We start from the raw sequence: 72,089 nt of genomic DNA, 5'->3' as shown, positions 1-72,089 counted from the left end.
ATCACTGAGAAAGCATTCTTTGAATATTTTGCTGGTCCTTCTACCATTCATATCTCTGAATACCTTTCTAATCTGCCATCCTCCTAGTCTATCATAAAATTGGTTCATCATTAACATGACAAAATCTGCAGATGCTGGAAGTCCAAAACAACACCTGTAAATACTGGAGGAACTCAGCAGGTCAGACAGCATCTATGGAAAAGAGCAAATAGTTGACGTTTTGGGCCAAGACCCTTAATTATCATATGTACAGTGAAAATCTTTGTTTTGCATGCCATCTGTACAGATTGTTTCATCATATGAGTCTGTCAAGGAAGTAGAAGGGAAAAGCAATAACAGAATACAGAATATAGTGTACAAAGTGTGGGCAGGTAGTAAGGTTCAAGGCCATGATGTGGTAGACTTATTGGTCAAGAGTTTCTTTCGCTATTCGTGTAGCAGTGGGATAGAAGTCATCCTTGAGACTGGCAGTCCACGCTTTCAAGCATTTGTATCTTCTACCCGATGGAAGGAGGAAGAGAGGAGTATGCCCAGGGTGGGAGGGATTTTTGATTATGTTGACTGCTTTACTGATCTTTGGTTGTGTATAATCCGCTATTAAGTTTGCAGCTGCCTATACTAGATCTTTTATTTCACCCACCCTCCTTCCTCATCCCCATAGCTCATCAACCTCTTCACTGATGTCTCTATCCTATCTATGTTGTTACTCTGGTAAGACTCTCCACCATATGTCTTCATTGAAACCACATGTCTGAAGAAAGTAAGCTGATAGAACTCTATTGCTATGATATTGTTCAAATTTGGTCCTGCAGCAGCCAATGACCTAGCGAATTATGTGCTTTCAAGGAAGGAAAGCAACAAAATATATTAAATGAGTACCATGGTTAACACTAAAACCTAAGACAAGATAGAACACGTATTTTCAAAGAATAACTCACCAGTCTTAAACCAAATAGAAAAAAGGATTTAAGTTGGGAAGCCTGTCATGCCATCTCAGTTAGGGCAATTCAGCAAACAAACTTTGTCTCAACTGTACTACTTGTGTTGACATTCATATATGAATGAATCCATTAAATATATTTGATCTTTTTTCAGGGTTACATCCGACTGAGAGGAACATTTTACTCTGTGGGCTCTGTTGACAATCCGTTTTCACACTTTTGGCATTCATCTTTGTACCACTATTGGTTTTCGATAATATGGCTGGGAGTCATCTACTCATTTGCTATTATAAGACGTTACTTTGACTTGCTTTCTTCTGACAAGTAGGTGCCATTTCATTATTTCATCACCTACACACTAAACCATCTATATTCAGGAATGGGATAGAGCCACTTAAAGAGTATGCTTTCAATGAACTCTGCTAATTTGCAGTGAACTCATGGTGAGTCCAAGGAGATATTGTGATTAAAAAAAGTTCTGGTCTCATTTTGTGATGCAAGTACTACTATTTACTGCTAGAAGTAAATTCTGCTTATTTCCAAAGGCAAGTCTGTGGCCATCCATCATCTTAGTGGTACCCCAGGAAAGCTTTGGAACAACTACGTAAATCATTATTTCGGTACAAATGACCAGTGTTGGTGTTTACAACCTGGAAGTTGGACATATCCATGGAACAAAATTCAAGTAAGGTTTTCTGTTTAGTAATCTGAATTGAGTGCTTTTACACTCAGTGACCTCTTTAATAGGTACCTCCTGTACTCAATAAAGTGGCCACTGAGTCTATGTTCATGGTCTTCTGCTGTAGCCCATCCAGTTCAAGGTTCGATGTGTTGTGCATTCCGAGATGCTCTTTTCTGCACATTACTGTTGTAATGGTAGGGTTATTTGAGTTGCTGTCGCCTGACAGCTTGAAGCAGTCTGGCCATTCTCCTCTGCCATTAACAAGGTGTTTCTGCTGCTCGCTGGGTGATTTTTGCACCATTCTCTATAAACTCTAGAGAATGTTGTGCTTGAAAATCCCAGCAGATCGGCAAGTTCTGAAATACTCAAACCCATGCCATCTGACACCAACAGTTAAAGTCACTTGGATCACCTTTCTTCCCTATTCTAATGTTTGGTCCGAAAAAACAACTGAACCTCCAGACCATGTCTGCATGCTCTTATGCATTGAGTTGCTGTCATGTGAGTGGCTGATTAGGTATTTGCATTAATGAGCAGGTGTACAAGTCTACTGAATAAAGTGCCCACTGAGTGTATTTTTATTTTGACTGTTGTATTATTTCTGCTGTCTTACTTGATCCACTAACCATGTTGTTTGAGAACTTGTTGTGCACTGATGGATCCAGTTTACATACAGCATGGTGACAGTGAATATAGACCCCGGTTGATACATCTAGATATAATAGGGGGCCTAAATTGAAAACAATTGATGTAACAGAATACTGGATTTTAACATTTTGGACAGGAATCCTTTTTCAGGTCCCTGAACTTACCATTAACTGGTTCCTCTGTACACAGATGCTGCTTGACTGAGTACTTCCTGCATTTTCTGTTTTTGTTTCAGATTCCCACAACTGCTCTTTTATTTCTTTTCCTTTTTTCTGCCTCGTCCCCTTTAGGGAAGCTGCTCCACGTTGGACCTCTTGTCCTTGTATCCTCTTCACTTCTCCATTCTCTGAGCATATGTTACTCTCCATGCTAGTACTTTGATGGCAAGTAACAATAGAGTTGTTCAAATATGGTGAGCATGTACAAGTTACTCTAGTGGCTCTCCACTCTATCTATGTCTGTTATCATCTTGTACACACCTGTCAATTCATCTCTATGCTCCTCCTTTCCAGAGAGGAAAATCCTAGCTCAACCTATCTTAATAAGATATTCTCTTTATCCAGGCAGCATCTCCACTGCACCCTCTCTAAAGCTTCCACACCCTTCCTATAATGAGGTGAACTCAACACTTAACATAAGCAATTATCCTGCAACACACACAAAACGCTGTAGGAACTCAGCAGGTCAGGCAGCATCTATGGAGAGGAATAAACAGTCGACAGTTCAGACCGCAAGTCATGTTAGTGTTAACTTCGACTACTTCTGACGTGAGAAAAATATTTCTGTGCAAGTGAGATGGAATTTTGTGTGCGTATATGTGTTTATATATTTTTATCATTTAGGAATAATTAAACTACATTTTATATAAGTTAAACACTATAGGTAGGACTGGTATAAATATTTTGTGATCAGTTTGCTTGGCATAAAGTGACTGACTTATTCATACAAATTATGTACAATCATCCTTATAAATCAATACTTCATTAAAATGATAGACTTATTTGTTTGAGAATCAAATACTTCAATTTCTGAACCCTTAAATCTGCACCTCCAAGTTAATTTTTGGACTTTGCCATTCTATATTCCTGAACCTTGATTTCTGTTGAATTCCACATTGGGCTTGTGTGTTGTCCAGTATTCCTGCAGGCACTAACATATTCAAGCTACTGGTTTGCCTTCCGCTGAAAGTGAGATCTTAAAGCTAAACTCTGACTCTCTCATTCTATCATTGAAGCAAACCGGAGCACAACAATCCCTGCATGACTGCATATCATTGCTTCTAAACTGATTATTATGTGCCAACATCTATATCAAATACACAGGCAAAAATCAGATGGCAAATTGACCCTGAAATAGGTTTCTTAATTTTGTTTCAGGGTGAATTGATGTAACTTGGGTTGGGGAATATCAATTGACATCTAAACTTAAAGCTTATAACTTGCATTTTCTTAATTATCATTCACTGATGGGATTATGTATGAGATCTTCAGTGGCCTTTGCTATTTCCCTCAAAGATTTTGAGCTGTTTCTTGAACAGTGCAGTCCAGCTAGGCAAAATATTTCCACAGTTTTACTGTTTTCGGAGTTCCGGGTTTTGATCCAATATTGAAGAACAGCAATAGAGAAGCAAGTGAGGATAGTGTTTAAATTGGTTGGATTGCATGTGCAATCTTCTACATTGTCTTTCTAGGTGATAAAGAATGCTGGCTTATAGGAAGTGATTATTCAAAGTGCAGTTAATGGGGGGCTTTGTCATAGAGTCATTCAGCAAGGAAACTGGCTCTTTGGCCCAACTCATTCATGCCAACTCTGCCCAGCAAGCAAGGCCCATCTGCCTGTATTTGGTTCATGGCCCTCTAAACCTGTTATCTATGTACATCTAGATGGCTTTTAATGTTGCTAATGTACCGACCTCAACCACTATTTCTGGTAGCTCATTCCAAATACGCAGCCCACTTTGTGTGAAGAAGCTACACCTGGTGTCCCTTTTAAATCTCTTACTATAAATTTACACCTTTGCCCTTCTGTTTTCAGCACCAAGGAAAAATCCTTGATTATCATATATAAAGAATTTTCCTTCAGAATAATACGAGTCATTTGTTCATACAATCAAGTTTCCTTGCTCAACAAACTTACAAAAACTATTTTGAAAACACTAGTTTTCCCAATAAGTGAAATGCCACCTACAACACTGAAGATGGAAAATATTCTGATCATTACAGTTAATGAAAAACAAAATACTGTAGATGCTGTTAGCACACACAGAATTCTGGTGAAACTCAGCAGGCCAGGTAGTATCTAAAAAATTGTCAATGTTTCAGGCTGAGACCCTTCATCCAGTCCTGATAAAGGGTCTCAGCCAGAAACATCAACTTTTTATTCATTTCCTTAGATGCTGCCTGACCTGCTGAGTTCTTTCAGCATTTTCTCTGTGTTGCTCGGGATTTCCAGCATCAGTTTATGAGATGCTAGCAGTAGTAGCATTAGATTAAATGCTTGAAATCACAAATCAAAGTTTAATTTTATGATGAATTTAATAATATGATGACTGTCTGCCTTCAGCAAGAAACAAGTGCAAGTTTAGCATGATTTACAAGAGGAAGGTAACAAGGAGGCAATAGAGGAAAAGTAGACTGGATTATAGAATGTTCAAAGGAAGGAAAGTAGCACATTTAAAGGGGTTGGATTGGGGCAAAGGAGAGAAACAGGAATGATGCTTTGGTGGAAAAGGAGAGAACTTAGGATGGGATAGTTAAGAATGTACCTGCAGTAACAAAGAGGGAAATGGCAGGGATCCTTTACATAAGCTCAGAATTAGAAATATAGAAGAAACCTATAACACAATACAGGTCCTTCGGCCCACAATGCTGTGCTGAACATATACTTAATTAAGAAATTACCTCGGGTTACCCATAGCCCTCTACATAAATTACATAATTTCTTTGGGAGAGTACAGAGAGTACCAGGTTTATTGTGTAAAGTGAGTAACTATTATCTTTTTAGTGTAACATTATAGTAAAAGAGTGGTAAATGAATGCCTGGATATACTGTTGATACTAATGAAGCATTCTGTCATCTGAGAAGTTGGACAAAAGTAGTTGGTTTTGGTGCAGAAAAAGTGTGCACTGCATCTGCAGAGGTTGAATATCAGTAAGAATCAAGATGATGAAAACAGATGTTCCAGATAGAAGAATTATTTTTCAAATAATTCTGATTCCATCAAAACTAAAATGTCTTTCATTTTGAAAAGGATATTAATTAAAATTAGAATAAGTGTAAAAAAAAATACAGTATTTTCCATAATATCATGATTTTTATTAACGACCTGGATGTTGGGGTGGAAAGGTGGGTTGGCAAGTTTGCAGATGACACAAAGGTTGCTGGTGTTGTAGATAGTGTAGAGGATTGTCAAAGATTGCAGAGAGACATTGATAGGATGCAGAAGTGGGCTGAGAAGTGGCAGATGGATTTCAACCCAGAGAAGTGTGAGGTGGTACACTTTGGAAGGACAAACTCCAAGGCAGAGTACAAAGTAAATGGCAGGATACTTGGTAGTGTGGAGGAGCAGAGGGATCTGGGGGTACATGTCCACAGATCCCTGAAAGTTGCCTCACAGGTGGATAGGGTAGTTAAGAAAGCTTATGGGGTTTTTTCATAAGTCGAGGGATAGAGTTTAAGAGTCGCGATGTAATGATGCAGCTCTATAAAACTCTGGTTAGGCCACACTTGGAGTACAGTGTCCACTTCTGGTCGCGTCACTATAGGAAGGATGTGGAATCATTGGAAAGGGTACAGAGGAGATTTACCAGGATGCTGCCTGGTTTAGAGAGTATGCATTATGATCAGAGATTAAGGGAGCTAGGGCTTTACTCTTTGGAGAGAAGGAGGATGAGAGGAGACATGATAGAGGTGTACAAGATAATAAGAGGAATAGATAGAGTGGATAGCCAGCGCCTCTTCCCCAGGGCACCACTGCTCAATACAAGAGGACATGGCTTTAAGGTAAGGGGTGGGAAGTTCAAGGGGGATATAAGAGGAAGGTTTTTCACTCAGAGAGTGGTTGGTGTGTGGAATGCACTGCCTGAGTCAGTGGTGGAGGCAGATACACTGGTGAAGTTTAAGAGACTACTAGACAGGTATATGGAGGGATTTAAGGTGGGGTCTTATATGGGAGGCAGGGTTTGAGGGTCAGCACAACATTGTGGGCTGAAGGGCCTGTACTGTGCTGTACTATTCTATGTTCTATGTCTAAAGCTCTTAGAAATTGATCAATTTTGTGATTTTAATATTACTTTTCTGTTTAAAGATTTTCATATTTATTTTCTTTCCAATATAGCAAAATATTCATATTTTTTCTGCTTGTTGGAATATGTAGTCAATTGTGCCTTCTTTACGTAATCAGCTATTCCTGACACTATTGCTTAGCAAAATAACATGCATTACTGTTACTAATTCTCCTTTAACATTATACCCATAGCATAACAACAACAAGCTTTGACCAGCAGCCAATCTGGACATCGGAAGTTTTAGAGAAGGGGGTTTCACTCAGGACCACTGCCCAGGTATAAAAGGGAGCAGCGAAATAGGGCTTTAACCAGCGACCAGTCCGCATTTGTGATTGATAAGCAAGAACAAATTAAAGAAAGGTGGGCAAGCGCAGAGGCCTTCATCTGAGTGGACTGAGTCATAGTGGTGATCGTGAGACTTTAGCTCTTCAAGACTTCAGCAAAGAGAGGCTTCAGTCAGAGAAACTCAAGGTTAAGTTTTTTTTTCCTCCCTTCCTTCTTTATATCTGCTCAGCTAGGATAGAAGAGATGCCAGGCAGGATAATGGGATGGTCCTTTTGCAAGCCTTCCTGACTAATACGGCTGCAGGTTCTAACAATCCACGTTAAGGAATTGGAACTGGAACTGGACCCAGATGAACTTGGATTATTCGGCTGAAGGGGTGATAGAGAGGTGATTATGCCCAAGGTGCAGGGCACAGGAAACTGGGTGACAGTCAGGAAGAGGAAAGAGATTAAGGAGCTGGTGTAGAGTGCCCCTGTGGCCACACCCCTCAACAACAGGTATATCACTTTGGATACTGTTGGGGAGAGGGGGCTGGCATAACAGAGGACAGTCGCAGTGGTCATGTCTCTGGCTCTGTGATTCAGAAGGGTTGGGCGGGGGGGGGAGAAAAGGCACATTTAGTGATTGAGGATTCGTTAGTTAGAGGAACGGACATGAGATTCTGTGAGTGAGAATGAGTTTTCCAGATGGCATGTTGCCTCCCGGGTACCAGGGCCTGGGATATCTTGGATCAAGTCCTCATTATTCCTAAATGGGAGGGTGAACAGCCAAAGGTCTTGGTCCATGTAGATACCAGTGACATGGGTAGGATGACTGATGAGGTTCTGCATGGGGAATTCAGGTAGGTAGGTGCTGAGTTAAAGGGCAAAGCCTCCAGGTTGTCATCTCAAGATTGCAACGCATGCCACATGCTGGAGAGGCCAGAAATAGGAAGATTACACAATTTAATACATGGCTAAGGAGTTGGTGTAGGAGGGAGGGCATAAGAGTTTTGGATTATTGGGCTCTCTTCCAGCGAAGGTGGGACCTATACAGAAGGTACAGTTTGCACTTGAACTGGAAGGGGACTAATATACTAGTGGGAAGGTTTGTTAATGCTGTATGTTGGGGTTTCAATGAGAGCTGCAGGGGATGAGAACCAGAGTGCAAGAACATTTAGTGGAGAGGTTGTGGAGGCGATGTTTGCAAGACTTCAGACAAAGTTGGGAGTCAAAAGGTTCACCATGGTGGACTAATATCCTGAGTTGCATATATTTCAATGCAAGAAGTATCATAGGAAAGGTGGATGAAAATGAGGTAGCTAATTTACAAACAGAAGCAATGTGTAGTAAGGAGAGGCTGTTCATTGGGGAAAATTGCATTCAACAGGATGAATTGCAAAGTAAAAGGCAAACAAACTTAAAAAGCTTTAACACAATACTGAAGATGTTGTATTTGAATGCACGCAGTATACGAAATAAGGCTGATGAACTTGTAGGCACGGTTACAGGTTAGCATGTATGTTGTAGGCATCACTGGATCATGGCTGAAGGAAGATTATAGCTGGGAGTGTAATGTCCAAAGATACATATTGTATCAAAACGACAGGCAAGTAGGCAGAGGGGGCAGCGTTGCTCTGTGGGTAAAAAAACTAAATCAAATCATTAGAAGTGACATTGGGTTGGAAGGTGTTGGATCATTGTGGACAGAGCTAAGGAACTGCAAGGGTAAAAAGACCTTGATGGGAATTGTACACAGACCCTCCCAAACAGTAGTAAGGATGTGGTCTACAAATTACAGTGGGAAATAGAAAATGCATGACAATAGAGCAATGATACAATTGTCACGGGGGCTTCAATATGCAGGTAGATTGGGAAAATCGGGTTGGTGCTGGATTCCAAGAAGGGGAATTTCCAGAGCTCCTATGCAATAGCTTTTTAAAGCAGCTCGTAGTTGAGCCCACTAGGGGATCAGCTATTTTAGATCGGGTGTTGTGCAATAAAACTGAATAGATTAGAAGGCTTAAGATTAAAGAACCCTTAGAGGCAAGTTTTCATAATAAGATCAAATTTATCCTGAAATTTGAGAAGGAGAAGCTAAAGTCAGATTGATCAGTATCACAGTGGAGTAAAGGGAATTACAGAGGCATGAGAGAGGAGTTAGCCAGAATTGATTGGAAAAGAGCACTGGCAGGGATGACAGCAGAACAATGGCAGGAATTTCATGAAGCAATTCATAAAGCACAGGATATATACATCCCAAAGAGGAAGGAGTATTCTAAAGGCAAGATGACACAATCATGGCTAACAAGAGAAGTCAAAGCTAACATAAAAGCCAAAGAGAGGGCATATAATAGAGTAAAAATTAGTGGGAAGTTAGAGGATTGGGAAGCTTTAAAAAACCAACAGAAGGCAACTAAAAAAGTCATTAAGAAAGTAAGCTAGCCAATAATATTAAAGATAATACCAAGTTTCTTCAGATACATAAAGTGTAAAAGAAAGGCGAGAATGGATATTAGACTGCTGGAAAGCAATGTTAGAGAGGTAGTAATGGGGACAAGGAAATGTCATATGAACTGAATAAGTATTTTGCATCAGCCTTCACTGTGGAAGAAGACAATAGTAGTATGGCGTAAGTTCCAGTAGTCAGGGAGCATGAAGTGTGTGAAGTTACATAACTAGAGAGAAGTTTCTTGGGAAACTGAAAGGTCTGAAGGTAGATAAGTCATCTGGACCAGATGGTGTACACCCCAGGGTTCTGAAAGAGGTGGTAGAAAAGATTGCGAAGGCAATAATAATGATCTTTCAAGAATCAGTAGATTCTGGAATGGTTCCGGAAGACTGAAAAATTGCAAATGTCAGTACACTCTTCAAGAAAGGAGGGAGGCAGAAGAAAGGAAATCAGAGGCCAGTTAGTCTGACCTCCGTGGTTAGGAAGATGTTGGAGTGGATTATTAATGATGCGGTCTCAGGGCACTTGGAGGCATATGATAAAATAGGTCTCTGTCAGTATGGTTTCCTCAAGGGAAAGTCTTGCCTTGCAGATCTTTTGGAATTCTTTGAAGAAATAACATGCAGGATAGGCAAATGATAATCTGTTGTGCACTTGAATTTTCAGAAGGCCTTTGACAAGGTGCCACATATGAGGCTGCTTAACAAATTACCAGCCCATGGTATTACAGGCAAGATTCTAGCATGGATAAAGCAGTGCGGATTGGCAGGAAGCAAAAAGTGGTAATAAAGGGGGCCTTTTCTGATTGGCTGCCAGTGACTAGTGGTATTCCACAGAATTCTGTATTAGGTCCAATTCTTTTTACTATACACGTCAGGATGATGAAATTGATGGCTTTGATGCAAAGTTTGTGGACAATATGAAGATAGGTAGAAGATAGGTAGAATCTGATGAAGGGTCTCGGCCCGGAACGTCGACAATACCCTCTTCCTTAGATGCTGCCTGGCCTGCTGAGTTCCTCCTGTCTGTCTGTCTGTATCTTGTTTTATGGCGGTTGGCATCCAGCTTAATGGTTCATTACCGCCACCCTCTGCTCCAGAATGTGCACTAGACATACATTCTAAATCCCTTCACCCAATCGCACGCGTGCACACACACATACATATATACAAACCTACACTTCACCCTCCCATCTTTGACCATCCTAGTATCCTATTCCTGTTTATTCGTCATATTCTATAAAAAACCCCTGTACCCCTTAAAAACGCTAAAAATACCCAGACTTGTGCTCTCTCACCCATGCCCAGCAACCCTTTTAATGTGAATTCCTGCATCCCCAACTTCCTTAATTTATTTCTCATCATCTCTCTCTGTATCCCATACTTCCTGCAACACAAAACTACATGTTCTACTGACTCCTCTTCCTGACATTCCTCACACAATCCTGTCTGGTGTTTCCCTATCATTTTCAATGTTTTGTTTAATGCACAATGCCCCAGCCTTAACCTAGTCCACACAATTTCCTCTCTTCTGTTTCCATTACCTACCCTAGTAACTGCAACACTCTTTTGTATTTGATATAAATGCCTCCCTTTCCCCTCCCTGTCCCATCTTTCTTGCCACATTCAGTTGACTTTTTCCCAGATTACACACTTAACCTCTGCTTTACTGATACTAATGTGCATTTTCATATTTTCTTTCTTTAACACCCTCTTTGCCAACTCATCCACCCTCTCATTCCCCTTCACCCCTACATGTGCTGGAACCCATAGAAATTTTACCTGACCTCCCTGATTTGCAATTCTTGTAACTAACTGAAGGACTTCATAAAGTACATCTTGCCGACTGTTTGTGTGAAAAGACCTTAAACTTGCTAGAACTGAGGATGAATCTGAACATATCAATGCTTTGGCTTGTCTGGCTTTCTGCACCCATTGCAACGCAACCAACACTGCCAGCATCTCCACTGTAAACACCCCTAACTTATTAGATGTTCTTCTGCTGATTCCAATTTCTTTTGCTGGTATTACCACCCCAAACCCTGTCACTCCTGTTTCAGGTTCCTTCGCACCATCCGTATAAATGTGAGTATAATCACTATACTTTTCCATCACATGACAGTTAAATGCATTTACCAAATCTGTTTTACATCTTTCTTTCCTTTTTACCTCTAACGAATGCCAGTCTATGTCAGGCCATACAAGCTTCTATGGAGCTACAACCGGATAAACTACTGAAGGACTTATCCTCAGATCAAACACTCCACATTCTTTCGCAATATCATTCCCTACCCGACTAAAGGTATCCCTCTGAAACCTCCCATTTTCCCAGTACTCCTGCAACACTCCTTTAGTAGGGTGAGAATCATTGTGCCCCTGCAAGTTAGCCCAGTAGTTTGCCATCAGTTGCATCCTTCTTAGTTCCAAAGGCATTATTCCCATTTCTACCTGTAGGGCTGACACTGGTGACGTTTTAAAAGCCCCACTGCACACTCTCAAGGCCTGAGCCTGAATCACATCCAGTTTCCTTATAAGAGACCTAGCTGCTGATCCATATACTATATTTCCATAATCTAATACAGATCTTACTAAAGCCACATACATTCTCTTCAAAGCTGAACAACTTGCTCCCCATTCCCTACCAGTCAAACACCTCATCACATTTATTACTTTTTTACATTTCTCCTCAACTTTCCTGATATGGTCTGCCCATGTTAATCGTGAATCAAATATAACTCCCAGAAATTTAAATGATGCAACCCTTTCTAATTCAACCCCATACATCCTTAACTTCTTCTCTACCTCAACCCTTTTCCTGGTAAAAAATACAGTTTGAGTTTTATCTACTGAAAATCTACATCCCCAATCATAACCCCACTCCACCACTTCATCAATTGCTTCTTGTAGTTTCCTGATTATATGGTCCATGTTCCTGCCTCTTTTCCACAAGGCCCCATCATCAGCAAACAGTGACCTACCTATATCCACTGGTACCTTTGTGAAGACATCATTGATCATAATGATGAAAAGTAACGGGCTAATCACACTACCTTGAGGTGTGCCATTTTCCACTATGTACTGTTTTGATAATTCTGATCCAATCCGAACTTGATTTTTTCTACCAAACAAAAAATCTTTAATCCAATTAAAAACTCTCCCACCAACCGCCCTGAATTCCTCCTGAACTTTGTGTTATTTGTAAAACGAACGTACTTCCGGGGCCCTGATGTTCCCGGCGATGACGTCAGCTGTCGCGCTCAGCTGTGCAAGGGCGCCTGCGTCTGAGATTGTGAAAACAAATACCGAAAGACTCCGATTCGTGTCAAGTCTATCTTCGGGAAAGGAACAGGTTCTCCAACATGGCTCAGCCAGCAGAAAGAGGTCAGCATTGAAATGTTCAGATATTTCTGTCTGGTAGTCGGATAGACTGATCGCTTTCTGTGCCGTGAAGTTTCTCAGTAAGACAGTGTGATTGAAGAGTATTGCTCGTTTGAGCTACGCCGAATCTGGAACTGGAATTCTGTGCAGAGGTACTAGCTCCTCCGCTGTATTGGATTTTTGCTCTTCCTGAGTGGGGACTAGATTAAGATTTAGACTAGAATGAATTCTTTTGATCTAACATATGCCAAAGAAAGGCTAAGATTATGCTAGCTAAGACAAAGTTTAGATGGAATTACATATAACCATATAACAATTACAGAACGGAAACAAGCCACCTCGGCCCTTCTAGTCCGTGCCGAACTCTTATTCTCACCCAGTCCCACCGACCTGCACTCAGCCCATAACCCTCCATTCCTTTCCTGTCCATATACCTATCCAATTTAACTTTAAACAACAACATCGAACCTGCCTCAACCACTTCTGCTGGAAGCTCGTTCCACACAGCTACCACTCTCTGAGTAAAGAAGTTCCCCCTCATGTTACCCCTAAACTTTTACCCTTTAACTGTCAACTCATGTCCTCTTGCTTGAACCTCCTGCACTCTCAATGGAAAAAGCCTATCCACGTCAACTCTATCTATCCCCTTCATAATTTTAAATACCTCTATCAAATTCTACCCCCCCCCCAACCTTCTATGTTCCAAAGAATAAAGACCCTACTTGTTCAACCTTTCTCTGTAACTTAGGTGATGAAACCCAGGTAACATTTTAGTAAATCTTCTCTGTACTCTCTTTATTTTGTTGACATCTTTCCTATAATTCAGTAACCAAAACTGTACACAATACTGCAAATTTGGCCTCACCAATGCCTTGTACAATTTCAACATTACATCCCAACTCCTATACTCAATGCTCTGATTTATAAAGGCCAGCATACCAAAAGCTTTCTTCACCACCCTATCCACATGAGATTCCACCTTCAGGGAACTATGCACCATTATTCCTCGATCCCTCTGTTCTATTGCATTCTTCAATGCCCTACCATTTACCATGTATGTCCTATTTTGATTAGTCCTACCAAAATGTAGCACCTCACATTTATCAGCATTAAACTCCATCTGCCATCTTTCAGCCCACTCTTCTAACTGGCCTAAATCTCTCTGCAAGGTTTGAAAACCTACTTCATTATCCACAACTCCACCTATCTTAATATCATCTGCATACTTACTCATCCAATTTACTACCCCATCATCCAGATCATTAATGTATATGACGAACAACATTGGACCCAGTACAGATCCCTGAGGCACACCACTAGTCACTGGCCTCCAATCTGACAAACAGTTATCCACCACTACTCTCTGGCGTCTCCCATCCAGCCACTGCTGAATCCATTTTACGACTTCAATATTAATACCTAACAATTGAACCTTCCTAACTAACCATCCGTGTGGAACCTTGTCAAAGGCCTTACTGAAGTCCATATAGAAAACATCCATCGCTTTATCCTCGTCAACTTCCCTAGTAACCTCTTCAAAAAATTCAATAAGATTTGTCGAACATGACCTTCCACTCACAAATCCATGTTGACTGTTCCTAATCAGACCCTGTCTATCCATATAATTATATATACCATGTTACGTACCCCGTAACTTGGTTGCCAAACCAGCAGAAATGGACCACTTAGTTGAAGTCTGGATTACTGGAACTAAGAAAGTTTTATTAAAGAAATAAGTAACACGGTACTCTAAACGTAAGGATATAAATGCAATGGGTTAGCAATGATAAAACACACATGTACACAAAACTAGGATAATAGGAATCAATCAAGCTCTATCGCAGTCTAGGGGTAAAATGATCAGTCTCAAGTGACACAGAGTTCAGTTCAGTTTAGTTCTGTTCGCAGTAATCGCTGTTGTGCCGTTGGGGGAAGAGAGAGAGAGCGAATGATGATATTCAAATCGGATTCAACAGACCTTTGATATTCCTCGCAGTTAGCTTTCAGGCGAGCCCTTTGTAATGTCTTCTGAGGTCACCGACTGTGACCCCTCCGTTCCGGATATGATCGTTCTTCTGCGGTGAACCCGGCACCCAGGCAAGGGCGGACACACACACCAGGTTCCCGCCGATTGTACCTTTTCACCCTGTGCGTCTATGGTCGGTCCCGCGACCAGACCTCCAAAACTCCCACAACTTGTGGGGGGGGGGCACCGCACTTCCAGGGTCTCGATACCTCGTCGTGTCGTGGTGTCTCTTGCCTTAGCGAACCTGTTCCTTTTATCCCCCTGCTGGGGTATCGCCTGTCCATCAAACTTCAAACAGTTCAGGTTCAAAGCAACCGGTCTAAACAATACTCGGAACTGTGTCTCTTTTTGTTAATCTCTCTCGTCTCTCTCTTATTAGCATTTTGAATGTTTCCCCCATTTGTCTCTCTCTTATCTCTCTTATCAGCATCAATCTTCTGATAACTGGGTCTGTTGTCACAACCATCTCTAAGAATACTTTCAATCAATTTGCCCACCACTGACATCAAACTCACAGCCCGATAATTTCTAGGTTTACTCTTAGAACCCTTTTTAAACAATGGAACAACATGAGCAATACGCCAATCCTCCAGTACCATCCCCGTTTCTAATGACATTTGAAATATTTCTGTCAAAGCCCTGCTATTTCCACACTAACTTCCCTCAAGGTCCTAGGGAATATCCTGTCAGGACCCGGAGAATTATCCACTTTTATATTCCTTAAAGGCTCCAGTTCTTCCTCTTCTTTAACCATCATAGTTTCCATAACTTCCCTATCTGTTTCCCTTATCTTACACAATTCAATATCCTTCTCCTTAGTGAATACCGAAGAAAAGAAATTGTTCAGAATCTCCCCCATCTCTCTTGGCTCCACACATAGCTGTCCACTCTGATTCTCTAAGGGACCAATTTTATCCCTCACTTTCCTTTTGCTATTAATATAACTGTAGAAATCCTTGGGATTTAATTTCACCTTACTTGCCAAAGCAATCTCATATCTTTTAGCTTTTCTAATTTCTTTCTTAAGATTCTTTTTACATTCTTTATATTCCTGGAGCACCTCATTTACTCCATGCTGCCTATATTTATTGTAGATATCTCCCTTTTTCCAAACCAAGTTTCCAATATCCCTTGAAAACCATGGCTTTCTCAAGCTTTTAACCTTTCCTTTCAACCTAACAGGAACATAAAGATTCTGTACCCTCAAATTTTCACCTTTGAATGACCCCCATTTCTCTATTACATTCTTCCCATAAAACAAATTGTCCCAATCCACTCCTTCTAAATCCTTTCGCCTCTCCTCAAAGTTAACCTTTCTCCAATCAAAAATCTCAACCCTGGGTCCAGACCTATCCTTCTCCATAATTATATTGAAACTAATAGCATTGTGATCACTGGTCCCGAAGTGCTCTCCAACACAAACCTCCGTCACCTGCCCTATCTCATTCCCTAACAGGAGATCCAACACTGCCCTTTCTCTAGTTGGTATCTCTATGCATTGCTGCAAAAAACTATCCTGACACATTTTACAAACTCCAAACCATCCAGCCCTTTTACAGTATGGGCTTCCCAGTCTATGTGTGAAAAATTAAAATCTCCCACAGTCACAACCTTGTGCTTACTACAAGTATCTGCTATCTCCTTACAAATTTGCTCCTCCAATTCTCGCTTCCCATTTGGTGGTCTATAATACACCCCCATAAGTGTTACTACACCTTTCCCATTCCTCAATTCCACCCAAATAGCCTCCCTAGAAGAGCCCTCTAATCTATCTTGCCAGAGCACCGCTGTAATATTTTCTCTGACGAGCAATGCAACACCTCCCCCTCTTGTCCCTCCGATTCTATCACATCTGAAGCAATTAAATCCAGGAATATTTAGATACCAATCAGACCCCTCCTGTAACCATGTTTCACTAATAGCTACCACTTCATACTTCCAGATATCAATCCATGCTTTAAGCTCATCCACCTTTCTTATAATGCTCCTAGCATTAAAATAAATGCATTTAAGAAATTTTCCACCTCTTACTCTCTGTTTATCACTAATGGTGCAAACAAATTTATTAATTTCTTTTTCTTCCTTCTCCCCTACATCTGTTCCTACACTCTGGTTCCCCTCCCCCTTTATATCTAGTTTAAATCCACTGGACCCTCTCTAGCAAACCCACCTGCAAGAATATTTGTCCCCCTCCAGTTCAGATGTAAACTGTCCTGCCGGAACAGATCCCACCTTCCCTGGAAAACTGTCTAATAGTCTATAAATCTGAAGCCCTCCCTCCTGCACCATGTCTTCAGCCACGTGTTGATCTGCGTTATCTTAATATTTCTAAACTCGCCTGCACGTGGCACTGGTAGTAATCCTGAGATTGCTATCCTGGAGGTCCTGGTCCTTTAACTTGGCACCTAACTCCCTAAACTCACCTTTCAGGACCTCCTCACTCTTCCTACCCATGTCATTGGTCCCTACCTCTTGAGAATACCGAATATATGTTGTTTTATTTCACAGTGTGTTAAAAACAAAGAATATTAAAATAAGATAATGTTTTGTTTGTGTCATTTCACATAAGGAACACCATAACCTCTATGTACTTTGGTGGCTGAACTGCTCAGTACAACAGACGTTTAATTCATTGTTTGTGTCTGCGCTGAGATTTCAGTCAGTCTCAATGCAGTAAATATGGAAAGGTTTTGAAGATTACAATATAAAATCACCTTCTGCATAATCAGATGTGGCTCAGCTAGTATTAGGGAAAGCTGGGGACTGACAGGTCGGTGTGGGAATAGGGAGAATTAAAATGACATGCAATTGAATGAAAAACCAACAAGTCTTGGTCTTAAAGGCATAGTTAAAAAAATTGCCAGACCTGAGATGAGAAATACTGCAAAATATGAAAAATTGTAAGACACACAAAAATGCTGGAAGAGCTCAGCAGGCCAGGCAGCATCTATGGAAAAAAAGTTCAGTCGACTTTTTGGGCTGAGGCCCTTCAGCAGGACTGGAGGAAAAAAAAAATGAAGGGTAGATTTAAAAGGTGGTGGTGGGGGGGGCGGTGGAACAGAGGGTGATAGGTGAAGCCGGGAGGGGGAGGGATGAAGTAAAGAGCTGGGAATTTGATTGGTGAAAGAAATGTAGGGCTGGAGAAGGGAGATTCTGATAGGCGAAATCAGAAGGCCATGAAAAAAAGAAAAGAGGGGAGGAACACCAGAGGGAAGGCAAGGAGATAAACTGAGAGAGGGACAAGGGGATGGGGAATGGTGAAGGGGGGGCATAGACTCTAGGGTGAAGTAACACCTCACCTGGAAGGACTTTTTGGGGCCCTGAATGGTAGTGAGGGAGGAGTGTAGGGGCAGATGTAGCAAGGATAAATGCCAGGAGGGAGATTGGTGGGGAGTGACCAATTGACAAGGGAGTCACATAGGGAGGGATCCCTGCGGACTCTTCATCTGTGAATCTGTATGGGTCATATACTGTGCCCGGTGAGGCCTCCTGTATATTGGTGAGACCTAATGTAGATGGGACATCGCTTCAGCGAGCACCAGAAGAAGTGGGATCTCCCAGTGGCCACCGGTTGTTATTCCACTTCCCATTCCCATTCTGATATGTCTATCCATAGCCTCCTCTACTGTCGCGATGAGGTTACACTGAAGTTGAAGAACAACACCTTATATTCCATCTGGGAGCTTCCAGCCTGATGGCATGAACATTGATTTCTCGAACTTCCAATAATGCCCCCCCTTCACCATTCCCCATTCCCCATTCCCTTTTCCCTGTCTCATCTCATTTCCTTGCTTGTCAATTGCCTCCCTCTGGTGCTCCTTCCCATTTTCTTACTTCCATGGGCTTCTGTCCCCTGCCTTCCCTAACTCTGTATCTATTTCACCAAACATCTTCCCAACTCTTTACTTCATCCCATCCCCTCCCGGTTTCACCAATCATCTTGTGTTTCTCTCTCCCCTCCCTCCACCTTTTAAATCTACTCCTTGTCTTTTTTTTCTCCAGTCCCGCCAAAGGGTCTCCGCTCAAAACATCGACTCTACTTTTTTGCATAAATGCTGCCTGGCCTGCTGAGTTCCTCTAGCATTTTGAGTGTGTTGCTTTGATTTCCAGCATCTGCAGATTTTCTCTTGTTTTTCAAAACTCCACCTGTGATGGATTTGCGTGTGGGATCTGAGCCCAGCTTAGGTCATCAGGCGGGCTTTACAAATCTACCATGTTTGCAGCAATTCCTCCATGGTATATTTCCTGTGTTGATCTTGCTTCGTCTTTTATCCAATGCATTGTTTGAAAGTTGTCATCTTTACAGTGTTCCACAATCAGAAGAATTCACACCAGCATCTTTACTTTCTTAAAGGTTAAGGAGGTTTGACCTGTTACTGAACACGAACAAACTTCTATAGTTATAGTATTGATTGAATCCGAGCCGATTACGCCACGGCCCGGTACTGTGATTCACGGTTGCAAGTGTCATAGCATTTGGGTATGGCACAAGTGCTGAGAGAGAGACACTGAAGCGAGTTGACAGTTCACGGAGTTCAGTGCGAACTTGGCGGGATTTTAAGGAAAAGGAAAACAAGAAACGCTGAGCCAACAGAGTCGTTAACCAGAACTGCCGAAATGAAAGTTAGATGCCAACGCCGCGGCTGAAAGCAATAGCTATGTATTGCGATATATAACGATGTACTGGACCTTGCCCCATGCCCGGTGAGATGCCAGGAGCCACCGCACAGTATTGACCAAGGAACCATCCACCCAGCAGGGAGAATGGGGGAGCGGTGTGGAGTGACAGGTGCCAGGGAAGAGGTAGTGACAGGCTTGAGCTGGGAAACCTGGACCACAGGGTGGATCTTCATTAATGCCAGTCGGCGCAATCTATGTGAGACCTTGTTGATAGTTTTTTCCACTACAAATGGTTCCATGTAGCATGGGGTCAATTTGCGGCTCTTGGCTTTCAGAGAAAGATCCCTTGATGCCAAATGGACCTCCTCTCCTGGCTTGAAAGGCCTCATCTGTCGGCAGAGCCGATCAGCCTGCTGGGTATGTTGTTTCCGGGCACGTGGCAGAGAAGCTCCGGCTCGTCTCGAGGAGCGCTTGCGGCTTGCAACGCTGGATCAGCTATTCAGCGGCAGTAACTCCTACCTCAATCCCCTAGTCAGGGAATAGCAGTGGCTGAAATCCCTTCTAGCATTCAGAGGGGGACATACCCGTGGAGGATGACTGGAGGTTATTGTGGGCGATTTCTGCCCAATCCAGTTCAAGCTCCAGGACATAGGGTTAGAAGAGGCAAGGCAGCTCAGGGTTGTTTCCAGCTCTTAATTCACTCTCTCAGTCTGGGCATCAGATTGTGGGTGCAAACCAGATGAAAGGCTGGCAGTGGTTCCTACGAGAGAATGGGAAGCCAAAAGTGGTAAGCAAACTATGGTCCACGATCAGACAGTATGTCTTGAGGGAAGCCATGGAGCCTGACTACATGTTGAACTACGAGTGTGGCATTCTTCTGAGCCAACGGGAGCTTAGGGAGGGCAATGGAGTGGCTACCCTTGTAGAATCGATCCAGAACGACCGAGGTGGTGTTTTTACCATTAGACAGGGGCATACCAGTGATGGAATCCATTGAGAGGTGGGACCAGGCACGGAGGAGCACAGGCAGCAGACATAGAAGACATAGGATGCTGGCGTGACGTCTTGTTATGAGCACAAGTGAGACAGGCAGATGCAAAGTCATGGACATTCTGGGACATACATGGCCACCAAAACTCCCTTGATAAACTCTTGGATCTGTTGAATTCCTGGATGTTCAGCCATTCGAGAGGAATGACCCCATTCCAACACTTTGGAGCGCACCATAGCAGAGACAAACAGTAGGTAGTGTGGTCCTCCAGCTGGGCCTGGGTCTGACTGCTGGGCAGCCTTCACCTGCGTCTCTATCCCCTAGATCACCTGAGCATCAATGCACGAGCGAGGAAGGATGGGCTCTGGATCGACATTGTCCTCAGAACGGTCCAACTGCAGGGTGAGAGTCCCGGCCTTAGTATTCCTGCTGCTGGGAGGATAGGTGAGGATGAAATTAAACCGGGTGAAGTTGAGAGCCCAATGGGTTTGACGGGATTTCAGTCTCTGCGTTCTGAATGTAGGACAGATTCTTGTGATCTAATAAACCAAAATAAGGATGCTCTGCCCCCTCCATCCAGTGTCGCCATTCCTCCAGGGCTTCCTTGACAGCCAGAAGTTCCTGTTTCCCAACATGATAATTACTCTTGGCCGAAGTCAAACAACGGGAAAGAAAGTCACAAAGGTGCAACCGGCTATCCTCAGAAGAGCACTGAGAGAGTACGGCTCCTATGCCGACATCTGATACATCCACCTCGACTATAAATGGCCGTGATGGATCTAGGTGTTGCAGCACTGGGAATGTGGTGGAACATCACTTTAGTTCTGAAAATGTTTGTTCGGCATCGTTTGTCCAATGCAATCTTGCAGATGTCTTCCTCGTGAGTCCACATTTGGGAACCGCCATAGAGATGAAATTCCAGATGATGCGGCGATTTAAGTTCGCAAACCCCATGAAGCGCCGGACCTGTTTGACTGTAGATAGTTTGGGCCACTCCGTAACCACCTGAAATTTTCTTAGCTCCATTGAAACACTGGGTGGTGTAAGTATATAGCCCAAAAACAACACCTGGTCTTTATGCAAGTCGCACTACTCTGACTTGGCATACAGGTTATCCTTGAGGAGCTGTTGGAGAACTCTCCGGACATGCTGGATGTATTCCTGATGAGAGTGAGAATCGATAAGAATGTCGCCCAGACACACAAAAACGAACTGATTCAACATGTCTCTGAGCGCATCATTAACTCAAGTCTGAAAAACAACAGAGGCGTTGGCCAGACCTAAGAGCATGACAGGGTACTCATAGTGGCCAGTGAGGTGTTGAAAACTGTCTTCCACTCACATCCTTCTCTGATACCAAACAGATAATAAGTATTGCACAGATCAATTTTGGAAAATGTGGTTGCTCTCTGGAGATGTTCGAACGCAGAGGCAAGCAGGGGAAGAGGGTAGCTGTTCCTCACAATAATATTGCTTAGGGGCCGATAATCGATGCAGGGACGGAGCTTACTATCTTTCTTGGGGCATGAGACTCCCAGTGGCACCGGAGTCGACAAATGCCTTAAGTTCTTGGGTCTGAGCAAGGAAGCTGTGTGCATTACACATTGAGGGGAAGCTGATTACAGAGAGAACCAACCCGTCAGGACTCCCCTCCCCACTGATGCATATTATCTTTTACTGGACAGTTGAGACCAAAAGACAAAGGAGCAGAAGTCGGCCATTCGGCCCATTGAGTCTGCTCCGCCATTTTATCATGAGCTGATCCATTCTCCCATTTAGTCCCACTCCCCCGCCTTCTCACCATAACCTTTGACGCCCTGGCTACTCAGATACCTATCAATCTCTGCCTTAAATACACCCAATGACTTGGCCTCCACTCTCACCCGTGGCAACAAATTCCATTGATTCACCACCCTCTGGCTAAAAAAATTTCTTCGCATCTCTGTTCAGAATTGGCGCCCTTTAATCCTTAAGTCATGCCCTTTTGTACTGGACTCCCCCATCACAGGAAACAACTTTGCCACATCCACCCTGTCCATGCCTTTCAACATTTGAAATGTTTCTATGAGGTCTCCCTTCATTCTTCTAAACTCCAAGGAATACAGTCCAAGAGCAGACAAACGTTGCTCATATGTTAACCCTCTCATTCCCGGAATCATTCTAGTGAATCTTCTCTGTACCCTCTCCAACATCAGCACATCCTTTCTTAAATAAGGAGACCAAAACTGCCTACAGTACTCCAAGTGAGATCTCATCAGCGCCTTATAGAGCCTCAACATCACATCCCTGCTCCTATACTCTATTCCTCTAGAAATGAATGTCAACATTGCATTTGCCTTCTTCACCACCAACTCAACCTGGAGGTTAACCTTAAGGGTATCCTGTACAAGGACTCCCGAGTCCCATTGCATCTCAGAACTTTGAATTCTTTCCCCATTTAAATAATAGTCTGCCCACTTATTTCTTCTGCCAAAGTGCAGAACCATACACTTTCCAACATTGTATTTCATTTGCCACTTCTTTGCCCATTCTTCCAATCTATCCAAGTCTCTCTGCAGACTCTCTGGTTCCTCAGCACTACCGGCCCCTCCACCTATCTTTGTATCATCAGCAAACTTAGCCACAAAGCCATCTATTCCATAATCCAAATCGTTGATGTACAATGTAAAAAGAAGCAGCCCCAACATGGACCCCTGTGGAGCACCACTGGTAACCAGCAGCCAACCAGAATAGGATCCCTTTATTCCCACTCTCTGTTTCCTGCTAATCAGCTAACGCTCTATCCATGTATGTAACTTTCCCGTAATTCCATGGGCTCTTATCTTGTTAAGTAGCCTCATGTGTGGCACCTTGTCAAAGGCCTTCTGAAAATCCAAATATACAAAATCCACTGCATCTCCCTTGTCAAGCCTACTTGTAATTTCCTCAAAAAATTGTAATAGGTTTGTCAGGCAGGATTTTCCTTTAAGGAATCCATGCTGAGTTCTACCTATCTTGTCATATGCCTCCAGGTACTCTGTAACCTCATCCTTGATAATCGACTCCAACAACTTCCCAACCACTGATGTCAAGCTAACAGGTCTATAATTTCCTTTTTGCTTCCTTGTCCCCTTCTTAAATAGTGGAGTGACATTTACAATCTTCCAGTCCTCCGGAACCATGCCAGAATCTATCGACTTTTGAAAGATCATCGCTAATGCTTCCGCAATCTCCACAGCTACTTCCTTCAGAACACGAGGGTGCATTCCATCTGGTCCGGGAGATTTATCTACCTTCAGACTATTCAGCTTCCAGAGTACTTTCTCTGTTGTAATTGTGACTGCGCACACTTCTCTTCCCTGCCACCCTTGAGTGTCCAGTATACTGCTGATGTCTTCCTCAGTGAAGACTGATGCAAAATACCGTCCAATTCCTCCGCCAAATCCTTATCTCCCATTACAATTTCTCCAGCATCATTTTCTATCGGTCCTATATCTACTCTCACCTGTCTTTTACTCTTTATATACTTGAAAAAGCTTTTAGTATCCTCTTTGATATTATTTGCTAGCTTCCTTTCATAGTTAATCTTTTCCCTCTTAATGACCTTCTTAGTTTCCTTTTGTAAGCTTTTAAAAACTTCCCAATCGTCTGTCTTCCCACTAATTTTTGCTTCCTTGTATGCCCTCTCCTTTGCTTTAACTTTGGCTTTGACTTCTCTTGTTAGCCACAGTTGCATCCTTTTTCCATTCGAAAATTTCTTCTTTTTAGGAATATACCTGTCTTGCACCTTCCTCACTTCTTGCATAAACTCTAGCCACTGCCGCTCTGCCGTCCTTCCCGCCAGTGTCCCTTTCCAGTCAACTTTGGCCAGTTCCTCTCATACCACTGTAATTTCCTTTACTCCACTGAAATACCGACACATCAGATTACGGCTTCTCTTTATCAAATTTCACAATGAACTCAATCATGTTATGATCACTGTCTCCTAAGGGTTCCTTCACCTCAAGCTCTCTAATCACCTCCAGTTCATTACACAATACCCAATCCAGTACAGCCGATCCCCTAGTGGGCTCAACAACAAGCTGTTCTAAAAAGCCATCTCGCAGACATTCTACAAATTCTCCCTTTTGAGATCCAGTGCCGACCTGATTTTCCCAATCCACTCGCATGTTAAAATCCCCCACAATTATCATAACACTGCCCTTCTGACAAGCCTTTTCTATTTCCTGTTGTAAGTTGTAGTTCACATCACTGCAGCTGTTTGGAGGCCTGTATAAAACTGCCAGCAGGGTCCTTTTACCCCTGCGATTTCTTAGCTCAACCCATAAAGATTCTGCACCTTCCGATCCTATATCACCTCTTTCTAATGATTTAATATCATTTCTCACCAATAAAGCCACGCCTCCCCCTCTGCCTACCTTCCTATCCTTCCGATACACTGTGTATCCTTGGACGTTCAGCTCCCAGAGACATGCATCCTTTAGCCACATCTCAGTGATGGCCACAATATCATACCTGCCAATCTGTAGCTGTACAACAAGATCATCCACTTTATTCCTTATGCTGCGTGCATTTAAGTATAACACCTTAAGACCAGTATTAGGTACTTTTCGCTTTGATTTCACTGTAACTTTACTGCACTGCAACTCATCCCAATGGCTACAAATTTGTCCCATCACCTGCCTGTCTTTCCTGACATCTTTACTGCTCACTATCTTAGATTTATTTCTGTTTTCCCCTTCCTCCGCTCTATCATTCCAGTTCCCATCCCCCTGCCAAATTAGTTTAAACTCTCCCTAACAGCTCTATTAAACCTTCCCGCCAGGATATTAGCCCCCTTCGGGTTCAGGGAAACCTGAACCTGTCCATTTTGAACAAGTCATACTTACCCCAGAAGAGATCCCAATGATCCAAGAATCTGAAGCCCTGCCTCCTGCACCAATCTCTCAGCCACGCATTCATCTGCCTGATCCTTCTATTCTTGCCCTCGTTAGCAATCTTGAGATTACTACCCTGGAGGTCCTGCTTCTCAGCTTCCTTCCTAACTCCCAGAAATCTCTCTTCAGGACCTCCTCCCTTGTCCTATCTATGTCATTGGTACCAACACGTACCAAGACAACTGGCTGCTCGTCCTCTCCCTTCAGAATATTTTGGACCGGATCCGAGGCATCCCATACCCTGGCACCTGGGAGGCAACACACCATGCGGGTATCTCTATCAGGCTCACAGAATCTCCTGTCTGTTCCCCTGACTATGGAATCCCCTATGACTACTGCATTCCTCCTCTCCCTCCTTCCCTCCTCCACAACAGCACCAGGCTCAGTGCCAGAGACCCGGTCACCGTGGGTGTCCCCTGTCAGGTCATCCTCCTCAACAGCATCCAGAACAAGATCTTTGTTGCTGAGGGGGACAGCCACAGGTGTGCTCTCCACTATCCGGGCACTTCTGAGACAAGATGCTCAGAATTTTCCTGGTTCATCTTAATAGAGACAGGAACCTGTTCTCATGTATCGATCCCGTTCCTCCTGAGATAAGCGCATGCGTCCCACTTGCATAGGCACCTCACTGAACTGGGTGCTGGGTAATGAGGGCAAAGGTGAGGAAACACTGTGATCAGACGGTGAGTAGGAAGCTTGAGACATTCTTTCCCTGTGCCACTCAGCTACCCGGTCGTCAACTCGAATAGCCAGAATAATCAGGTCATCCAGACTATCCTGCTCGTCATAGACAGTGATCTCGTGTTGGACCCCTGTGTTCAGTCCACGACTGAATGCAGTGATGAGAGATCTCTTATTCCATCCCGTCACTCCAGCAAACATGCGTAATTTGACTGCATAGGCCCTCACTGTCCTTCTGCCTTGTTGCAGGTCCAGGAGATGATGGGTATTCTCCTGACTCCAGTTTAAAAGATCAGAAACTCTCCTTATCTTTGCAAAGAAACGTTGAAAGTATTAGGCCGCAGGATATCCTTGCACCCGTAAAGCATTGAACAGGCTGAGTGTTGGTCCATCGAGGAGATTTACCGTGTACGCCAGTTTTTCAACCTCATCACCAAAACATCCAGGGTTGGCTTGGAATGTCAGCTCACACTTGATGATAAAGGTTCTGCTACATTCAGGTTCATGGGAATTTCTGCCCAGTGGTGGTCCTGGTGCTATGTTAATCAACTCAAATTGGTGACTATATAATCAAAATTTAGGCTTTTACAAACTTATCCCAGTATAAAATACCCATGGATTTTCCACTTAATTGCTTGAGATTCTGGAGCATTTTAATTGCATACTAAGGTATTCACCAATCAGACTTTTTAGCATCTAAAGGAACTACATTGATGAAGATTGATTGTAATCTCCTTAGTTGCAGTGATGAAATACTTAGTAATGTGTAGTTATGATGCACTGATTTCTGCTCTCTGGTAATGCATGTTATGATGTTTATTTACTATTTTGTATAATTTTAATTAGGGACTGCTTTCTGGTTTCATCTCTGTAAAAATTCTTTGTTGTGATTGACTCTCAGCTAGCAGCTGGATTCCAGAGAATTGAGACCTGCCAGAAAGAGATGCCAGGAAAGAGATTGCTAATTTTTTATGGGGTGGATTTTATTTCCCATTTGATCATGGAGTGTTGATGCGTTCCCATTGATTAGAGATCCTGGACTGTTGTGTTGGATTAAAGGAAAGACAACAATTGAATTCCGATTCTGGAAGGCCCAATCATAACATTGTTGGTGCTGCAAATATACAGTTTTATCTCACAGCACTATAAAATCATAGTTTACATTCTTTTCAAATGCCAAGGAAAAATTATTCCATGTCAGAGAAATAATGTGTTTGCAAAGGAAAACTACTGGAGAAAATCAGCCAGTCACGCAGCATATGTGGAAAGAGAAACCAGTTAAACTTTCAGATCAGTGACAGTTCCTGAGAACTAGGGAAGAATGGAGAGGTGTCAGTTTTGAAAGCAGAGTTCTGGTAGAAGACTGAGATACAAGACAAAAGAAGATATGGAATTTGTTTGAGACTGATCAGGTAATAAAGAGTGTGAATACTAATAGCACTTTTAAATATTACTACTAGTTTATAAAGTACTGAATGGCCTAGGGCCAAAATACACCTCTGATCTCTTGTTCCATTATGAACCATCCCAAGCTCTCAAGTTATCTCTTTTTTCTGTCTCCAGGGTCAAAACTAAATTACAATGCTCCACATACTGGAATAACCTTACAGAGGATCTGAAGTCTGTCCCAACATTAAGCACTTTAAATCGAGGTGTCAGACTTTCTTTTCGCTGTAGCTTTTAATTAGGATCTCCTGCACTGTAACTTTTATTCTCTTTAAAATCTATTTATCGAATCTATTTCTGTGTGATTTTATTCTCTTTATATTTTCTGAAATTTGATGTTTGATTTTTATTTCTTGTTGTTTGTAAATAACTTGGAACTGCCTTGTGTTTGAAAAGTGCTATACAAATAAACTTGCCTTACAGGCACATGATAAGAAAAGGTCAAATAGCTGGAACGTTAGTGCTTATTCTAGAAAACTGTTTTCTAGAAAACTGTTTAGTGCCTAGATGGTAGATAAGAACTTACTGAGTTATTTTCAGCATTTTCTGTAAGTGTTTTGCTTTTGTTCACCAAGGAACATGTTTAATTTTTGTATATCTGTAAGTAAAATGTTAATATTAATGATCCATCCATTCATTCTGCATGGTCTGACACATCCCTCCCACTTCAGCCTACTACAGATTCTTGTTACTATTCTTCAACTGTCTACCAGGCTTTGCTTCCTGCTTCTACTATGCAATTCCCAGTGTGCTTCAGGACAAGTTCCAGGGGGTGAGTACTGAAATGCCCAGTGCATGAGAATGTAAACTATCTAGTTTTAATATTATGCAAGTAATTTGCCTATTTTGAATCCTGCATATCTGTACAAGTCCCAACACTGTCTTGCCTTGTGCATCTAGTATTCTGCAAATTGCTCTGAAATATTCAGAGCAAGAAGTCACACAACACGTGTGAGTGGACTGTGTTCGAGTTGTCAGGCTTCGGCTCAAGCTTGGGCAAGCAGAGGCAGAGGTTTTAAGTAAGTTTCTTGGAAGTTGTTTTTCCTTCTGTTAATGCATAGCTAGTTTGCTGAGAATGGGTCCAGAGTTAGTGGTCTGTTCCTTGTGTGAGATGTGGGAACCTTGGAAGATCTCCATTCTCCCTGATAACTACATCTGCACAAAGTGTACCGAGCTGTAGCTGGATAACCTTCGGCTCATACAACAAAATGAGGTGATAGATAGGAGCTACAGGGTGGTAGTCATCCTGAGTTATAAGAGGCAGGTACCTGGGTGATTGTCATGAGAGGCAAAGGGAGGAGGCAGAGAGTGCAGAGTACTTCTGTGGACGTTCCCCTCAATAATAAGTATACCACTTTGGATACTGTTCGGGAACAACCTGTCAGGGGTACACTGTGGTGAGCTGATCTCTGGCACTGAGTCTGTCTCTGTGGCTCAGAAGGGGAAGGGAAGGGGTGAGAAGGGCTGAGAATACAGAAGAGATTCCATAATTAGAGGAGCAGAGAGCAGACTGTGGACAGGAAAGAGATGCCCGGATAGTAAATTGCCTCCCAGGTGCCAGGATCAGGAATATCTTGGATGAGGTCCACAACATTCAACAGGGGGAGACTGAAGAGATGAAAGTCATGGTACATATTGGTACCGACGACACATGAAGGAAAAGGGATGATGTCCTGAAGAGAGAATCTAGGGAGTTAGATAGAAAGCTGAAAAGCAGGACCTCTGGGATAGTAATCTCTGGACTGCTGCCTGTACCATGCATCATTGAGGCTAAGAATAGAATGATTTGGCACATGAATGCATGGACTAAAGAATTAGCGCAAAAGGGTAGGGTTTCAGATTTCTGGATCATTGGGATCTCTTCTGGTATAAATATGACCTGCACAAAAATGACAGGTGACATCTGAACTTGAGAAGGACCAATATCCTTATGGGCAGGTTTTCTTGAGCTCTCGGGGAGGGTTTAGACTAATCTGGTAGGGGGTTAGAGACTAGAGTGATAGGGCTGAGGGCGGTGCAGTTGATATACACCCCGATGCAGTGTGTAGTGTAACTGTCAGGAAGGACAGGCAGATGATAGGGCAGAATTGTAGTCAGTAGGATGAGTTAAAGTGTAACAGAGGACCAAAATCAAAAAGAGTGATGGATACAGGATTGAAGGTTGGAACGCACGCAGAAAATGGAATAAGGTAGATGATCTTGTAGTGCAGTTGGCGATTTGCACGAATGATGTGGGCATCACTGAGTCATGGATGAAAGAAGATCATAGCTGTGAGTTTAACATCCAAGAATGTATATTGTATTGAAGGGACAGTCAGGTAGGCAAAGTGGATGGGGTAGGTCCATTGATAAAAATGAAATCAAATCCTTAGGTGACATAGGATTGGAAGGTGTAGAATCCTTGTAGGTATATTTAATAAACTAGACATATGAAAAGACTCATGGGAGTTTTCTACAGGCCTCCGAACAGTGGCCAGGATGTGGGCTACAAATTACAATGGGAGATAAAAAAAAAAGGCAATGATGCAATAGTCATGGAGAATTTCAATATGCAGGTGAAATCAATTTGGAGCTCCCAAGAGAAGCTATTTGTAGAATGCCTACGAGAAGGCTTTTTGGAGCAGATTGTGGTTGAATCCACTCAGGGAATGCCAATTCTGAACTGGATGTTATGTAGTGATCCAGATTTCATTAGGGAGCTTAGGGTATCCCTTAGGAGGCAGTGATCATAAATGATAGAATCCACACTTGAAAATTAGAAGCATCAGTATTATACATCTAAGGTTGTACGGAAGACCAGCAGTTGCCCATGCTGCACGTCTCCCCTCTCCATGCCATGGATGTTGTCCAAGGGAAGGGCAAGGGCCGATACAGCTTGGCACCGGTGTCATCGCAGAGCGATGTGTGGTTAAGTGCCTTGCTCATGGACACAACACACTTCCTCAGCTGAGGCTCGAACTAGCAACCTTCAGATAACTAGACCAACGCCTTAACCACTTGGCCACGCGCCACACACAGTATTACAGTGGAGAAAAGGGAATTACGTAGGAATGAAAGAGGAGCTGGCAAAAGTTGATTGGAAGGGGACACTAGCAAGGATGACAACAGAACAGAAATGGCTGGAGATTCTGTCAGAAATCTGGAAGATGTAGAAAAGATACATCCCAAAGATGAAGAGGTATTCTAAAGGGAGGATGAGGCAACCGTGGCTGACAAGGGAAGTCAAAGGTATCAGGCCACTGAAAATTGACACTGGAGAGTTTATAATGGCAGACGACCTTAAGAAGTATTTTGCAACAGTCTTTGCTGTAGAAGACACTGCAAAAAATGCAAGACTGACAGGGGGCAGAAGTGTCCTTGCCAGAAGGTTCTTGGGAAGCTGAAAAGTCTGAAGGTAGATAAGTCACCTAGACCAGATGGATTTACACCCCAGTGTTCCTAAAAGAGGTAGCTGAAGAGTTTGTGGGGGCATTAGTACTAATCTTTCAAGAATCACTCGTTCCTGAGGACTGGATCATTGCAAATGTCACACTACTCTTCAAGTAGGAAGGAAGGCAGAAGAAACAAAATGATAGGACAGTTAGCCTGACTTTCGTGGTTGGAAAGATGTTGGAGTGTATTATTAAGGATGAGGTTTTGGGGTACTTAAAGGCACGTGACAAAATAGGCCAAAGTCGGCTTGGTCTATTATGGGAAAATCTTGTCTGACAAATCTGTTGGAATTCTTTGAGGAAATAACAGGCAGGATAGACAAAGGAAAGTCAGTGGATGTTGCTTATTTGGATTTTCAGAAGGCCTTTGACAAGGTGTTGCACATAAGACAGCTTTACAAGATAAGAGCCCATGATATTATAGGAGAGATACCTGCAGGGATGGAAGATTGGTTGACTGGTGGGAAGCAGAGAGTGGGAACAAAGAGAACCTTTTCTGGTTGGCTGCTGGTGACTTGTGGTGTGCCACAGGTTCAGCCTGTTATCTCATATGTCAATGATTTTGATGAAGGAATTGGTGGCTTGTGACCAAGTTTACTGACCATGCGAAGACAGGTGGAGGGACATGTAGTGTTGAGGGACCAGGGATTTGCTTCAGAACATGGACAGCTTGGAAAATGGGCAAGGAAGTGGTAGATGAAATATAAGCAACACACACAAAATGCTGGTGGAACGCAGCAGGCCAGGCAGCATCTCTAGGAAGAGGTACAGTCGACATTTCGGGCCGAGACCCTTTGTCAGGACGAAGTGAAAGAAGAGATAGTAAGAGATTTGAAAGTGGGAGGGGGAGGGGGAGATCCAAAATGATAGGACAAGACAGGAGGGGGAGGGAAGGAGCTAAGAGCTGGAAGATTTGCAAAAGGGATACAGGGTTGGAGAAGGGAGGGGATCATGGGACGGTGTTGTAAGTGAGGAAACAGATTCAATAGGTCTCAAAGGCGAGGACTCTGGACACAGTCTTGGTAGTAAAGGATTTTATTTACAGAAGGCAAACGTGGGAAAATGGCAACAGAAGCAACACGCACACGCACACAATTTACAGTAGTCAGATCAGCAATAAAACACATGCAGACAATTAATAAAATAGCGTGGGAACAAAGTACACACACACACACACACACAACCAAGGGAAAAGTCAATACGATACCTGACACCCCTTGACTCTGTGCGGGCATGGCTCTTGTGATATTAGGGACAATACCCACACCCCTAACCCTATTCAATGCACAACTCACCAACGGCAGGGTGGTATCTCGGAGGTAGCAAAAAAGAGAGAGGGTCAAGCACATGTGGCTTCCTTGTATAGTGCAGCAGGGCTGATAAGTCCAGCCCAGGTTATTCACAGGGAAGCCAATGGCTCAGTGCCAGTAGGGTTAAGCTGATTACAAAGGCCAATCGCCCGAGATCAAGTATAAGGCTAATTAAAGGGGCCAATGGTTAGGTGTGCATTGATGGGTGAGGAGGGGTCAAACCTTGATTGGCAGGTGGCGTGCCTTCCGACCAGGTAATGGGCAGTGCTGTCACGTGACAGTCACGACCCCTCCAATACAGCCCACCCCTTGGAAGCCACGACACTCATCAAGCATTACATGTAACACAGTGAGAGGGAAAGTAATGTATCTCAATGGAAGTCTTACACTTCACTATTTCTAAGGTTAACACTAATCCTGACTATATAGAACTAAAGAAAGGCAGACGTGCTCTTAATAATTTGGCAAGCACAACATAATATACACACAGCGATGATAACGAGAATGAGTGCAATCAACCAGTGGATGACAGTTGCCCACCACCCCTCCAGGGACCCAAACGGCCACCGGTTTCTCCATGAGATGTCGTGTTGGAGGAGCTAGTCCCTTGATTTTTGGATTTTAGCCACTGAGTCCCGAATGTGAGCAGCCAAGTGGGTGATGTTACTCGACTTGTCAGTGATAAATGTGCAGCACTCCTTACCAGTCACTGCACAGGTACCACCATCAGCCACGAGTAGGTAATCCAGGGCCACTCGATTCTGCAGGGCAACCATCCTGACGGCCACCAGCTCTGCCGCCGTTTGGGTGAGGGCATCTTCGGTGTGTTGCAGTGCCACTGCCGTGTTGTTGGCCAGCAACTCAAGCACACTGGTCATCTGGATCACCTCACAGGACAATTGGGCCGTGCCATATCTGGGAAAGGCTATCATCCAGAACCTCTCCGCCTCCATAATGGCCCTCTTGTCCCAGTGGCCGCTGTATGCCGGGTGCTCCCGCAGGTCGTTCAGGGGGTGGATGAAGGGCACCACATATGCTGGAAAGCAACGACCGTACCAGCTCGCGGGGAGCCACAGGTAGGCATGATGGCCGCAAATCCAGTGGGTCCCATTCAAAGTCCAGGGAGCCCCAGCTTAGCGGCACCATCGGCAGTGGTCACTGGAGCGCCTGATACCAGTCTCGCTCACAGTCGCTGTGGCCAACTGAAAGGTTGGAACTGTGCTCATTTCGGAGCCTGCACCAACATTGCCTGGGTCTGCTCACCGGCTGAGGGATAACCCTGAGGGTCGGGACTCGGATGGAGGTCAAATTGTAGGGAGGAAAATAGCAGTTCGTGAAGCACCCACCCCATCGGGGATTGCGGGAAGAGCTGTTATATAGTGGTGAGGGACTGCCATTAGGGCCCCACCCAAACAGATATACCAAAACCCGCAGGAGCAAACAGTCTGTGTAAACAGTTCATTTCAGAGTCATCCAGCGGGATCGGCGTGAGTGGCAGGGCATCATCAGCATGTGCTGGGTTTGCATGCAGATCCAGCAGTCCGATCTGTTGGTGCTGTTGGCAAACTTGTAAGCGACCCTGAGGAAGGTGTTGGCAGTTGTCCCGAAGCTGATCATCACGGTGACCAGGAGGGATGACTGGAGTAACGTTATTGTCCTGTAGGGGATGGGAGGTGAGAAACAGACTCATTCTCGTCAGGTTAGGTGTTGGGTATGTAGGCAAGACAAATCAGTTTTACCTGGAATCGCCATCCAACGGGTGTCACCTGGACCGCGCACGACAACTTCTCCCTTCTGAGGGGGACCTTGTGGCTGTCATATCCATACTCTCCCTGAGTCCTCGGTTTCAGGGGGTTCAGTGTTTTCTAAGTCAGGGAATGGGGAGTGTGACAGATGGCAGGACAATGAGGACCACCCCCCGGCCGGTGGGCCATGTATTTAACTGGTCAACGGCCTGCTGCAGCACGCTCAACCACCCCTGCAGTGTGTGAGAGGGTGTTAGCGTGCGTATTTTTTCTTTAAGCAGGCCATTCATCCTCTCAATTAATCCTGATGCCTGTGGGTGATAGGGTATATGGAACAGCCACGAGATCCCCACCTCAACAGCCCAGCTCTGAACTTTGGCCCCAGCAAAGTGTGAGCCCTGATCGGATTGTACCTCCCACGGGACTCCATAGATGGAGGAGAGGTACTGTACTCCTTTGATGGTGCTGTTCAGGTCGACCCTGCTCGCAGCGCCAATTGTTGTAAGTGAGGAAACAGATTCAATAGGTCTCAAAGGCGAGGACTCTGGACACAGTCTTGGTAGTAAAGGATTTTATTTACAGAAGGCAAACTTAGGAAAATGGCAACACGCACACACACACACAATTTACAGTAGTCAGATCAGCAATAAAACACACGCGGACAATTAATAAAATCGCGTGGGAACGAAGTACATGCACACACACACAAACACACATACACATACAACCAAGGGAAAAGTCAATACGATACCCGACACCCCTTGACTCTGTGCAGGCAGGACTCTTATGATATTAGGGACAATAACCACACCCCTAACCCTATTCAATGCACGACTCACCAATGGCAGGGTGGTCCCCTTGGAGGCGGCAAAAAAAGAGTGAGAGTCTCTCTTTTGTAAACGGAACAAGTGCTACACATATCCTTACACTTCCTCCCTCACCACCATTCAGGGCACCAGACAGTCCTTCCAGGTGAGGCAACACTTCACCTATGAGTCGGCTGGGGTGATATACTGCGTCCGGTGCTCCCGGTGCGGCCTTCTATATATTGGCGAGACCCAACGCAGGCTGGGAGACCGTTTCGCTGAACACCTACGCTCTGTCCACCAGAGAAAGCAGGATCTCCCAGTGGCCACACATTTTAATTCCACGTGCCATTTCCATTCTGATATGTCTATCCACGGCATCCTCTACTGTCAAGATGAAGCCACCCTCAGGTTGGTGGAACACCACCTTATATTCAGTCTGGGTAGCTTCCAACCTGATGGCATGAACATTGACTTCTCTAACTTCCGTTAATGCCCCTCCTCACCTTCGTACCCCATCCCTTATTTATTTACTTAATTTTTATTATTTTTTCCCCTTTTCTTTCTCTCTCTGTCCCTCTCACTATAACTCCTTGCCTGGTCTCCATCCTCTGGGCTCCCCTCCCACCCCCCCGACTTTCTTTCTCCCCAGGCTTCCCATCCCATGATCCTCTCCCTTCTCCAGCCTTCTATCCCTTTTGCCAATCAACTTTCCAGCTTGAGGTCCCTCCCTCCCCCTCCTGTCTTCTCCTGTCATTTCGGATCTCCACTCCCCCTCCCACTTTCAAATCTCTTACTATCTCTTCTTTCAGTTAGTACTGACGAAGGGTCTTGGCCCGAAACGTTGACTGTACCTCTTCCTATAGATCAGGGGTCCCCAACCTTTTTCGCATTGCGGACTGGTTAAATATTGACAATATACTTGCGGACCGGCCGACCGGGGGGGGGGGGGGTAGGTAGGGTTGCCAACGGACAAGATAGCAGTCAAATGCATTGTTTACCCAGAAAGACTACAATGGCCATGAAGCCTTGCGCGGGCACCAGTGCGCATACGTGTCGTGACCTGCCGATTCTCGCCCCACCTGCCCGCCCAGCAAATCCTTTTTGGCGATTCTGTTCATGGGGGTGGGTGTTAATCACTACTGGAATATAGGCGATAAGTGGGTAATACACTCAATTTTGTTTCTAAAAGGGTTTATCTAACGAATTTAATATTAAACACACAGCGCATATTTTCCTCGCATGAATACACTGATAAGTCAATTATCAGGGAAGGACAGGGGAGCTTGAAGTGTTGAATGAACTTCCAGTAGAAGTGGTAGAGGCAGGTTCGATATTATCAGTTAAAGAAAAATTGGATAGGTATATGGACAGGAAAGGAATGGAAGGTTATGGGCTGTGTGCAGGTCGGCGGGACTAGGTGGGAGTAGCGTTTGGCACGGACTAGAAGGGCCGAGAAGACCTGTTTCCGTGCTGTAATTGTTATAGGGTCACTTATAAGTCAATAGCATCATAACATTTTAAGTAACATTTGGATATTAAACACACAGCACATATTTCCCCCGTATGAACATATAAAATCATTGCAACACACCAATATCGCTGAATCAGTGGGAGCCCTGGGCTTGTTTCCCTGCAACAAGACGGTCCTATCGAGGGGTGATGGGAGACAGCGATACTCGAGGGGGGTTCCTTATGTCCAGTCTATTCCGCAGTTTAGTTTTCGTTGCATTCATTGCAGAAAACTCCGCTTCGTAGAAAAATGTTGGAAATGAAAGCAATGTTTTCAGTGCTTTCATGGCTATCTCAGGATATTTAGCCTTGACTTTGATCCAGAATGCCGACAGAGATGCTATGTCAAACATAATTTTCAGCCCGTCGTCATTTGCAAGCTCGAGGAGTTGATCTCCTTCCTACCCTGACAGGGATGACGCGCGGGTCATGACCTCACATGCGTAATGGCTGATCAGTGACCGGGACAGGGAATGAGGAAAGGTGCGGCTGACTCATATCGCCAAATCATATCGTTTCCTCACGGCCCGGTAGCACATGCTGTGCGGCCCGGTGGTTGGGGACCGCTGCTATAGATGCTGCCTGGCCTGCATTCCACCAGCATTTTGTGTGTGTGTTGCTTGAATTTCCAGCATCTGCAGATTTTTTCGTGTTTGAGATGAAATATAATGTAGGGAAGTGCACTGTCTTGCACTTTGGTAGAAGGAATAAAGGCATGGAATATTTTTTAATTGGGAGAAAATTCAAAACTCAGAGCTGCAAAGGGATTTGGGAGTCCCTTGTGCAGAATTTCCTAAAGGCTAACTTGCAGGTTAAGTTGGTGGTAAGGGACACAATGTTAGCATTCGTTTCGAGAGGACTAGAACGCAAAAGTAAGGATGTAATGCTGAGGCTTTATAAGGCACTGGTCAGACAGCACTTGGAGTACTGTGAGTAGTTTTGGGCCCCTAATCTAAGAAAGAATGTGGTAATATTGAAGAAGGTCCAGAGGACGTTCTCAGAAATTATCTCAGTAATGAAAAGGTTAACATATGAGGATCGTTTGATGTCCCTGGGCCTGTAATCGCTGGATTTAGAAGAACGAGGAGAGATCTCATTGAAACCTATCAAATATTGAAAGGCCTATATCGAGTGGATGTGGAGAGAAATTTTCCTATAGTGGAGGAGTCTAGGACCAGGGGACACAGTCTCAGAGTAGAGGATGTCCATTTAGAACAGAGATGAAGAAAAATTTCTTCAGACAGAGGGTGATGAATCTGTGGACTTTGTTGTCACGAATGACTGTGCAAATGCAGGGAAGAATGAGATCACTCAGAGTGATTAATGCTTGGAATGACCCACTAGCTGAGATGGTAAGACTTGGGTTGATCAATCTGCATGGTATGCTATTGATGATGCCAACTATGAAATGTGACCAATTTACTATGTTACTGCTTTGCATCTAATTTGAAACTGCACAAACTGAAATTGTGTAAAGCAGCCTATGGAGGCTCATTGTATACTTTCAGGTAGTTCCTTGGGATTAAGGATGATGAGCATCCACTCTCCTTCAGTGTTGACCAATGAGGCTAATATGGGAACGTTGGTCCCTTCCACAAATGGAGGTGGCTAATGGAGCAGGTGGGTGGGTAGTTTACACTCCTTACATATCTTGTGCAGGACTGTTTTGTGCTCCTCATGTATAGTTTCAAAGTTCTTTAAACCATCCTAAGTGGTTGTTCTCCGCTTTGGCTTGTCATGGACTAGAGATTGAATGCCAGGGATATTTGCATGCAAGAGGGTACTAATGTTGATTTGCATAGCCTGACATGGAATTTGGAGGATTTTGTGGAATTAGGTTTTCCATAACATTAAATTCCTGTTCTGATAGCCCAGAAGCAGAGATCTGTGCTCCCATGTTTTATGCAGGGTATGAAGTATTGATCTCCAAATACTTCTTTTCTCAATAAACTAGGGTGAAAAAAAAGCTTTAAAGATGAAGGTTTATTCCATCATCAATGCCTGGTTTTGCTGATAGGAACTTCTTGAAATTTGGAAGTGTTTTATAGTTTCCAAGGCCTTACTATAAAATTTTATTGTCCAAAGACAGTGAGATACAGTAGATATCAATTGAGATAAGAGTATATTCTTGAAGAAGTTCATTGTAAGGCCCATTTCTTGTAAGTGTTGGGACTGAACCTCAGAATGTGTACAAACACTAACATAGTCTCAATGCAATAGTTTGATTAGTGAGGTTTGATCTTGGGTCTAAAATGTAGTCACTATAGGTTGAATAGTTTCACATTGGTTCTAAAGGTTTGGTCCACACATGTAGGAAGTTAATTGAAGTTGAGGTGAAACACTGCAACAAGAAATATTGAGAAAAAGCATCAACAAGTTTGTTTGACACTAGTGTACATTGAGACTTTTATTGTTAGCACTTTGGCTTGTGCCATGACTTGCATTCTATTGTCGAGTAAATGCAAATGCAAGTGAATTTCTGTGGACATCTGAATTTGAGGAGTCTGCTTCACATTCCCTCTTGATTGATAGTCAAGGGTTTAGTGGGGTAACCGAAGAACAAGTGGCTGGTATTGATTGTGGCTGTTTTTATTGGTGTTGCCATTAGATACTTCTGGAATGAGAAGAATCCACACTGTTTTGGAGAGCAGCTCTTTGGTCACATCTCTGTCAACAACTATCAGAAAATTTACTGATTTGTATTGTAATTTAAAAACCCAATATTAAAAACAAAAAGTTACAAAGAAAACTATTCACATTATCAAATAGCATTTGCCTTTCCCATTTATTGTCAATTTAATGTCAGTTTGTCTTCTAGACCTTTAGTGCCTTTTAACAATTTCATTTATTTCTTTTGGTTTGATGCTGGTAAATTTACAACTGATATTGTGTGAGTGAAGACAATGAGCTTGAGGATTTAATAATGAGGTATTGATACTGGTCACAAATCCTGAATGGATAAGCGGCATGTTTATGAAAAGTTTAAAGTTATTGGATAAATTTTGTTCTGTTGTCTCTGCCTGACTGTGTTGTGACCTGTGTCTTTCCAGAATATCACTTGTTTTAATTCTACTGTGACTAATGGGACAACAGATTGTGTGGAAGGATTGGGAATGACCCCAGAGCAGTACAACCTTCTCTTTGCTACCTATGCATGGACGTAAGTATACTATTTAACAGAATATACACTTCCACAATGCCCTCTTCATTTTGACTCTGTTCCTATACTTTGAACTTGGTAATAAATTTCAGTGCAGACCTCTATTCCCAGCTGCTCCCTTTCAAGATCATCAAAGTCTAGAAATCAATAGTCTTGTCAAAACAGAAATGGAGTATGGTAATCCCAGTGAATTCCATTTAACACCACAGGGGGTTTTATGTAAAGCCCCTATTTGTGGAATTTCTTGTTACTATAACTTTTCAGACTATGTTTTTCTTGCACCTTCTCTCTGAAACATCTTTATTTTATTTTGGAGATACATCACAGTAACTGGCTCGTCCAACCCAATGAGCCAACGCCACTCAGTTACACCCTTTTGACCAATTAACTCACTATAACCAGTATGTCTTTGGAATGTGGGAGGAAACCAGAGCACCCAGAGGAAACCTGCAGAGTCACAGGGACTTCTTACTGATTGTGGTGGAATTGAACTCGGGTCACTGGCACTGTAGTAGCATTAAGCAAATTGCTACACTACTGTGTCATTATCTGTTTGTGGTTAGTTAAATGGCTGGAATATTCAGTGTATGCTCAGCAACTTTATATTCCTTTCCTGGCCTTCTATATCTGCTGCACTAATCAATTTACCATGTTCTGGACCATCTGATATTGTGTTGTTCCTAGTTGTTCTCAATGGGAAAGGCAAGGCACCAAGTTTATCATGATTCACTTGTGTTCACCTGCATTTAATTTATATGTATTTATAACTTACAGTGATGATTATTTGTTTGCAATTAGAGGAGAGAAACAAGCTCAATTAGTTTTTGTCTTCTTCTACAACAAGGACAGTCTATACCCTGTTGTCATAGAGCTTTGGAGCATGGAAAGAGGCCCTTTGACACGTCTGGTCCATACCCATTTAAACCAGTACCACTTCCCATTTTGGGCCCAAATCCCACTGAACCATTCCTATCCATGTAAGTGTCCACGTATATTTTACATGGTGTTAATGTACTTGTCTCAACTACTTCCTTTGATAACTCCTATATGTGGACCGCCCTCTGGTTTACAAAAACATTGTATCTCAGGTTACTATTAAATCTCTTCTCATATCTACACTTTCTAGTCCTTAATTCACCAACCCTGGATAGAAGACACCCTATTTATGTCCCTCTTTGCAAATAATTAGGATTTTCTGCTGGTAATGCATATGTATATATTTCAAACTGGGAGAATCTTCTGGAAGAACATGTTGTGAAGCCATTTTAACCGCTATCTAAGGCTTAGTCTCCACCGTTGTAATAAGGAGCTCTATTTTGAGTGAATCCAATTGTATATCTGAGATTGGCACCTTGTGTTCAATTGGCACAAAAATTATACCATTGTAAGGTATTTAAGTTACGGCATACTGCAGAGATGGCAGGGATGGAAATAGTTCTCCTCTGTCAAAGGTGGAGAAAGGAGGATGTGCAGGAGTTCATTCCAACATTAATACTTTAAAAGGCACAAAGTTCTTGGATACACAAGACACAAGAGTCTATAGATGCTGTATTCTGGAGCATCACTGGAGGAGCTCGGCAGCTCAGGTTGCATCTGTTGTGGGAAATGTACTGTTAACATTTTAGTTCAGGCCCTCATTATTTATTTGCATTTATTTACTTCATCTTTCCTCTAGAAATGCTGTGGTGGTGATACTGGCTGGGTTCTTCACAGACAAGCTGGGAAATTGCAGTGAGTATGAGGAACAGTATGAATTTAAACAAAAAGATCCTCAGCACAGTAATAAAGCCTCCTTCCACACCTTCTGCAGAATGTGTATCTTGTTTATCTGAATGCTGCCTGCATTTGTGCATTGGCAGTCGTATGTCATATTTGATCAATTGCGTAATGAATTAGATGTTATATAAAATTGTACAGTTAAGGCACTGCAGTTAAGTTAAGATTGACATTAATAAACACAATCAGAGATTGCAAGCATGAGATATGTCTGTATACACGTAATTAAGAACTATCAGGTTCTACAACTGCTAACCACATGAGCTAATTGACTTCAGTGGAACTGAACTTTGGATGCAATGCTCAGTAGACAAATGCCTGAATGGTAGAATATTAATTTATACTTCTAAGTACTTTGGGAACTTCTGGTGCCCAGTTTCTAAACAAAATGCACTATATTTCCAGCTATAAATCAAATTTGACTTGACTTGACTTGAAATTACCACAACAGACTTGAGATTTTCTCAGAGGACATATAAAATTTTTTCCTTAGTGTACAATGGATGGATAAATTGCCATTTTTACAGGCAACAGTGACTTCAGGTGAAAACGTACTACAGATAACAAACCAACTTATGAATGATCCACAAAAAATGTTAAAATGAATCCCAAAAGATACTGCATTATTACTTTTAGTTGAATGATTTAACCAACCAGGTTGTTTTATAGTGTATCCTTTATTATTAAAGAAGCATGTTGTTGAACTTTATCAGGGTTTTACAGCCTCTCCTCATAACCTCTTGTGTGCTGGTGGTGCTGGGTTCCAGAGGTGTTGTTTTCTGAAGGTGTTAAATCATTTCAGAAACTGTTGTATCAAGTATGCTCAAGTGACCTCGAGGCCAAGAAGTTAAGAGTTGGGGCAGAGCCCATCATCAACTCCATTTCTTGCCAAGTTTTCCTCCTTTCCTCATGGCAGCTCAGTGCTTAGCACAACACTTTACTGTGCCGGTGATCCAGGTTCAATTCCTGTTGCTGCCCATAAGGAATTTCTATGTTCTCCCTGTGACTGCGTTGGTTTCCTCTGGGTGCTTCGCTTTCCTCCCACAGTCCAAAAATACACCAGTTGGTAGGTTAACTGGTCATTGTAAATTGTCTCGTAATTAGACCAGGGTTAAATTGGGCGCTGTTCGAAGGGACGGGAGGGCCTATACCGCGTTGTATCTCCATCAATAAATTTTAAAAATGAATTATTCACACTGATGTTGAATTTTAGTAAACCAAATTAGCATGCTTATGAGAGAAAGGAGAAAAGCATAACAACATTGAAACTATTTGTAAAGATAAGCTAAGAGGAAAAAATGACCAAATCCTTTACTCTACAGTCAATAAACTAAGTGTGTACAACATTAACCAGAATTGATAAGAAAAATCTGCTTTTTTTTCCAAATTAGATCAGAGATCAAGATAAGGGTCCACCATCATTTTTAAAATGACTTAGGAAAAGGCTTTATAATAAATAGTAAATGAATGAAATAATCTCCCAACACTTAAAAAAAAGAAACCAGCTGTTCAGGAATATGTGTTGACTGTATGTAGTTTTTACCCACTGTTCGCTTCAATTGTTTGTATGACTTGTGTTTTGTTTCCCTCCTCTTGTGATTCAGTTGTTGGTCTTTTATTTTTTTCTCTTTTAATTAGGTTCTTTCAAGTTTTTGGCTATCTGTAAGCAAACAAATCTCAAGATTGTATAATTTATACATTCGTTGAGAATAAATGCACTTTAAATTTATGAAACTTGAATATTGAAATAAATCTTCTGAGATGTTCTTTTGTTGAAACAGTTTTATTTGTTTTCCCCTGTAGTTGGTGTCATCTTGTCCTACTTTATTATTATGCTGGGCTCGGCTACCTTTGCTTTGGGATCCCATTTCAAAGGCACCAGTTACCTACTGCCATTGATGATCATTGGCCAATTTCTCGTTGGCTCAAGCAGTGGGTCATTCTTTCGTAAGTACCAGTTTCAATCTGTTGTTAACAGACTGGCAAGGAATGGTCAGTAGCTTAGTACAGATTTTCTGAAGAGTTAAAATTATTCACTCATTCAGTCCAGCATCTTAATTACTTTTCTTTTGAGTTGATTTTTACCCTTCCTTCGTAAAGGACTGGATGATAATCTGACATCAGTTTTTGAAAAAAGTTAGAGCTTGGATATTTGTAGTTATCGAAGAATATTATAAAGTTTAGAACATTTGAAAGTTTTTGACAAAAACAGGCTATTTGGCCCAACAAATCTTGCCAAATTCCTAGTCACATGGTGTGTTGAACTAACTATTGAGTTTAGATTTGAGAGTCTCTAAGGTACTACTCTCAACTACACAACTAGGTAGTTTGTTCCATGTGTCTACAACTTACTGTGTAAAGAAATGCTTCCTGATGTTAGTCTGAAATCTCCATTAACCAGTCTTCACCTATGGCCTTGTGTCCTTGATAATGGATTAGTTTTGAAGTAGCAACTGTCATCCATTTCACTTATACCCTTCATGATTTTGAATACTTCTATGATGTTTCCTCTCATTTTACGTCGACTTAGGCTAAAAAGATGTAATTCTTTCAATCTATCTTCATAGCTCTTATGCTGCAGACCTGGAATGAGTCTAGTTGCCCTTCTCTGGATTGTCTCCAGTGCCTTCATATCAATATGGAGAGCAAAATTGTACACATTATTCAGGGTGTGGCCTCTCAAGTGCCTTAAGCAGTTTAAGGAGAATGTCTCTTGACTTGAACTCAACTGATAAATATAGCCCAACATCCTATTAGCCTTCCTAATCACTTCTGTACATTGTCAAGATGTTGATAGTGATGAGTCCACCAGGACGCCCAAATCCTTCTCATTCAGTGCACTTTCTAACTCAAGACCACCCCCCCCCACTGTATATTTATATCTAATATTTCTGCTTCCTATATGTAACACCTTACATTTACTTACATTAAATTTCGTCTGCCATTTATCTGCCCACATCTGGATTTTGTTTAGATCTAACTGTATTGATTCTGTTGCCTGAATATTATCAGTCACTCCCCCTAATTTTCTGTCATCTGCAAACTTTACCAGTTTAATTGTTACGTGCTTATCCAAATCATTAATGTAAATAAAAAGTGGCAGTGGCCCCAAAACTGCTCCCTGCAGTACCCCAGTTTTAACAACATCTAGGTGTGGAAAAAGATCAGCTCACTATTACTTGTTATTTTCTGTTTTTGAGCCAATTCTGCACCCATTCACACACCTTACTCTGAATCCCGACCTCCTGTAATTTGGGGTACCTTGTCAAAAGCCTTCTGAAAGTCCATGAATTATATCACCTGCTCTATTGTTGTAATAAATTTTAGTTGCCTCTTCAGAGAAATCCAACATATTAATAAAACATGATTTCCCCTCTCTGAACCCATGCTGGCTTTATGCTTACATGTCTGTTCTTATTAGCTGCTTTTCCAACTCATTCTTTGTTATTGTTTCCCTCGTCTTACTTACAGTACACATTAAGCTTACTGGTCTATAGTTACCAGGGTCACCCTTCATATACTGGGACAACGTTTGCCCATCTCCAGTCTTTCGGGATTTTACCAGTCTTCAATGATTGGTGTTTTCTTATCTATGAAGACAGTCCTTTAGATATATGTTAAGTACCCTTAGATACATGTTGTCCCATACATTTTAGTGGGCATTAGCATTTCTGGTAAGGCCAGGGTTTACTGCCTGTCTTTAATTGTCCTTCAGCAAATGGCTGGAGTTCCAGAGCTCGGAAGAAGTTCATAAAATCCAGATGACCAGACTTCTAAGAAAATAGATAAGGGCTTTTCTGGCCAAAGCTTCATTTCCTATCCATAGAATAAATGTTTAAAATGGTATTCTTTTGCTAACTCTGCCAGATCTAATAGATCTATTTTTACCCCTTAGCTCTAAATTGAACAGTGCCTTTTCTCACTCACATTCTCTTCTTTTCCACTCTTTCAGTTGTTCAGGACCGTATTATTGCTTTCTGGTTCAAAGATAAGGAGTTGTCATTGGCCTTTGGGCTGAATGTGGCCTTCTCCCGTCTTGGCAGTGTCCTCAACTTTTTATTCACCCAATCTTTTGAAGCACATTTTGGGCTGCAGTGGACTCTTTGGGCAGGTACGGATGAATATGATGGACTTGAAGGCATGGACTTGAAAATTGTGCAAAGAAAGTGAAATCAGTCTTATGCTCTCCTATCACCACATTAAATCAGATTACTAAACACTGGTTACAGACACTACATGAGTGCAATTTGTTATTCTCATAATTAGTTTCAACCAAATTGAATTTTCCAGATAATGCTTGAACTTTGTTGTGAATCATTTTCTGATAAATGGATGTTGGTATAAATCTTATTCTGACGGGCTGGCTGGTGGTGCAACGACATCGGCGCCGGACCCGGGAGCGGAGGTTCCCGGGTTCGAAACTAGTCGGGTCCGCCCCCAAGTACGCTTTCCATCCGTGCCGGGTTGAGTGTTGAGATCGCAACTCGACCTCGTAAAATAAAGGGAAAATACTGTGAAAATGTCTGCGTGAGGATTGGCGCTCCACACAGTCTCTCTCTCGCTCCACACCTTGTAAAAGCCATAAAAAAGACATCATCATGGACGCACACACGGACAGACGCGCACGCACGCAGGCACACGCCAAAAAAAAATTCTTATTCTGACATAACTAGTAAGTGAATTGAATGAATGCCACAATTTTCAACGGTTTGTAAACATGATGACTTGAAACTTGCGTCTCTGGACAACTGTTGCAAAGAATTTAGTTTAACATAGAACATAAAACATAGAATAGTACAGCACATTACAGGTCCTTCAGCCCACAATGTTGTGCCGACCCTCAAACCCTGCCTCCCATATAACCCCCCAACTTAAATTTCTCCATATACCTGTCTAGTAGTCTCTTAAACTTTAGTGAAGTTTAATCACTGACTCAGGCAGTGCATTCCATGCACCAACCACTGTGAGTAAAAAACCTTCCTCTAATATCCCCCTTGAACTTCCCACCCCTGACCTTAAAGCCATGTCCTCTTGTATTGAGCAGTGGGGAAGAGGCGCTGGCTGTTCCCCCTTAATCTCTGATCATAATGCATACTCTCTAAACCAGGCAGCATCCTGGTAAATCTCCTCTGTACCCTTTCCAATGCTTCCACATCCTTCCTATAGTGAGGTGACCAGAACTAGACACAGAACTCCAAGTGAGGCCTAACCAGAGTTTTATAAAGCTCCATCATTACCTCATGCCTCTTAAATTCTATCCCTCGATTTATGAAAGCTAACACCCCATAAGCTTTCTTAACTTCCCCTCTACCTGTGAGGCAACTTTCTGGGATCTGTGGACATGTACCCCCAGATCCCTCTGCTCCTCCACACTACCAAGTATCCTGCCATTTACTTTGTACTCTGTCTTGGAATTTGTCCTTCCAAGGCATACCACCTCACACTTCTCCAGGTTGAACTCCATCTGCCACTTCTCAGCCCACTTCTGCATCCTATCAATGTCTTTCTGCAATCTTCGACAATCCTCTACACTATCTACAACACCACCAACCTTTGGTCGTTTGCAAACTTGCCAACCCACCCTTCTACCCCCACATCCAGATCGTTAATAAAAATCATGTAAAATAGAGGTCCCAGAACAGATCCTTGTGGGACACCACTAGTCACAACTCTCCAATCTGAATGTACTCCCTCCACCACGACCCTCAGCCTTCTGCAGCAAGCCAATTCTGAATCCACCTGGCCAAAATCTCAACATACCAAGCTTTAGCATTTTATTTGAATTACTTTATTTCAGGCTATTTGGAATAAAATGTCAAGAAGAGAATTAAGTCATCATGTTGAAGTAAAACGCCATCTGAGTCACTGATGTCCCTCAGCAACTACTTAACTGGTCTGGTCAATGTGTGTCCTCAGACTACAATGCAATGTGGTTGACTGCTAATAGCCCTCTGAACCACAGGTAATACCTATAATCACATGAGTTACAGTGATTCCAGAAGGCAAATCGGCACCACCATGTCAAAGGTAACTGAAATTGACAATAATTACTGATCTTGTCAGTGATGTCAATAGATTATAAGTCATAGCTTGGTGCTATTTGCAGGGCTTTCCACTGTAACAGAGGGAAGAAAGTGCCAAGATCATTCCTGTCCCTAATTTTACTTTGTTCTCTCCATTCCCTGTCTCCCACACCCTGCCTCAGCAGCTCTTGATCGGGGGAAAGGTGCTACGAACTGTCCGTCTACTGATCCTAGCCACCCAGATACTGTAGACAATGAAGCCTGGCAAAGTCTTTCCCAACTCTCTCAACACTCCCCTGTCACAGCCACTATGGCATGGTAGCTTATAACACTCTATAGTACAGGTGACACAGGTTCAATTCCCGCTGCTGCCTATCAGGAGTTTCCACATTCTCGCTGTGACTGCATGGATTTCCTCCCACAGTCCAAAGCTGTATCATTTTGTAGGCTAATAAGACATAAATTGTCTCATGACTAAACTAGGATTAAATTGAGGGATTTAATCCTCCACGCCGCTCAGCAATCTGCAGGGCTGGAAGTTAGAAGGGCCTACTCTGCAATAAATAAATACATTACTTTCGCTTCCTGGAAAGCGTAGTGTGACAGTGTTATAAATGTATATTTCTCCTGATTAGCTTTGATGTATGATTTTCTTGAATCTCCTAGTGCTAAAAGAATTCCCAGTTAGATCACCATGTGATTTTAGAATAAGGTCCGTGGGTCAGATTCACTTTTTTATATCATCTAAATTGAAACATAAAATGAAGTGTGTCATTTTCTTTAACAACCAGCACAATATTCAGCAAAACAACACAGAAGACAACAATAACAAAACAATGGTAAAACAAGGGAACCAGAGTGCCAGGCCTGACAGTGTGGCTGGGGTGAAAATAAATGATGTTGAAAGTTTAAGCAAATCCGCTGATAGAAAGGTTGTGAGTGGTGGTAAAAATCTTCTGAGGTGTATATATTTCAATGCTAGGAGTATTGCGGGGAAGGCGGATGAGTTGAGGGCGTGGATTGACATGTGGAATTATGATGTTGTAGCAATTAGTGAAACTTGGCTACAGGAGGGGCAGGACTGGCAGCTTAATATTCCAGGGTTCTGATGTTTCAGATGTGATCGAGGCAGAGGAATGAAAGGTGGGGGAGTAGCATTGCTTGTTAGGGAAAATATTACAGCAGTGCTCAGGCAGGACAGATTAGAGGGCTTGTCTACTGAGTCCTTATGGGTGGAGCTGAGAAACAGGAAAGGTATGGCCACATTAGTGGGATTGTATTACAGACCACCCAATAGTCAACAAGACTTGGAAGAGCAAATCTGCAGAGAGATAGCAGGCAACTGAAGGAAACATAAAGTTGTGGTGGTAGGGGATTTTAATTTTCCATCCCATACTGTTAGGGGTCTAGATGGTTTAGAGTTTGTAAAATGTGTTCAGGGAAGTTTTCTAAATCAATATATAGAGGGACCAACTAGAGGGGATGCAATATTGGATCTCCTGTTAGGAAACGAATTAGGGCAAGTGACAGAAGTCTGTGTAGGGGAGCACTTTGGTTCCAGTGATCATAACACCATTAGTTTCAATTTGATCATGGACAAGGATAAATCTGGTCCTAGGGTTGAGGTTCTGAACTGGAAGAAGGCCAAATTTGAAGAAATGAGAAAGGATCTAAAAAGCGTGGATTGGGACAGGTTGTTCTCTGGCAAAGATGTGATTGGTAGGTGGGAAGCCTTCAAAGGGGAAATTTTGAGAGTGCAGAGTTTGTATGTTCCTGTCAGGATTAAAGGCAAATTGAATAGGAATAAGGAACCTTGGTTCTCAAGGGATATTGCAACTCTGATAAAGAAGAAGAGGGAGTTGTATGAAATGTATAGGAAACAGGGGGTAAATCAGGTGCTTGAGGAGTATAAGAAGTGCAAGAAAATACTTAAGAAAGAAATCAAGAGGGCTAAAAGAAGACATGAGGTTGCCTTGGCAGTCAAAGTGAAGGATAATCCAAAGAGCTTTTACAAGTATATTAAGAGCAAAAGGATTGTAAGGGATAAAATTGGTCCTCTTGAAGATCAGAGTGGTCGGCTTTGTGCGGAACCAAAGGAAATGGGGGAGATCTTAAATAGGTTTTTTGCGTCTGTATTTACTAAGGAAGTTGGCATGAAATCTATGGAATTGAGGGAATCAAGTAGTGAGACCATGGAAACTGTACAGATTGAAAAGGAGGAGGTGCTTGCTGTCTTGAGGAAAATTAAAGTGGATAAATCCCCGGGACCTGACAGAGTATTCCCTCGGACCTTGAAGGAGACTAGTGTTGAAATTGCGGGGGCCCTGGCAGAAATATTTAAAATGTTGCTGTCAATGGGTGAAGTGCCGGAGGATTGGAGAGTGGCTCATGTTGTTCCGTTGTTTAAAAAAGGATCGAAAAGTAATCCGGGAAATTATAGACCGGTGAGTTTAACATCAGTAGTAGGTAAGTTATTGGAGGGAGTACTAAGAGACAGAATCTACAAGCATTTGGGGCTTATTAGGGAGAGTCAACATGGCTTTGTGCATGGTAGGTCATGTTTGACCAATCTGTTGGAGTTTTTCGAGGAGGTTACCAGGAAAGTGGATGAAGGGAAGGCAGTGGATATTGTCTACATGGACTTCAGTAAGGCCTTTGACAAGGTCCCGCATGGGAGGTTAGTTAGGAAAATTCAGTCGCTAGGTATACATGGAGAGGTGGTAAATTGGATTAGACATTGGCTCAATGGAAGAAGCCAGAGAGTGGTGGTAGAGAATTGCTTCTCTGAGTGGAGGCCTGTGACTAGTGGTGTGCCACAGGGATCAGTGCTGGGTCCATTGTTATTTGTCATCTATATCAATGATCTGGATGATAATGTGGTAAATTGGATCAGCAAGTTTGCTGATGATACAAAGATTGGAGGTGTAGTAGACAGTGAGGAAGGTTTTCAGAGCCTGCATAGGGACTTGGACCAGCTGGAAAAATGGGCTGAAAAATGGGCAGATGGAGTTTAATACTGACAAGTGTGAGGTATTGCACGTTGGAAGGACAAACCAGTGTAGAACATACAGGGTTAATGGTAAGGCACTGAGGAGTGCAGCGGAACAGAGGGATCTGGGAATACAGATACAAAATTCCCTAAAAGTGGCGTCACAAGTAGATAGGGTCGTAAAGAGAGCTTTTGGTGCATTGGCCTTTATTAATCGAAGTATTGAGTATAAGAGCTGGAATGTTATGATGAGGTTGTATAAGGCATTGGTGAGGCCGAATCTGGAGTATTGTGTTCAGTTTTGGTCACCAAATTACAGGAAGGATATAAATAAGGTTGAAAGAGTGCAGAGAAGGTTTACAAGGATGTTGCCGGGACTTGAGAAACTCAGTTACAAAGAAAGGTTGAATAGGTTAGGACTTTATTCCTCGGAGCGTAGAAGAATGAGGGGAGATTTGATAGAGGTATATAAAATTATGATGGGTATAGATAGAGTGAATGCAAGCAGGCTTTTTCCACTGAGGCAAGGGGAGAAAAAAACCAGAGGACATGGGTTAAGGGTGAGGGGGGAAAAGTTTAAAGGGAACATTAGTGGGGGGCTTCTTCACACAGAGAGTGGTGGGAGTATGGAATGAGCTGCCAGACGAGGTGGTAAATGCGGGTTCTTTTTTAACATTTAAGAATAAATTGGACAGAAACATGGATGGGAGGTGTATGGAGGGATATGGTCCGTGTGCAGGTCAGTGGGACTAGGCAGAAAATGGTTCGGCACAGCCAAGAAGGACCAAAGGGCCTGTTTCTGTGCTGTAGTTTCTATGGTTCTATGGTTCTAAGGCCCTTTCTGTCCTCCCACACACCCACACAGACAGTTCTCCAACCCCAGAACAGGCTGCTGGTCCTCAGGCAGATTCGTGGACAAGGGGTTCTCATTTCCCAGTAGATTCAAAACTTGGAGATCCAGGGCATCGACCATCAAGTTTCAACTTCTAGACTTCTAATCGACCTTTAAGCTTCAATCTTTCATATTGATCTCAGGATTTGCCAGTGACAGGACCCTGAGCTCCAGGCCTGGTTGCCAAATCATGTATCTAGTATTAGGGATAGTATCAATTCCAAAGAAGTAGCATACAAATTAGCCAGAGAAAGTGGCTCACCTGAGGACTGGGAGAAATTCAGAGTTCAGCAGAGGAGGACAAAGGGCTTAATTAGGAAGGGGAAAAAAGATTATGAGAGAAAACTGGCAGAGAACATAAAAACGGACTGTAAAAGCTTTTATAGATATGTAAAAAGGAAAAGACTGATAAAGACAAATGTAGGTCCCCTGCAAACAGAAACAGGTGAATTGATTATGGGGAGCAAGGACATGGCAGACCAATTGAATAATTACTTTGGTTCTGTCTTCACTAAGGAGGACATAAATAATCTTCCAGAAATAGTAAGGGACAGAGGGTCCAGTGAGATGGAGGAACTGAGCGAAATACATGTTAGTAGGGAAGTGGTGTTAGGTAAATTGAAGGGATTGAAGGCAGATAAATCCCCAGGGCCAGATGGTCTGCATCCCAGAGTGCTTAAGGAAGTGGCCCAAGAAATAGTGGATGCATTAGTGATAATTTTTCAAAACTCGTTAGATTCTGGACTAGTTCCTGAGGATTGGAGGGTGGCTAATGTAACCCCACTTTTTAAAAAAGGAGGGAGAGAGAAACCGGGGAATTATAGGCCGGTTAGCCTAACGTCGGTGGTGGGGAAACTGCTGGAGTCAGTTATCAAGGATGTGATAACAGCACATTTGGAAAGCGGTGAAATGATCGGACAAAGTCAGCATGGATTTGTGAAAGGAAAATCATGTCTGACGAATCTCATAGAATTTTTTGAGGATGTAACTAGTAGAGTGGATAGGGGAGAACCAGTGGATGTGGTATATTTGGATTTTCAAAAGGCTTTTGACAAGGTCCCACATAGGAGATTAGTGTGCAAACTTAAAGCACACGGTATTGGGGGTAAGGTATTGGTGTGGGTGGAGAATTGGTTAGCAGACAGGAAGCAAAGAGTGGGAATAAACGGGACCTTTTCAGAATGGCAGGCGGTGACTAGTGGGGTACCGCAAGGCTCAGTGCTGGGACCCCAGTTGTTTACAATATATATTAATGACTTGGATGAGGGAATTAAATGCAGCATCTCCAAGTTTGCGGATGACACGAAGCTGGGTGGCAGTGTTAGCAGTGAGGAGGATGCTAAGAGGATGCAGGGTGACTTGGATAGGATGGGTGAGTGGGCAAACTCATGGCAGATGCAATTTAATGTGGATAAATGTGAAGTTATCCACTTTGGTGGCAAAAATAGGAAAACAGATTATTATCTGAATGGTGGCCGATTAGGAAAAGGGGAGGTGCAACGAGACCTGGGTGTCATTATACACCAGTCATTGAAAGTGGGCATGCAGGTACAGCAGGCGGTGAAAAAGGCGAACGGTATGCTGGCATTTATAGCGAGAGGATTCGAGTACAGGAGCAGGGAGGTACTACTGCAGTTGTACAAGGCCTTGGTGAGACCACACCTGGAGTATTGTGTGCAGTTTTGGTCCCCTAATCTGAGGAAAGACATCTTTGCCATAGAGGGAGTACAAAGAAGGTTCACCAGATTGATTCCTGGGATGGCAGGTCTTTCATATGAAGAAAGACTGGATGAACTGGGCTTGTACTCGTTGGAATTTAGAAGATTGAGGGGGGATCTGATTGAAACGTATAAGATCCTAAAGGGATTGGACAGGCTAGATGCAGGAAGATTGTTCCCGATGTTGGGGAGGTCTAGAACGAGGGGTCACAGTTTGAGGATAGAGGGGAAGCCTTTTAGGACCGAGGTTAGGAAAAACTTCTTCACACAGAGAGTGGTGAATCTGTGGAATTCTCTGCCACAGCAAACTGTTGAGGCCAGTTCATTAGCTATGTTTAAAAGGAAGTTAGATATGGCCCTTGTGGCTACAGGGGTCAGGGGGTATGGAGGGAAGGCTGGGTTCTGAGTTGGATGATCAGCCATGATCATAATAAATGGCGGTGCAGGCTCGAAGGGCCGAATGGCCTACTCCTGCACCTATTTTCTATGTTTCTATGTTTCTAGTGGGGCAGCAGCTCTTGTGTCTCCTGCAAGCATGGAAATGCAATCCCAGGACCCATTCACTCTGGGAACTAGATGACCTGTGGGCTACCAGCCCTCAGCCTCACCAGGACTCGTCTACAGTACTTGCTGACCCGACATCCACGAGTGTCCTTCACCATACATCCAACAATGGAACCTCTTCGACACGTATGCGCGTGCATTTGAGCACTGAGTTGCTGCCACACAGTTTGCTGATTAGATGTTTGCATTAATGAGCAGAAGTACAGGTGAATCTAGTAAAGTAGTCACTGAGTGCAATTGCAACACGATGCAGCAGATCTGGCTGCCACTTGTGGGACCACCTCAGATTTCCATCTGTTGTGGTGTATTTTTGTCAGTAATGTGGCTATCTTGTTGTCATTTTCTCAGGAACCTTGCTGTGTGTTCTTGGCTTTATCTCAGCCATCATCGTTGGCATGCTGGATAGAACCGGTACAAAGCAGCTGGGACTTGACGTTGTCCTCCTGCAGGAATCCAAAAAAGTGGTGGGTAGATTCACTGGCTTGGGATTTAACTTTGGAAAAAATATTTCTTTTGGATATGGAACAAATATCTTTAGTAATCAACAATTTTGGTGAGTAATCATTGGTCCTCAAAGTAGACCATTGGAAGCTGTGTACCAGAAGATCCATGTACATTATTTAGCCTGAGTGGGGTCTAACTACAGCTCCCCCTCAGGGTCTTGTCTGACCTTTTTGTTCTTTCTCCCCAGAGGCTAAAGGATATTTGTCATTTCTCTCTCCGCTACTGGCTTCTGGTTCTTACCATCATGTTCTTCTATAATGGATTCTTCCCATTTATTGCTGATGCCACGTGAGTAGAGTTCTAAGTATTAAATATCTGAAGTGTTTATACCATCTTCCAAATGGTCTGATCTTGCTATTTAATTGAAAAAGAATCATTGCAAGTTTCTCTTTATTTCTCATACCTACTGTACCTCTCTTTATTTTTAAAAATCAAAATGCTCTACAATAGGACAGCTGTGATTTTTCACTCATAGTTGACACTTTGTCTTTTATATGGTAGTCCTCATCGCATAGTGCTGCAATTTTGAATCTCTGATTAATTCTTTGCAACAGTCTCCAGGATTATTCATGCGATGAGAAAACTAGATATGGGTGACTACTTGAATTATATCTCTTATATCTTGGCATTTATTTTTCAGCAAGTTCGCTCAGGATAAGTATTCTAGGTACAGTCTTCAGGAAGCCTCCTACATCGCTGGTGCTGTGTTCGATACCTCGATGCTTCTACTACCCATTGCCGGAATGCTGATTGTGAGTATCATCTGCTTTGTTCTAACTCGGGAGTTCCCAACCATTTTTATGCCATAGACCAATACCATTGAGCAAAGAGTCCATGGACCCCAGGTCGGGAACCCCTATTCTAACTGCAAGGTAGGTTGTGATCAGCAGGAATGTCAGACATCCTTTTCATGGACAGTAATTGTATTGAGCTCAGGCTGAACTTTAAAGTGTGGGTTTCAGTATGAAGTATGAAGCAAACAGACAGCAGAAGAATCCAAGTTACATCCTTTGTCCCTCTAACAATATTTCCTGTTCCCATACCATCAAATAATTTTGTGATTATTTGCTGAGCAATACAAATTTAGTTTACATATTTAATCATCTATTATCATTGCTTATCACATTTAATCAACTATAATCATTGTTTACTTATAGAGAACAGACTTTCTTCACTATCTTGTTAATACCATACCATATTTAAAATAGAATGGGCATTATCTCAGTTCAGGCCCATGAAACTACTGGCTTCACACTCGCGTGTACGGTTAACTTTATCTTTTGTTCTTTTGATTATTGCCTTCCATTTTCCACCAGTGCAGCTAATAGCTGCTTGACAGCTTCCTACCTAATATCCTTCCCCTATCTTTGATGTTCTCTCTGGTATGACCCTCCCTCACATTTCTTCACTGAAACAAGCCCAAAGTAGCAGACTTGGAGAACTCTAACCTATAGCCATGACATATTCCAGATCTGGCCATGTGACAGCCACAGACTCTGTGAAATGTGTTTCCAGCGTAAGAAAGAAGAAACATCAACAAATATATTAAATATGTACTATGGTAAACACTAAAAACTAAAACAGGATACAAAACATGTTAAGGGAGATTAGTTTACCAGTCTATAACTAAAAAGAAGTAAGGATTTTAAGTAATTATTTGTGTGGTTTGCTATACTGCCTGAACTAGGCTTCACACCCTCCCACTCACCAACAATGAGCACTTCTCCCAACTGTTCTAATGTTATATATTCATGTACAAATTAATCAATTAAATGTTTAAAACATTTTTTTCAGGATTACATAGGATTAAGAGGAATACTTGTCTCGCTGTGTGCTGTGTTGACAGTCCCTGTTTTCGCACTTTTGGCATTCACCTTCGTACCAGCATTGGTTTTAATGATATGGCTGGGAGTCACCTATTCATTTGCTGTTGTAAGATGTTATTTTTATTTTCTCTCCACTGACAAGTAGCTCTCATTAAATTCTGTCACTATCTACACACCCACTCCAGACATTCTTTTCTCCCCTCTCCCATCAGACAGAAGATCCAAAAGCCTGAAAGCTCATACCATGGGCTCAAGGACAGGTTCTACCTGACTGTTATCAGACTGTTGAACAGACCTCTTGTATGACAGGATAGACTCTTGGACTCACAATCTACCTCGTTATAATTGTGCACTTTATTATTTACCCACGCTGCAGTTTCTCAGTAGCTTTTACACTTTATTCTGCATTGTTAATATTTTATCTTATTCTAGCTCAATGCACTGTGTAATGATTTGATCTGTGTAAACAGTATGCAGAACACCTTATCAGCTACATGTGAGAATAATATACTAATCCAGTACCAATAACAATCCACCAAAGCATTCATCATTACAAATTACAAATGTATTTAAAATACACTTTAAATATATTGTAGTAGTTTATGCAGCGAACTCATTGTCAACCCAGCAAGAGCATATTGTGATAATATCTTTGCAGTCATTTTCTGCTTTTAGGTACTTAATTGCTATTTTTATCAGTAAATTCTGATTATTTCCACAGGCAAGTCTGTGGCCCTCCATCATTTTAGTGGTTCCTTTGGCAAACCTTGGAACGGCTTTAGGAATCGCTACATCAGTGCAAATGATTGGTGTTGGTCTTTGCAACTTGATTGTTGGACAGATACTTGGAACCAAATTCAGGTAAGCTTTTTCATTCTATACTGGTCGCTTATATTTAAAGTTTAATAATCTGAATTCCGTGTACTTAATTCCTTTTTATTTTGCATTATTTGATGTATTATTTAATGTTGTTTTATTTCTGCCATCTTACTAGATCCACTAACAATGCTGTTCAGAACTGAGAGATACAGGTTCCACACTGCATGATGACAGTGAAAATGCTGCATATTCAATATAGGCCCAGATTGCTTGATACACTTAGATGTAGTTTTCTGATAGGAAGACTAAATTGAAAAGGATAGCTGTGACAGAATGTGAACTATAACTGTTTGAGTCAGAAAACCTTCAGGTCCCTAAACTTAACATTAACTGGACATTTGTGGTGGACCTCTTTTCCATGTGTCCTGTTCACTTTCCCATGTCCTGAACATGAATGATTCCTCAAACTAGTGCTTTGATAGTGAATAGCATTTGAGTTGTTCAACTATGGTATCAATCTGAGTCCATGGCCTCCTATACTGCTGCGAAGAGGCCACGCTCAAGTTGGAGGAGCAAAACCTTATAATCCATCTGGGTAGCCTCCAACCTGATAGCATGAACATTAATATTTTAAACTTCCAATAATTGCTCCCCCTTTTCTTTACCATTCCCCATTCCCATTTCCCTCTTTCATCTTATCTCCCTACCTGCCCATCACCTCCCTCTGCTGCTCCTCTCCCTTCCCTTTCTTCCATGACCTTCTGTCCTCTCCTATCAGACTCCCCCTTCTCCAGGCCTTTATTTCTTTTACCAATCAATGTCCCAGCTCTGTATTTCACCGCTCCCCATCTCCCAATTTCACCAATCACCTATTACCTTGGACTTCTTCCTCCCCTCTCTACACCTTCCTATTCTGACATCTCATCTTTTTTTCCAGTCCTGATGAAGGGTCTCAACCCAAAACATCGACTATTTGCTCTTTTCCATAGATGCTGACTGACCTGCTGAGTTCCTCCAGCATTTGTGTGTGTTGCTTTTGATTTCCAGCTTCTGCAGATTTTTTCTTGTTTATGTACTTGAGTCATCTGAGCAATGAATACTGAACATAAGTAATACCCTGTGATTTGTCTTTCTCTGTCCTCATGTGTGGCACCTTTTCAAAGGCCTTCTGAAGGTCCAAATATACAACATCCACTGCATCCCCTTTACAATCCTACTTGTAATCTCCTCAAAGCAATCCAACAGGTTCTTCAGGCAAGATTTTTCCTTACGGAAACCATGCTGACTTTATCCTATCTTGTCCTGTGTCACCAAGTACTCCATAACCTTATCCTTAACAATTGACTGCACCGTCTTCCCAACCACTGAGGTCGGGCTAACTGGTCTATAATTTCCTTTCTGCTGCCTTCCTCCTTTCTTAAAGAGTGTAGTGACATTTGCAATTTTCCACTCCTCTCACACCATGCTTGAGTCCAATGTTTTTGATGATCATTACAATTTGCTAACACTAAGTGTAAGACATCTTTCACCATCCAAAAGCATTGACAACACTGACAAGAAAATGAATTGTTTCTGGTTCCTTATCTACTGCTCTGGTTGTCTGTGTGCAAGTGTTTTTGTTTCTGTGGTATTTCTTTGCAAAATGTTTCTTCTCTCTGCACTTGTTACATGATTTACTGAGGTGAACATAATTCTCTCCTGTGCAACTTGTGATTCCTGCCACTCTTGTACCCTCATGGTTTATTTTTGCTTAGCTGAAAGATTTTGTCATCTATAAAACTTTTCATGGGTTTATCTTACAGGTATTCTGTTCTGTTTACTGGTTAATTACTTTTAAGTTGAACTGCATACTCTCTCTTACATGAGAAATCTCATCTGTTTTCTCCAAGGGCACATTATGTTTCTGTAACAATCTTTCTGACTTCTTCGAATGTCCTATTCCATACAAGCCTGTATTTCTGATTACTTCTTCTGTTGCAATTGCAGGCGATTAATATAATTTGGAGCGTTTTCACCATCCAGTTCTACACTAGTAACATGATTTACTCACTTCCTGCCTTATCTTGTTAAATGCATGCCTCTTGAAGACGATGTTTTTATGCAGTTGGCAGTACTTGTATATATCCACTCTTTAACCCTATCTGACCAATTAGAATAAATTTCACAAACTTCTGCCCTTTTGCATTAAGTTTGATGGTCTTATCCTATTGCCTACTCTAATTTCATTGCCACAGGATAGTTTTGGCAAACTAATTTGAATGTCTTCCACATTCCTTCAATGTTTCCTTCATCTGTTTCAGGAGCCAGCAACGTTAGTGAAGTATTCCGCCAAACAGTTTTTAAACATAAGACCCGTCTCCAAGATGTTTACCAAAAGGGCATGTGAAATGCTTTAAGTAGTCATTTCCATTTCTGCCATCATATACTGATTTATTTTTAATCAATTTTACCTGAGGATTGTATTAGAACAAATAACAGTACAGCACAGTACAAGCCCTTCACCCCATGATGTTGTCGGTATTTAACCTACTCTGAGATGAATCTAACCCTTCCCTTCTATATATCCTCCATTCTTCTATCATCTAAAACAAAGAAACAAAAACTTATTCTGAAGCAGAATAAAAGATTAGATTGACTGTTCTACAGATTTGGATTACGGAACTGCCAACCTTTTGATCTCATCTGCATTAATAGAGGGGCAGGTAAAGCCCTTTGATTTATGAAGCCAACAGTGGCAGTTCATTTTCCTGACCTGTGAATCAGTAGGTGATATTCATTTTTACGGTCCAATTTCCCCAAGGTTTTGCAGGCTAAAGGACTGCCAATTGGATAGAGATCTCTGACTGAGTGAGATGTCAGAAGAATCTCTGGAAATGGCCCAGTCTGGGTTGTAGTGGGTAGAATGAGAGAATATGCAACTCTGAGGATCTAAAAAGTGAGGGATCAATATGGGGGTTTGAAGATTAATAAGTTAAAAAGAGAACATAGTGGAAAGCTATGGTCTTCTGTTGGGGAAGAGTGAGGATGGAAAATAAAGAAGGCTGAAAGATTTATTTCTTAACATTTAAAAAATATTTTCTTCATTTTTCCCAAATAGGAAAATCAGTATGGAACTCAGGAAAATGGTTTTGTTGAGTTCATGGTGAGGTTTTTCTGAAATGAAGATAAATGTTTTAACGTGTTGTCCAGTCACCCTGAATGCTGATTGCTGTCTCTTTCAACACATGTGTTTTCAAAGTATTAGGGGAACAGTTTTTCCTTTGCTCCGTTCTCCACAAGTAACACTCGGTGTTTGACCTGCAGTGATCCAAAGATCCCAGTGTGGCGCTGGCAGTGGATGATGATCTTCATGCTGGCCAACACCATCTGCTGTTTCATCACTTCCATCATTCTCAATGTAGTGGACACAAGACAGGTAAGGGTCTCACTTTAAGGCAAAGACTTAAATGGAGAGAAATATTCAGCTTCTGATACTGATTCATATTTATTCATTTATCACATATACCTCAAAACAGTCAGTAAAATGCATCCATTGCGTTAACAACCAACACACCTCACGGTATCTGGGGGCGGCTCACAAGTGTCAACTCACATTCCGGCACCAACATAGGATGCGCTCAATCGCATTATTTATTAAATGATGCGCCAGATAGTCATGGGGCAAGCTGTTACATGGTAACCCACACTACACTAATTTGGTTCATGCCTTGGGAGGGGAATTGTATGGTTCTGTTCATATTTCAGTCCTCAGAATGGGGCTGCAGCCTGCCTCCCTGCTTCCTCAGCACTACCAGCCCCTCCAACTATCTTTGCATTGTCTGTAAAATTGGCCACAAAGCCATCAATTCCTTCAACCAAATCATTGACATACAATCTGAAAAGAAGCAGTCCCAACACAGACCTCTGTGGCACACCACAAGTCACTGGCAGTCAACCAGAATAAGCTCCCATTATTCAGGCTGTTTGCCTCCTGCCAGTCAACCATCTTCTATCCTAGCTGGTGTCTGTCCTGTAAGATAATGGATTCCAATCTTGTTCAGCAGCCTCATGTGTCGCACCTTGTCCAAAGCCTTCTGCAAAGCCAAATTAACAACATCCACTGACTCTCCTTTCTCTATCCTGACTGTTATTTCATCAAAGAATGCCAAGGGATTTGTCAGGCAAGATTTCACCCGAAGGAAGCCATGCTGACTTTGGCCTATTTTGTCATGTGCCTTCAAGTTCCTGAAACATCATCCTTAATAATAGACTCCAACATATTTCCACTACTGAAGTTAGGCTAACTGGCATATAATTTCATCTGCCTCCCTCCCTTGGAATGACATTTGCAATGCTGTCACACTCAAGAACCATTCCAGAATCTAATGATTCTTGTCAGAACATTACTAATGCCTCCACTATCTCTTCAGCTGCATCTTTCAGAAACCTGGGGTGTAGTCCATCTGGTCCAAGTGACTTATCTACCTTCAGACTTTTCAGCTTTCCAAGAATCTTAACCTTAGTAATAGCAATGACACTCACATATGCCCCCTGACACTCACTTATGCTGTGAGTTGAACCACCCACACCAGGGGTGCGTAAAAAGAATTTATTTTTAATCAGGGAAGCAATTGGGATTTTGAAGGCAGAGATTCGTGGCAGTTTTTCTGATTTTAGGAGTGACCAATCAGCAAGAGACATTGGTAAAATGAGCTACCTTTCAGTCAAGTCCATGTTCCAGATTTAAAAAGCAGAGCTTCGAGCCTGTTTTCTGAGTTGGACAATCCACACCAGGGGTGCGTAAAAAGAGCTACTTTTTCATTAGGAAGGCGATCGAGGTTTTAAAGGCAGAGTTTCACGGTAGTTTCTCTGAGTTGATGTGCAACCAATTAGGAAGAAGGATTAATTATGAAGGGCCAATAAGAATAATTCAAGTGCAAGTGGAGTGGCCATTCTTGTGAGTGTTCCTGCCTTTAGAATGACTTTGGCTTATCAGCCTTAGGCGAGGTCAGGCTTGGGTGAGCCAGATTGACTTGTAAGTTACTTTTTCTCTTCCTCTCCTTCTTCATTTGTTCATTCCTCATCTATTAGTGCATGGTATACTGAGAATGGCTCCAGGGCAGTGTTTTGTACTGTGTGTAGGTTGTGGGAAGTCTGGGAGAACTCTACTCTCCCAAGTAAACACATCTGCACCAGGTGCAGTAGCTGCAGCTCATGAGAGAATGCATTAAGGAACTGGAGCTGCAGCTTGATGACCTTTGATTCATACGGGAGAATGAGTAAGTGATAGACTGGAGCTACAGGGAGGTAGATAGTAGAAGACCGGTAACTGGGTGACTGTCAGGAGAAGGAGGGGAAATGCATAGCCAGTGCAGAGCACCTCCGTGGCCATTCCCCTCAGTACTGAGGATATAACTTTAGATACTATTGAGGGGGATGATCTACTGGGGGAGCTGCAAGGACCGGATCTCTGACACTGCTGTGGCTCAGAAGAGCAGAGAGGTGAAGAGGACTCCAGAGCTGATAGGAGATTCCATAGTCAGAGGAATAGAGACGGGGTTCTATGGGCATGAGAGAGACACCTGGATGATCTGTTCCCTCCCAGGTGCCAGGATCAGGGATGTCTTGGATTGTATCCATAGCAATCTCAAGAGTGATGGTGAGCAGCCAGAACTCTTGGTAGATACTGGCACCAATGACTTGGGTAGAAAAGGTGAGGAGGTCCTGAAGAGAGATTTTAGGGAGCTAGGTAGAAAGCTGAAAAAGAGGACCTTCAGGGTAGTAATCTCTGGATTGCAGATTGTGCCAAGTGCCAGTGAGGGTAAGAATAGAATGGTTTGGCAGGTGAATGTGTGGCTGAGGAACTGGTACAGGGGGCAGGGTTTCAGATTTATGGATCACTGGGATCTCTTCTGAGGAAGGTATGACCTGTATAAAAGAGATGGGTTACACCTGAACCCAAAGGGGTCTAATATCCTTGTGGGCAGGAAGGCTGGAGTTATTCAGGTGGGTTTAAACTAATTTGGCAGGGGGATGGGAACCAAAGTGATAGTACTGAAGACGAGGTACTTGGTTAAAAAACAGTGGCAATGTGCATTGAGACTCCTAACAAGCAGAGGTTGATGATAGGACAAAATTGCAGTCTGCAGGATGAGTTGCAATGTAAAAGGCAGGCAAAATCACATAAGTTCAATACAGGGCTAAAGGTGTTATATTTGAATGTGAGCGGTTTATGGAATAAGGTAGATGGACAGATGCACAGTTACAGATTGGCAAGTATGACGTAGGCATCACTGAATCATAGCTGAAAGAAGATTATAACTGGGAGCTTAATGTCCAAGGATACACATTGCATTTAAAGGATAGACAGGATGGCAGAGAGCGTCAGGTGTGTCTTGAAAAAATGAAACTATATCGTTGGAGAGGTGACATAGATTCAGAAGGTGATGAATCATTGTGGATACAGCTAAGGAACTGCAAGGGTTAAAACACCCTGATGGGAGTTGTATACAGGCTCTCTAAACAGTGGTAAGTTTGTGGTCTACATGTTACAATGGGAGATAGAAAATGCATGCCAAAAGGGCAATGTTACAATAGTCATGGGGGATTTCAATATGCAGGTAGATTGGGAAAATCAGGTTGGTGCAGGAATCCAGGAAGGGGTATTTCTGGAATGCCAACCAGATGGCTTTTTAGAGAGGCTCGTGGTTGAGCCCACTAGGGGGATCAGCTATTCTGGATTGAGTGTTGTGCAATAAATCTGAAATAATTAGAGATTTTAAGGTAAAAGAATCTTTAGAGTAAAATGATCACAGTATGATTGAAATCACCATGCAAGTTGAAAAGTAGAAGCTAAAGTCAGATGTATCAGTATTACAGTGGAGTAAAGGGAATTACAGAGGCATGAGAGAGGAGCTGGCCAGAATTGATTGGAAAAGAACACTGGCAAGGATGATGGCAGAGCAGCAATGGCTGGAATTTCTGGAAGCAATTCAAAAGGCACATGATATATACATCCCAAAGAGGAAGAATTTTTCTAAAAGCAAATGACACAACCTGGCTAACAGGGAAGACAAATCCAACATAAAAGCCAAGGAGAGGGCATATAATAGTGCAAAAAGTAGTTGGAAGGTAGAGGACCGGGGAAGTTTTAAAAAAACAACAAAAGGCAACTAAAAAGTCATTAAGAAGGTAAAGATGGAATGCAAAAGTAAGCTTACCAATAATATAAAAGGAGAATGAAAAACAAATTTTACTATGTATAAAGAGTAAGAGAGAGACAAAAGTAGATATTGGACTGCTAGAAAATGATGCTGGAGGGGTAGTAATGAGAGACAAAGAAATGGCGGATGAACCTAATACATTTTTTATATTAGTCTTCACTATGGAAGACACTAGAAGAATGCCAGGAATTTGAGAATGCCAGACCACAAGATAGAGGAGCAGATATAGGCCATTTGACCCATCGAGTCTACTCCACAAAGAATTCTACAGAGTCGCCACTCACTGGCTAAGAACATTCCTCCTCATCTCTGTTCTAAAAGGACCGCACTCTATTCTGATGCTGAGTCCTCTGCTCTTAAACTCTCTTACCATAGGAAACATCCTCTCCACATCCACTCTATCGAGGTCTTTCAGCTTTCGATAGATTTCAATTAGGTCACCCTTGTTCTTGTAAATTGCAGTGAATACTGGCTGCCCATTTCATTTCCCTGTCTTGACAAGTTACCCAGGTACCTGCCTCCTCCAACTTAGGGGTGACTACCTCCCTGTAGCTCCTATCTATCACCACCTCATTTTCCTGTACGAGCTGAAGGTCATCCAGCTGCAGCTCCAGTTCCTTTACACAGACTCCAAGGAGCTGTAGCTCAGTGCACTTTATGCAAATATAATTATAATGGAGAATGGAGGTCTCCCAAATTTCCCACATCTCACACAAGGAACATTCCACTAACTCTGGACCCATTCTCAGTGGATTAGCTATGTACTAGCAGAGAAAAGAAACTTACGGACAACTTACTTAGAACCTCTGCCTGTGTTTTCCAAATGATCTGCTCTTGCCCAAACCTGATCACTCTTAACACTGTCCACTCACACAATTGCCGCTCCTGTTACAACTCACTTTTCCTTATTGGTCCCTGCTGAGTGTCTAATAGATCGTTATGATTGCAGCCCACCGAAAAATCTTCTAAGCACCTGAGTTCTTTTTAAACCTCACGCTGCATCACCAAGGAATGACTTCTCACGATGATCAGCGCATCTTGTTTTTCTTTTGCAATAACTTTTAGTATTCGCTATAATCGAAGTGATTTCAGTTGTGTTTAATTCACACCTACTCTTACCTATAACCTTGGAGATTTCGACTCTTTGGTAGCAAGTCCACAGGTGATTTCCCAGAAGGCAGTTGCTGGCATATGTACTGCCAGTCTTACATCTACAATATGGGGCGATATGGGGTGTTTTATAGAAATACAATCTCTGTTCCCTCTCCTGGATCACATAAGTCTTCCTCTATCAACAGCTGTCAGTTAACATTGATATTTCCTTCTATCTTTCCTTTCAGGGTAACACATTGAACAAAACCCTCAAGCAGCTTGAAGCTACAAAAGAAGAAAACCAAGCAGCATCAGAGACATCCCCTCTGTTAACAGACAGAGACAATGACAACTGAGGAATGATTTAGCTGTTTTGCTCTGAGAGAGAAAATGGACAATTCTCCAGATTAACTGGTTTCTTTTCTTTTATTGAAGTGTGATTCTCCCAGTATAATCAATTTTCAAGTGTCATTTCAAAATCAACATTTTTTTTGCTGGTCATAGAACGAAAGAGCTGCTAGTGGACTTCAGGAACCTGCTCACTCTCCACTTCTGATCCTTCTATGAGGATTGGTATGTGTTCCTTTGTCTTACCCTTCCTGAACTTCACAATCAGCTCTTTCATCTTACTGACATTGAGTGCCAGGTTGTTGCTGCGGCACCACTCCGCTAGTTGGCATATCTCACTCCTGTATGCCCTCTCATCACCAGCTGAGATTCTACCAACAGTGGTTGTATTGTCACCAAATGTAGAGCAGTGGGCTAAGCACACGCCCCTGAGGTGCACCAGTGTTGATCGTCAGTGAGGAGGATATGTTATCACCAATCTACACAGATTGTGGTCTTCCAGTTAGGAAGTCAAGGATCCAAATGCAGAGGGAGCTACAGAGGCCCAGGTTCTGCAACTTCTCAATCATGATTGTGGGAATGATGGTATTAAATGCTGAGCTATAGTCGATGAACAACATCCTGACGTAGGTGTTTGTGTTGTCCAGATGGTCTACAGCCGTGTGGCGAGCCATTGAGATTGCATCTGCCATTAACCTAATGAGGTGATAGGCAAATTGCAATGGGTCCAGGTCCTTGCTGAGGCAGGAGTTCAGTCTAGTCATGACCAACCTCTCAAAGAATTCCATCACTTTCGATATGAGTGCTACTGGGCGATAGTCATTAAGGCAGCCCACATTATAGGCACTGGTATAATTGTTGCCTTTTTGAAGCAAGAGGGACCTTCCACCCATAGCAGTGAGAGGTTGAAAATGTCCTTGAGTACTCCCGCTAGTTGGTTGGCACAGGTTTTCAGAGCCTTAACAGGTACTCCATTGCCTTGCGAGGGTTCACTCTCTTTAAAGACAGCCTAACATTGGCCTCTGAGACGGAGATCACAGAGTCATCAGGTGCAGTAGGGATCTTCACAGCTGTAGTTGTATTCTCCCTTTCAAAGCAGCGTGCATAAAAGGTGTTGAGTTCATGTGGTAGTGAAGTATCGCTGCCATTCATGCTATTGGGTTTCTCTTTGTAGGAAGTAATGTCTTGCAGACCCTTCCAGAGTTGCCATTCATCCGATGTTGCCTCCAACCACGTTCGAAATTGTCTCTTCACTCTTGAAATTGCCCTCTGCAAATCATACCTGGTTTTCTGGTACAGACCTGGGTAACCAGACTTGAATGCCACAGATCTAGCCTTCAGCAGACAACATACCTCCTGGTTCATCCACGGCTTTTGGTTTGGAAATGTACAGTAGGTCTTTGAGGGGACACACTCATCCACACAGGTTGTTTTGAAGTCAGTCACAACTGCAGCCTACTCATCCAGGTTCGACGATGAATCCCTGAATATAGTCCAGTCCACCGATTCAAAGCAGTCCTGTGGGCGCTCCTGTGCCTCCCTTGTCCATACCTTCTTGGTTCTTATTGCTGGTGCTGTAGTCTTCAGTCTCTGCCTATACACCCTATCCTCGTTATATGCAGGAGATACGTTCCTCGAAGTTGACACATAATGTGAATAATTATTTAAATGGAGAAAATAGGGATGTGTTCCAAAGGGCTTCCTAAATATATTTTATCTGTAATTTATTCACATTTTCATACCAATACGACACAAAAGCAGTAGTACAAGACATTTGTATTATATTTCATCAATTTAAGGTAATATTCAATGTAATAAATCATAGAAAGTTAACATCCTAGGGTGTACAGTACTCACCAACAGTGGCAGGTGTGTTCGTTCCAGTAGATAAGTGGTTGTTGTGGTGGCGGGCAGCTTTACACGGATGAGGTGGATGGTTGTGGTCGTCAGGATCATATCAAGCACAGCAAGGGGTGAAGGAAGACTCACAGAATTCTTAGAACTGCCGGCAGAAGGTGTTGACGATCTGAATAAAGTGTGAGGGTTGTTCGCTTGGCAGCATTTTGTTTTAAATTTGCTTGTAGGGAAGAAAGGTTGACGGCAGGGAACGACCGAAATGCTGACTCTATTCTAAACGTGGGTCCATGCCAATCGCCATTTGTGCCAAGTGTTCCGATTTCCACCATTCCCTCACTGTTGGTAAACTCCTGGGATTTTCAAAATCGTCTGTTGCTTACAGCATCTGAGAGATAGTTTGCGGTAAAAAAAAATACCCACGCCTTGAATGTGGATTACACCTTGGTCGAGTGGTTGAATCAGCAATGTTGTGTTAAGCAGCAGGAAACGCACTGTTATGTTAGGATGAATGCCGTCCAAAAGTTTAGGATGGGCTGGTGCATTGTCAAACAACAAAAGAACTTTAAAGGCAAGATTCTGTTCCCAGCAGAAGTGTCCCAGAGCTGTGTTACCTTCAGGCTGACGCTGTGCTGTATATAATTTCCAACTTTTTTACAAGTGTGAAAGCGATTCTCTGCCGCTCGGCTGATGGCCCAAAACATGACATCAGACGCTTAGGAGGCATGGTTAAATATTTCAAGCGCAAAATCACTGCACCGTAGGTAAAACCAACAGAAGTTTAAGATCGCGCATCCACACCTTGCCAAGACCAATGCGGGAGCGGTGGGAGAGAGACTGTGAGGTGCGTGCACCTGACTTGTATTGGCGGGAAAGCGGTGTTTCTCGTCCCAACTGTGAGGTGCGTGCACCTGACTTGTATTGGCGGGAAAGCGGTATTTCTCGTCCCAACTGTGAGGTGTGCGCACGTGACTTGTATTGGCGGGAAGGCAGTGCTCCTCGCATAACTGAGTTTTGGACGCATATAACGAGACGTTGGTAGAAATAGGTTCCTCGGAGTTGAACGGTGGTGAGAGTGAGCAGACCTGGAGTCGAGCAGAGCACAGAATCTGAGCCGGAGTCGTAGTTGTGACTGGAAAAATGGCGGAGAGAGAGAACATCAAGGAAAGAGCCAAGCCGTTGAAGAAAGTTTTTGGCGAGAGTGGAAGTGAACTAGAGATGGAGGTTGGCGGGAAAGAAGAACGGAATGGAAAGAGGAAGAAAAGAAAGCAGAGGTATGGGATATCAAACTCTGATGAGTCAGCGGATGATCCAAACAGGACAGCAAAACGATGGAAAGAAGATGAGATTAAAGCAATTGTAAAGCTAAGTGAAGATGGGGAGTCTTTTGGTGATTGGAACCCAATTCGTTTGACGAAGATGCTCAACAAAATTATAGGTGAGAATAAAGGAGCAAAGATTTTATGAAATGCATCGCTATTAGTGATTTGTTGGGATAGTGCTCAGCAAGGCAAAGTGTTAAGATTATGTAAAATAGATGACAAAGAAGTACAATGCTCAATACCCAACAATAGAAAGTGGACTAGAGGAGTTATTTTGGGGATATCAACAGAAGTTACTATGGATGAGATTAAATAGAACATAAAAGGAGAAAAAATTATTGAGGCCAAACGTTTGAAAGTTACAAGAAATGGGAAAAAGTGTGATAGTTTATCGGTAATGATTAACTTTGATGCAGAGAGAATGCCGACTAACGTTTACTTAAGGCAGCAGTCCCCAATCACCGGGCCGCAGAGCATGCACTACCGGGCCGTGAGGAAACGATATGATTTGGCGATATGAGTCAGCCGCACCTTTCCTCATTCCCTGTCCCGGTCACTGATCAGCCATTACGCTATGTGAGGTCATGACCCGCGCGTCATCCCTGTCAGGGTAGGAAGGAGATCAGCTCCTTGAGCTTGCAAATGACGACGGGCTGAAAATTATGTTTGACATAACATCTCTGTCGGTATTCTGGATCAAAGTCAAGGCTAAATATCCTGAGATAGCCATGAAAGCAGTGAAAACATTGCTTTCATTTCCAACATTTTTCTACGAAGCGGAGTTTTCTGCAATGAATGCAACGAAAACTAAACTGCGGAATAGACCGGACATAAGGAACCCCCCTCGAGTATCGCTGTCTCCCATCACCCCTCGATAGGACCGTCTTGTTGCAGGGAAACAAGCCCAGGGCTCCCACTGATTCAGCGATATTGGTGTGTTGCAATGATTTTATATGTTCATACGGGGGAAATATGTGCTGTGTGTTTAATATCCAAATGTTACTTAAAATGTTATGATGCTATTGACTTATAAGTGACCCTATAACAATTACAGCACGGAAACAGGCCTCGGCCCTTCTAGTCCGTGCCGAACGCTACTCCCACCTAGTCCCGCCGACCTGCACACAGCCCATAACCTTCCATTCCTTTCCTGTCCATATACCTATCCAATTTTTCTTTAAATGATAATATCGAACCTGCCTCTACCACTTGTACTGGAAGTTCATTCAACACTTCAAGCTCCCCTGTCCTACCTACCCCTCTCTCTCTCTCTCTATCTCTCTCTCTCTCTCTCTCTATCTCTCTCTCTCTCTCTCTATCTCTCTCTCTTTCTCTATCTCGTTTTACGGCGGTTGGCATCCAGCTTAATGGTGCATTACCGCCACCCTCTGCTCCAGAATGTGCACTAGATATACATTCTAAATCCCTTCACCCAATCGCGCGCGCACACACACACATATTGACTTATCAGTATATTCATGCGAGGAAAATATGCGCTGTGTGTTTAATATTAAATTCGTTAGATAAACCATTTTAGAAACAAAATTGAGTGTATTACCCACTTATCGCCTATATTCCAGTAGTGATTAACACCCACCCCAACGAACAGAATCGCCAAAAAGGATTAGCTTGGCGGACAGGCGGGGCGAGAATCGGCAGGTCACGACGCGTATGCGCACTGGTGCCCGCGCAAGGCTTCATGGCCATTGTAGTCTTTCTGGGTAAACGCGTTTGACTGCTATCTTGTCCGTCGGCAACTCTGCCCCGTCGGCCGGTCCACAATGCAAAAAAGGTTGGGGACCCTTGACTTAGGGTATATGTGTTATGTGGTTATGTGTGTTATATATACCACCGCCTTTAAGATGCTATAAATGACAGAAATTTGGGCACATTGCGGCGGTCTGCAGAGGAAAACAAGGATGTGGGAGATGTGCTGGAGAACATGAATATGGGAAATGTGAAGCGGGAGCTAGGCTGAAATGCTGCAATTGTGACGAGGAACACAGCGCAGCTTATCGAGGGTGCATTTATAGTAAGAAGGCGGCTGAGATACAATATGTAAAAGTAACTCAAGGAATCAGTTATGCAGAGGCAGTGAAAGAATTTGATGAAAAATGCTGTCAAGCAAACAAATACAGGGAATAATAAACTGGTGAATTGTGAGAGCTGTAATATGAAAAATAAGGATACACTATTAATGAGTAGAAAGGATTTCGTGCTTTTTATGGTGGATGCAATTAATTGTTCAGCGCAAACAAGCAAAAGAACTGAGAAAATTAAAATTATCGTCAAGTCTGCAGAAAAGTATCTTGGTATTAAAGGGATTAGGTGGGAAGAAGTCAAGGAAACGCTGAAGAGAGGATCCAACAGTTCACAGGCAGGGGAGATGGAATCTTAATGGCAGTATATTTATTGCAAATGGTCAAGAATTGAAGAAATGTGTTTCAGAACTTAAGGAAAATCCTCAGATTTTATGGTTGAAGCCCAAGGTAAATGTGAAGAATTCCAACAACAAATAGAAGTGCCCGACAAGAACATCTGTGAGTTGGAAAGAGATTGGAAAATGGAGGAAATTATTACAAGGATACAAACGGAAAAGGAATTTGTTGCAAAGTGAATTATCTACATTCAGATTATAAAATGAAAACATGGAAACAAATGAAGAAGAACTCTGAGGTCTCAGTAAACAACTGCAGGCTACAATCCAAGAAAAGGAAAACCTGAAAAAGCAGATAGACTTGGAAAAACAGCAATTTTAAAAGTATAATGTGCGATAATTACTATTCTTTAACCAGATGATTTTAGTCTTACAAGTGATGTAGATGAAATCATTATAATTGAGGTAATGCAACTACACGAAAACATGTGCCGAAATTAGGGAAGAATAGCAGTTTGCAGCATTATATAATGAGCGCATTAAGCATTCATGAGGAATTGAGTGATGCTAATAGAGAACTGCAGGCTGAACTAGATTGTCTAAGGTAGAGAACTCCAAGACATATTTGGTTGGAACACAAGAAGACTAGCAGGTGGCGGTAATGCACCGAAAACTGGTTGCCCACTGCCATAAAACAAAAAAGAAGCATAGGTTCTTCGCATAACTATGAAGACGCATATAACGAGGATAGGGTGTACTTAGGTAAGTTGAAGTACAGCTAGGTAATCAGACTTCCTGAAGTGAGGGTGTGGAATAGCACGGTAGGTATTCTTGATAGTGGTGTAGCAATAGTCTGGTGTGTTGTTTCCTCTGATATTGCAAGTGATCTGTTGATGGTAGTTGCTTAGTGATTTTTCAGACTGGCCTGGTTAAAATCTCCCAAAACGATGGTGAAGGCATTTGGGTGCGCTGTTTTGTACATGTTGATCCAATTGCTCAGATCATCTAAAGCCTGCTTGACATTGGCCTGAGGTGGCATGTAAACTGCTACCAAAATGACCCCAAAGAACTCCCGTGGTAGATAAAAAGGAAGACACTTTACTGCTAGATGTTCAGTCAAAGAAGGCTTGAAGAAAGAGAAAAGCTCAAGGTTAACTTCTTTCTCTTTTTCTTCTTTATTTCTCCTCAGCGAGGACAGTAGAGATGTCAGGCAGGATAGTGGAATGGTTCCTCTGCGAGATGTGGGAAGGCAGGGAGACCTCCAGTGTTCCTGACGACCAGAACTGCAAGAAGTGCATCGAGCTGGGGTTTCTAACAATCCATGTTAAGGAACTGGAACTGGAACCAAATGAACTCCGGACCATTAGATTGAAGGGGTGATACAGAGGTGGATACACCCAAGGTGCAGGACACAGGAAACTGGGTGACAGTCAGGAAAAGGAAATGAGACAAGGAGCTAGTGCAGAGTAACCCTGTGGCCATGCCCCTCA

General features: G+C 42.6%; 1 protein-coding gene across 4 annotated transcripts; it reads left to right on the top strand.

Annotated features, from left to right (window-relative positions):
• Positions 1–12,514: 12,514 nt before the first annotated feature.
• On the top strand, positions 12,515–68,586 carry LOC134352050 (major facilitator superfamily domain-containing protein 1-like). Of its 4 annotated transcripts, none has more exons than XM_063059131.1 (13): positions 12,515–12,652; positions 28,001–28,101; positions 39,184–39,293; positions 40,969–41,024; positions 42,873–43,016; positions 45,022–45,180; positions 53,604–53,719; positions 53,947–54,047; positions 54,400–54,511; positions 55,554–55,691; positions 56,307–56,446; positions 59,708–59,819; positions 64,947–68,585. In XM_063059131.1, exons 1-13 carry the CDS (start codon positions 12,631–12,633, stop codon positions 65,052–65,054), a joined length of 1,419 nt encoding a protein of 472 aa, XP_062915201.1. In that variant the 5' UTR covers positions 12,515–12,630; the 3' UTR covers positions 65,055–68,585. The 4 variants fall into 4 exon arrangements, with proteins under 4 accessions (XP_062915201.1, XP_062915204.1, XP_062915202.1 ...); XM_063059134.1 differs by lacking the exon at positions 12,515–12,652 and adding an exon at positions 12,666–12,801 and having other exon boundaries at positions 64,947–68,586; XM_063059132.1 differs by lacking the exons at positions 12,515–12,652; positions 28,001–28,101 and adding an exon at positions 37,641–37,753 and having other exon boundaries at positions 64,947–68,586.
• Positions 68,587–72,089: the final 3,503 nt, after the last annotated feature.

The sequence above is a fragment of the Mobula hypostoma genome, chromosome 9 (assembly GCF_963921235.1).
Source record: "Mobula hypostoma chromosome 9, sMobHyp1.1, whole genome shotgun sequence".
NCBI lineage: Eukaryota > Metazoa > Chordata > Chondrichthyes > Myliobatiformes > Myliobatidae > Mobula > Mobula hypostoma.
This window is presented reverse-complemented; position numbering and strand designations above follow the sequence as displayed.

Bases quoted from the DNA above. Each gene is read 5' to 3' on its own strand.
- LOC134352050 (XM_063059131.1), top strand. From the start codon at position 12,631: ATGGCTCAGCCAGCAGAAAGAG. The intron at 54,048-54,399 runs GTGAGTAGAGTT...TTTATTTTTCAG, and splicing joins CCATTTATTGCTGATGCCAC to CAAGTTCGCTCAGGATAAGT. The intron at 59,820-64,946 runs GTAAGGGTCTCA...CTTTCCTTTCAG, and splicing joins ATGTAGTGGACACAAGACAG to GGTAACACATTGAACAAAAC.